Here is a 72,089-nt window from a genome sequence, read left to right as displayed (position 1 = left end):
TTATTATTCGCAATTTCATTATCGTTATTTACTTTACGCTTTAATTTAAGTCTTGTATTTATTTTATATTTTACATTAGGTTTTAACTGCAACTAAAGTCTTAAAATCGACAAACCGGTCATTAAACGGTAAAAAACCCCCCTTTATAATAATAATATTACATATATATATATTTGTATTTTTATAAAAGTAAACTAATATAGCGTTGAGCTTTGTTTAAAGATTTCCCTGTGGAACGAACCGGACTTACTAAAAACTACACTACTGTACGATTAGGTACACTGCCTATAAGTGTTGTAGCAAGGTTTAAGTATATCCATTCTATAAATAAATAAATATCTTGTGTAAAATTGTATCGTATTTAATAGTGTTTTCTGCTAAAATTAATAACTATTTTATATACACCTCGCATAACATCACGGACCATGTGCACACAAACAATTGGCAGAGAGAACCAAATGGGAAGAAGTTTCTGATAGTTCTGAATGAACGACCTCGCAACCATAAATCTTCCATGCGCTATTTTATTGCTTATGTGTGCTACTCTATCTTGTTATGTAAAATAAGCATATGTAAAATATCAGTATTGTATGGTATTGTATTATTTTGGTTTATTAATAATAAATGCATGGAATGATTATTTGTATTATTACTACTTCTTATTATTATTATTACATAATAATGTAGTAACTCGCTATAATTTTCATAGTGGAATATTATTAGGATTTTAGTAGTTGATTCCTTGTACTAGCTATTATGTATGAACTTAACGGGTAGGTAATACCCTAGAAATAATTATAAAATGCTAATAAGAAGAAAAGGCTTTTATAATAATCGGTTCATATTATTAATATGCTACGATTAACTATTGACAACTCATTTTACCTATAATATTCTATATGATTAAATTATATCTGTTGTGTTTATTGAAGAAACATGTCTCAAATGTCGGATGCTGAGTTTGAGCAACTAGTCGAGAAACGTGTGAATGAAAGAATTGCTGCAGCCGAGGCAGCAAAAGCAACAGCCGAAGCAGCAGCCAAAGCAGCAGCCGTAAACACAAACTCACGAAACGGATGCTCATACAAAACTTTTCAAGGATGCAAACCACAGACGTTTAGTGGAACCGAGGGACCAGTCGGTCTAACCCGATGGTTTGAAAAGATGGAGTCCGTTTTCAAAATCAGTAATTGTGCGAACGGAGACAAGTCAAAGTATGCTTCGTGCACGTTGCAAGACGGTGCACTTACTTGGTGGAACAATTATGCTAAAGCAGAAGGAATAGATACGGCATATGATATCTCTTGGGAAGAACTGAAAAAGATGCTAATCGAGGAGTACTGTCCTCGAAACGAGATCAGAAAAATGGAATCTGAGTTATGTAATCTGAAGGTTATCGGTGCGAATCTCAATAACTATGAAAAGTGTTTCATGGAACTAGCCTTGTTGTGTCCCGAATTGGTGCCAAACGAGAAACGAAAGATAGAAATGTATATTGACGGTTTATCGATCAATATCAAAGGAAATGTTACATCGTCCAAACCGAATACGATGCAGGAAGCCATGACAATGGCACACCAACTCATGGATCAGATCACAGAGAGTTCGATTAAGGCACCAATTACCGAAGTCAAGACAACTGAAGGAAAGAGGAAATGGGAAGACTATAAGGGCAAAAGTACTCACCTGAAGAAACAAGAAACTTTTAAAGGTAACCAAGATGGGGCAACTGCAAGTCCAAACTATAAGGGACCCCATCTGTAACGACCCGGAAATTTCCGACCAAATTTAAACCTTAAACTTTATATGTTTCCGACACGATAAGCAAAAATCGGTAATATTGAGTCTAGAAAGTTTAAAATCTATATTCGGATAATCAGTTACCCTCTGACCAAGCCTGACGATTCACGAACAATTAATTGTACATAGTTTGTGTGTGTGTATATATATAATATTTGAAAATGTAATTTGAAATACTAAACGTTGATGTTATATTTAATTATGTGATAAAATATTTTTTTTTTTTTTTTGATCAAAATTTAGTACTCCGTACATAGTATTTGGAACAGAAAGTAAATAATTATTGAACCTTTTTGATTAGGTTTTAAACTCATAATAAGTGAAATAATTAATTATGTTTAATCTAAAAATTTGGAATTTTTAGGAACACTTTTATATGTTAACTGTTTAGCAATGGACACACTCCGTTGAAAGTGTCGGTACAACTGTGGGTGATGGCTTTCAAATTTAGCATGTGAATTATTCTTTTAATATAATATATATAATTGTGATACATGGATGACAACTGGTTGAGTGCTCTAGATATTTATTTACTTCATTTTATTACTGTTATTGTTTCATATCTAATTCCATATATAGACTAGCATACCATGATCAATTTATATCTTTCAACTTCTGTCTTCTTTTTCTATTCAAAGATCACCAAAGGCAACCATTTCATTATCATCTTCGATCACCATGATGATCAAGCCACCACCCTAACATCATAATGAACCACCGGTTAAACCAACCATCGACCAATACAACTATCAATAACAACTAATTAATCACCACTTTTCATCACCTTCCACGACCACCTTCTGCTAACGTGTTTCTGTTGCAACCCATAACACTTTCATCACCACTTGCATCCCCCACAACCACCACCACTATAATCTACCTACACCCTCGTTAACTCCTTACTCTCTCTCTCTGATCGAATACATCACCCCCGAAACCACCACAACGAAAACCACCTTCCTCCATCAATAAACATTACTATCATATTCCTCAAACAATCACTACAACCTCACCTTTGAACCATAACCGCTATCACTTGTTCCACCTTGATACCCCATCTCCATCGCCACTCCACACTCGTCACCTCACTTCCCTCATCCTTCACCACCTGCGTAAATTCCTGTTTATATCCGGGTTACAACCAAAACCCATTTCAACAGCCTCTGGTTCGATATATCATGCTATGTTTCTTGTTCCCTTTTTCGTTACACCCTTCTTTGAACCTCATCACCATGTGCAACTATCACCTGCTCGAAATTTTTCTGTTTTAAATACAATCGAACACCACCTGAAATTGTTACTCGTTTTCACTGTTGCTGCTATCCACTTCTGTTTTTATTTTTTTTTCTAACGCTAACCCGCTATTGTGGACTGTCTGGAGTATTATTGTAATGACAATGATAGGGGTCGGTATGTAATGATAAGGGTGAGATGAGCTGTAAAAAGGAAACAAAATTTTTGGTGGTTGCTTTTCTCTTTAACGTTTAGGATTGAAAGTATCCAATATTGAATTAACTTGGGCTAAACAATCGGTTAATGGACTGTGGTTGTTAATTCAGTTGGGCCGAAGTCCTTGTATGGTTGGGCCGCTGAATTAGTTAATCAGACTCTTGAGGAAACTTGGGCCATGAATTGCAAGCTCACCCGTTTTTTTTTTATTTTATTTGTTCAACGATAACAAAAACGCATACTAATTAATGCGACAGTTATGATTATGATCATGTCATGATCATGATTAATAATGATGATAAAGAAGTCGAGGTTGGTACAGAGAAGATAAACAATTTAGTGTGATTAATTGATTTTACCTCTGATTCGATTAAATTCAAGTTTTGAAGAAGATATTGGAAACAGATAATTAAATCGGTTAAATAAAATTCATGTTGTGACTTAAATCAAAATGTAACAAGCAGAAGAATGGTTAGGAGTCTGGTTGCTAAACGAGAAGTCACGGGTTCGAGTCCCGTTGCGGGCAAGTCTTTTTAGAAAACATATTTAAGGGTATAACTATTTTCTTTAATTCTTTATTATTATTATTATTATTATTATTATTGTTAATTGTTAATTACAAGTATCCTTAATTATTATTATAACTACTAGCGTAAATATTATTATTATTATTATTATTCTTATGAATTTAATAAAAATTATTGTTATTTTCAGTAAAACGAGTATCATTTTATAAATATTAGTATCATTAACCTATTTAAAACTAATATTATTATTATTATTATTATTATTATTATTACTATCTTCACTACAAATATTATTTTAGTAATATTATAACAACTAACAAACAAATGATATCTATATTTATTTGTAAATAAATATATTTAATACATATAACATAATAAAATTTATATTTTTAAAATATTCATAAAACATATAGGTTACTAATATAAAAAGGATATAATTAATAAAGTTATATACATAAACTTGTTCGATTATCAATATATGTGTTAATATATATATATAAATGATATAGGTTCGTGAATCCGAGGCCAACCTTATACCTGTTAAATGGTGTTATATGTATTTTTACTACAAAATACAGTATGGTGAGTATATAGTCCCACTTTTAAACTCTAAATATTTTGGGATGAGAATACATGTATTTTATGTTTTACGTTATGGACACAAGTAACTGAAAAATATATTCTACGTTGAGTTGTACCACTGGCATACTTCCCTGTAGCTTGGTAACTATTATTTACAGCGGTATTGTAAACGCGAATCCTGTTGATAGATCTATCGGGCCTGACAACCCCAACCGGACTGGACGACCAGTATTCAACGGTTGCACAGTACTTCGTTTCGTAACTACACTTGGTACAGTGTAGTAAGATTTCATAATAAAGGGAATATGCGACGTGATTAAATGTTAAGTATGGTTACCAAGTGCTAAACCACTTTGAATATTTTTATTAAAATGTTTATATATGAAATCTTGTGGTCCATAGTTATAACGCTGCTAGCATCAAACCTATATATCTCACCAACTTTATGTTGACATTTTAAAGCATGTTATTCTCAGGTACGAGTTAAGTCTTCCGCTGTGCATTTGCTCATGTTAAGGACATTACTTGGAGTCGATCATCGCAAAGAGACCAGATGTTGATGACTTTGTCCAGGTGGATAAGGACGGGTTTTTACATTTGGTATCAGAGCGTTGGTCTTAGCGAACCAGGTCTCCCATTAGTGTGACTAACTGGTAGTTGTTAGGGTACATTAGTGAGTCTGGACTTTGACCGTGTCTGCCTGTCAAAAGTTTTGCTTATCATTGATAGTCGGAAATCATCTGCTTATCATCTTTAGGAAATTGCCTGCCTGTCATTCTCAAGTCTAGACACGTCCTACTGCATTTAGCGCATCGATAGTGTATAGACGAAATTCATATCTTAGCGCATCTGTAGAATTGCTTGTCATATGCCGTAAGATCCTCTGTAGGCTATAAAATCTTTATTATTATAGATATTCTATGAGGTTAGAATATCATTTTATATTCGAAAATCATTTCACGTCAAAGATGTTTCTCAATTTGTCCTGGCAATAAACCTGAAAGCACTTACCGGCAAACCTGTTCGAGAAACCATTTACCCTCTCATTTCTAGAGTATCCCGTCACGATTATCTATTATCCTATATTTCGAATCTTACTCAACCGCTCGTCTCAACCGTCAATTATTCCGTAGTACTAGAAGAAATTAACGAACTACGCGCTCGTGTGGCGACTTTGGAGAACCTGGTGCGAAGGTTACGAATACCAGCAGCAGCACCAGCAGCATAATCAGTACCACCATTATCGACGTCGACAGTACCCTTATCATCCCTAAACCATAATCGCGCCGTAACTCTCAACATCACAATCTGTACCTCGAATATCAATATTACACGCCTCAATATCATCATCTGTACTTCAAGTATAATCCTCGTTTTACATATCGTTTTACATCGATTACCTTTGCCTTACGTAACGTTCTACCTCAGATATCTTAGTTCGACATGGTAATTATGAAATCTCTAATGTTTTAGAGATCATGTAATCCAGTATTAACGATAAATCAAATGAGTTTAATATCTTATTGACTCATTAAATCCGTAATTACATCTGAAGAAAATATATATGCAAGTATATTTTCATAAAGATTGTAATTTAAAAATTCTTTCGTACAAACTGTTAATGATGAAAATATTTTAACGGGTGGGTAGTACCCGAGAAATATTCAGAATTCACATTAATAAGTTACACTGTACATTCTTCGAATCTGATTCAACGGTCAATTGCTATTCTATTTACAATCACCGATATACGTATTCGTTCACCACAGAATAACCATTTCCATTTAATTTCATATTTGGATTTGGACCTATCAGAATCCAACAAGTGCAATAACGAAGAAAACATTGGACAAAAATAAAAAGTGTTAGAAACAAACGAATTAATTAATTAGAATTGTGATAGGATTTCACGCTAACTGTTCCGGCTAATTGTTCCCAGCTAACTGATTAACATTTAATTTATCGCAATTTACATTCTCGCAACTTTATTTATCGTCATTTAATTTCTGTTATTTACTTTTACGTACTTTAAATAACAGGACACGTATGCAAGGTTTCGACTTATCATATTGACCCATCTATATATATATTTCGGAACAACCGTAGACACTCTATACGTGAAGGTGGGAGTTGGCTATACAGGGTCGGAGTTGATTCCAAAATATATATATACTTTGAGTTGTGATCGACACCGAGACCGGTACACGGGTCACGATACGTATTAAGTAATTTGAATATTATATATCTAATTTATATATGAATTTATCGAACCATTGGACAATTGGACTATTAGACTGCTAACTCTGGACAAGTAAAATGAGATAAAATGTTGATTATAACATATGAAACTAAACTAATCTTCAAGTTTGCCACTTGATTTCATCTTAAACCTCATTTGTACCTCGACAATTACAATCCATATTCAAACCGATCATGATTCTTGAAAACACTTCGATCGAGAAGTCGAACCCGTCGCACCTCGTCTACAGAAGAAAAGATTTACGCACCTGAAAACCCTCGAATCCACATTCATAGTTTAACACGTATCTGTGTTGAATCCTTTGCTATTTAATAGCAAAACAACCTTACAAATCCGTTCCAAAGTAGCCAATTCTGTCACAGCCCCACTTCGACATCTCAGTGAGACTACTCCTACTATAACCTCGATATTTACACCTTGTCCTTTAGCCATCATTACCGGAGGACCTTTTATATTCTACGATAACATCATCAGATGTACCAGCAGTTCGTCATCTCTCCGGCGAAATCCGTAATCAGTATTTTGAAAATCTCATAGAAATTCTTCCGTCATACCTACAACGTCTATCCCTAAGAGTTACATATTCCGAATGTGAAGTTTCTGAAAAATACCCTGAACTACAGACTAGTTCTTGAAATGCTGATGAAGCAGCAAAAACTGTAAACGACTTCAACAGTCAAAAGTTTGATGATAAAGAATAGTATGGTGGTAAAGCTGAGAAAAAGAGAAGGTTTGGAATTGGGGAACGGATTGAGCAAAGTATGAAAGAGGCTGTTGATAAATCACAAGGACTGAACCTGCCTTCAAAGAATCCCAAATGATTCAGTGCCTGTTAAAACCGTTGGTAAGAACCCTACTCCTTGTTCTAAACCTTTCCAGATGATATTCTTCATCATCATCTTATCTTAGATATTATAAGATATCTTCATATCTTTCGTTATATATATTCTCCATATTTCTGGAGATATTTTCACAACTATTCTTATATGAGATCATGTATCTCTCTGTAATATCTGCGTTATAACATGAAAGAAACTGTGTTAGTTTCTAAATTCTGAAACCTCCAAATTTAAAATATGAATGTTTTGAAGTAGTGTTGGAAACTGATGCATGAATTAGTATAATATAATGAAACTTGATCAACTTCATTATATTACAGTAAGTCATATTAAGTTTCTAATTGAATGTGATAAATCACAGTACCATCATCATGTGCCATGTTACACGGCTCTTACATTCTATTTAATCCCCAAACATATTAGGAACATATCATCTTGATAGTTCTATCTTTTTGGATATTCTGGTAATTTGACAAATCAAAATCGTGTTATTTCCATTTCTATCTAAGAACATTAGCTATGTTCATTCCGAATCTCATACCTACGAATTCCGGATCATTGCTCGCTTGACTCGAGAACGGGAAGAAGAAACGAAGGGATAAAGCCCCGAAATAGAAATTGGGGTAAAAATCACAACAATTAGGAGAAAGCATTAACTATGGATGACAATGATTAAAGAAGACAGAAGCAGGAACATCGAAGTATAAGGGAAGATATAAACCTCTACAACCACCCAGAAATTACAAACTGTGTATATCGATACAGATAGCAATATAGAGACACTGGAGAACTAGAAACACTATAAACACAAGTGTATAGTAGAAGTAAATAGATTCTTCTAGTGGTAGATGCAAAAGAAAAATGACAGATGTAAAAATTAGGAGTATATCAAGGATCAGAATGGGATGGAGAATATTAGTGAATGTCTTAAAGCATAAATTAAGGAGAAAGAGTAAAAGATGTGAGGTATGGAAGTAAGAAATGGAAGGAGGTAGATTTATAGTGAAATATCCGACAAAGAAATCGAAACAAATTACCGCATTAAATCAAAGAAGATTTTGATCACCGAAGAACCAAATCTTATTATGTAAGATTTTCTTTAAATCCCTTAAATCCCGGAAATCAATAGTAACTACGTCATCGGTTGAAATGAATATATTTATTTACTCATTTCATTCTTTTGTGATAGCTTCACTCGTGCGCTTCACATGATCGAATCATTTTATCCATATCTTCCAATAATGATAAAACTTTATTATTATCTCATATTCGTCATGAAAACATTCCTATTGTTATTTATGACAACCTCAACCAAATTTCGGGGACGAAATTTCTTTAACGGGTGGGTACTGTAACGACCCGGAAATTTCTGACCAAATTTAAACCTTAAACTTTATATGTTTCCGACACGATAAGCAAAAATCGGTAATATTGAGTCTAGAAAGTTTAAAATCTATATTCGGATAATCAGTTACCCTCTGACCAAGCCTGACGATTCACGAACAATTAATTGTACATAGTTTGTGTGTGTGTATATATATAATATTTGAAAATGTAATTTGAAATACTAAACGTTGATGTTATATTTAATTATGTGATAAAATATTTTTTTTTTTTTTTGATCAAAATTTAGTACTCCGTACATAGTATTTGGAACAGAAAGTAAATAATTATTGAACCTTTTTTATTAGGTTTTAAACTCATAATAAGTGAAATAATTAATTATGTTTAATCTAAAAATTTGGAATTTTTAGGAACACTTTTATATGTTAACTGTTTAGCAATGGACACACTCCGTTGAAAGTGTCGGTACAACTGTGGGTGATGGCTTTCAAATTTAGCATGTGAATTATTCTTTTAATATAATATATATAATTGTGATACATGGATGACAACTGGTTGAGTGCTCTAGATATTTATTTACTTCATTTTATTACTGTTATTGTTTCTTATCTAATTCCATATATAGACTAGCATACCATGATCAATTTATATCTTTCAACTTCTGTCTTCTTTTTCTATTCAAAATCACCAAAGGCAACCATTTCATTATCATCTTCGATCACCATGATGATCAAGCCACCACCCTAACATCATAATGAACCACCGGTTAAACCAACCATCGACCAATACAACTATCAATAACAACTAATTAATCACCACTTTTCATCACCTTCCACGACCACCTTCTGCTAACGTGTTTCTGTTGCAACCCATAACACTTTCATCACCACTTGCATCCCCCACAACCACCACCACTATAATCTACCTACACCCTCGTTAACTCCTTACTCTCTCTCTCTGATCGAATACATCACCCCCGAAACCACCACAACGAAAACCACCTTCCTCCATCAATAAACATTACTATCATATTCCTCAAACAATCACTACAACCTCACCTTTGAACCATAACCGCTATCACTTGTTCCACCTTGATACCTCATCTCCATCGCCACTCCACACTCGTCACCTCACTTCCCTCATCCTTCACCACCTGCGTAAATTCCTGTTTATATCCGGGTTACAACCAAAACCCATTTCAACAGCCTCTGGTTCGATATATCATGCTATGTTTCTTGTTCCCTTTTTCGTTACACCCTTCTTTGAACCTCATCACCATGTGCAACTATCACCTGCTCGAAATTTTTCTGTTTTAAATACAATCGAACACCACCTGAAATTGTTACTCGTTTTCACTGTTGCTGCTATCCACTTCTGTTTTTATTTTTTTTTCTGACGCTAACCCGCTATTGTGGACTGTCTGGAGTATTATTGTAATGACAATGATAGGGGTCGGTATGTAATGATAAGGGTGAGATGAGCTGTAAAAAGGAAACAAAATTTTTGGTGGTTGCTTTTCTCTTTAACGTTTAGGATTGAAAGTATCCAATATTGAATTAACTTGGGCTAAACAATCGGTTAATGGACTGTGGTTGTTAATTCAGTTGGGCCGAAGTCCTTGTATGGTTGGGCCGCTGAATTAGTTAATCAGACTCTTGAGGAAACTTGGGCCATGAATTGCAAGCTCACCCGTTTTTTTTTTATTTTATTTGTTCAACGATAACAAAAACGCATACTAATTAATGCGACGGTTATGATTATGATCATGTCATGATCATGATTAATAATGATGATAAAGAAGTCGAGGTTGGTACAGAGAAGATAAACAATCGAGTGTGATTAATTGATTTTACCTCTGATTCGATTAAATTCAAGTTTTGAAGAAGATATTGGAAACAGACAATTAAATCGGTTAAATAAAATTCATGTTGTGACTTAAATCAAAATGTAACAAGCAGAAGAATGGTTAGGAGTCTGGTTGCTAAACGAGAAGTCACGGGTTCGAGTCCCGTTGCGGGCAAGTCTTTTTAGAAAACATATTTAAGGGTATAACTATTTTCTTTAATTCTTTATTATTATTATTATTATTATTATTATTGTTAATTGTTAATTACAAGTATCCTTAATTATTATTATAACTACTAGCGTAAATATTATTATTATTATTATTCTTATGAATTTAATAAAAATTATTGTTATTTTCAGTAAAACGAGTATCATTTTATAAATATTAGTATCATTAACCTATTTAAAACTAATATTATTATTATTATTATTATTATTATTATTATTATTATTACTATCTTCACTACAAATATTATTTTAGTAATATTATAACAACTAACAAACAAATGATATCTATATTTATTTGTAAATAAATATATTTAATACATATAACATAATAAAATTTATATTTTTAAAATATTCATAAAACATATAGGTTACTAATATAAAAAGGATATAATTAATAAAGTTATATACATAAACTTGTTCGATTATCAATATATGTGTTAATATATATATAAATGATATAGGTTCGTGAATCCGAGGCCAACCTTATACCTGTTAAATGGTGTTATATGTATTTTTACTACAAAATACAGTATGGTGAGTATATAGTCCCACTTTTAAACTCTAAATATTTCGGGATGAGAATACATGTATTTTATGTTTTACGTTATGGACACAAGTAACTGAAAAATATATTCTACGTTGAGTTGTACCACTGGCATACTTCCCTGTAGCTTGGTAACTATTATTTACAGCGGTATTGTAAACGCGAATCCTGTTGATAGATCTATCGGGCCTGACAACCCCAACCGGACTGGACGACCAGTATTCAACGGTTGCACAGTACTTCGTTTCGTAACTACACTTGGTACAGTGTAGTAAGATTTCATAATAAAGGGAATATGCGACGTGATTAAATTTTAAGTATGGTTACCAAGTGCTAAACCACTTAGAATATTTTTATTAAAATGTTTATATATGAAATCTTGTGGTCCATAGTTATAACGCTGCTAGCATCAAACCTATATATCTCACCAACTTTATGTTGACATTTTAAAGCATGTTATTCTCAGGTACGAGTTAAGTCTTCCGCTGTGCATTTGCTCATGTTAAGGACATTACTTGGAGTCGATCATCGCAAAGAGACCAGATGTTGATGACTTTGTCCAGGTGGATAAGGACGGGTTTTTACACCATCCGTTCTGCAAAAGATGTTACACACATCATGCAGGTTATTGCCAAGTGGTCTGTGACAAGTGTAACAAGAAAGGACATGTGGCGAAAGATTGTTATGCCACCGTTTCTGAAGTAAAGACAAAATCGACCGATGTCAAGAAATGTTATGGATGCGGGAAGTCTGGTCACTTTATAAATCAATGCCCTGATAAGGAGAAGAACAAAGAACCCGCACGTGGGAGGGCATTTAATGTTAGTGCCAGTAAAGCACGTGAGGATCCTAATCTTGTCACGGGTACGTTTACCGTTAATAATCAACTAGCTTCTATTATGTTTGATACGGGTGCTGATAGAAGTTATATGTGTAAAGACTTTAGTTTTAAACTAAAATGTGCATCATTACCTCTAGACGATAAATATACTATTGAATTAGCTAATGGTAAACTGATAAAAGCCGATAAAATTTGCCATGGTTGCGAAATGAATCTCGCTGGTGAAACCTTCAAAATCGATTTGATACCCGTAGAATTAGGAAGTTTTGACGTAATCGTTGGCATGGACTGGATGTCCAAAACAAGAGCGGAAGTTGTTTGCGCTGAGAAAGCAATCCGCATCCCTCGTAAGGATGAAACGTCATTAATGATTTATGGGGAGAAGAGCAACTCAAAGCTGAACTTTATCAGCTGTATGAAGGCCCAGAAACTTATAAGAAAAGGTTGTTATGCTATTCTGGCACACGTAAAGAAGATCGATACTGAAGAAAGAAGCATTAATGACATGCCGGTTGTAAGAGAATATCCCGGAGTATTTCCAGAAGAATTACCGGGGCTACCTCCACACAGGTGTGTAGAATTTCAGATTGATCTCATACCAGGAGCTGCACCTGTAGCCCGATCTCCATATAGACTTGCACCTTCAGAAATGCAAGAATTACAAGACCAGTTGCAAGAATTATCGGACCGTGGATTTATTCGTCCTAGTTTTTCACCTTGGGGTGCTCCTATTCTGTTCGTCAAGAAGAAGGATGGATCTATGAGAATGTGCATAGATTACCGAGAATTAAACAAATTAACGATCAAGAATCGGTACCCATTACCGAGGATTGATGATTTGTTTGATCAACTGCAAGGATCAAGTGTTTATTCTAAGATTGATCTACGATCCGGATATCATCAACTGAGAGTGAAGGAAGAAGATGTTCCTAAAACCGCGTTCAGAACCCGTTACGGTCACTATGAGTTTCTAGTCATGCCTTTTGGATTAACTAATGCTCCAGCAGTATTCATGGATCTAATGAATCACATCTGTAGACCGTATTTAGATAAATTTGTCATTGTTTTTATCGACGACATATTGATTTACTCGAAGAACAAGGAAGAACATGAGCAACACTTAAGACTGGTACTGGAGATACTCAAGAAAGAAGAATTGTACGCAAAATTTTCGAAATGTGATTTCTGGTTACAAGAAGTACAATTTTTGGGCCATGTTGTCAGTAAACATGGAATTAAAGTTGACCCCGCCAAGATCGAAGCCATTAGTAAATGGGAAACCCCGAAGACTCCAACACAAATTCGCCAATTCTTAGGTCTTGCTGGTTACTACCGAAGATTCATTCAAGATTTCTCTAGAATCGCCAAACCCTTAACTTCATTGACTCAAAAGGGAAAGAAATATGATTGGTCCACGGAACAGGAATCCTCATTCCAGTTATTAAAGAAGAAGTTAACGTCTGCACCCATTTTGTCATTACCAGAAGGAAATGATGATTTCGTGATCTATTGTGACGCTTCGCGCCAAGGTTTAGGATGTGTATTAATGCAACGCACAAAAGTTATCGCATATGCCTCACGACAACTAAAAATTCATGAAAAGAACTATACGACACACGATTTGGAACTTGGAGCTGTAGTTTTTGCACTCAAAATATGGAGACACTATCTATATGGCACCAAGTGTACAGTGTACACCGACCATAAGAGTCTTCAGCATATTTTTGATCAAAAACAACTCAATATGAGACAACGTCGCTGGGTAGAGTTGTTAAACGATTACGATTGTGAAATCCGTTACCACCCCGGAAAGGCTAATGTTGTAGCTGATGCCCTAAGTCGAAAAGAAAGAGTAAAACCTCTTAGGGTCCGAGCTTTGAATATTACAATTCATACTGATCTCACAAAGCAAATTCAAGCAGCACAGTTAGAGGCTTTAAAAGAAGAAAACGAAAAAGGCGAAATAAGCAAAGGGTTAGAAAAACAACTTGAAGAAAAAGCCGATGGAACCCTGTATTTTGCTGGTAGGATATGGGTACCAAAACATGGTAACCTAAGGCAACTAGTACTGGATGAAGCACACAAAACGAGGTACTCAATTCACCCAGGAAACGGAAAAATGTACCACGATCTCAAAAAGTTTTATTGGTGGCCTAATATGAAAACAGAAATTGCTACTTATGTAAGCAAATGTTTAACGTGTGCAAAGGTCAAAGCTGAGCACCAAAAGCCGTCAGGATTACTGCAACAACCAGAAATTCCGCAGTGGAAATGGGAAAGAATAACCATGGATTTCATTACGAAATTGCCAAGGACTGCAAGTAGTCATGATACTATTTGGGTGATAGTTGATCGTCTAACTAAATCAGCTCACTTTCTACCAATAAAGGAGACAGACAGTATGGAGAAATTAGCACGCCTATATTTGAAGGAAGTAGTTTCCAGGCATGGTGTACCCATCTCTATCATATCTGATCGCGACACCCGATTCACATCACGTTTCTGGCAGTCATTACAAAAAGCATTGGGAACTCGATTAGATATGAGCACCGCTTATCACCCACAGACAGATGGTCAAAGTGAAAGAACAATACAAACATTGGAAGACATGTTACAGGCATGCGTGATTGACTTTGGAACCAGTTGGGATCGACACTTACCGTTGGCAGAATTTTCATACAATAACAGCTATCATACGAGCATCAACGCAGCGCCATTTGAAGTACTTTACGGTAGAAAGTGCAGATCTCCTATCTGTTGGAGCGAAGTAGGAGAAAGACAACTTACTGGACCAGAAATTATTCATGAAACCACCGAAAAGATCATTCAAATACAACAGCGATTGAAAACGGCCATGAGTCGCCAAAAGAGTTATGCTGATGTAAGAAGAAAACCGCTAGAATTTCAAGTGGGCGACAAAGTCATGTTGAAAGTGTCACCCTGGAAAGGCGTTGTACGATTCGGTAAACGAGGAAAGCTAAGTCCTAGGTACGTAGGACCCTTTGAAATCACGGAAAGAATTGGAACAGTTGCTTATCTATTAAAGCTACCGCAAGAACTTAGTAGTGTTCACAACACATTTCACGTGTCAAATTTGAAGAAATGTTTAGCTGAAGAGGATGTCGTAATTCCTCTTGACGAAATACGAATCAATGATAAACTCCATTTTATCGAAGAACCTGTTGAAATCATGGACCGTGAGGTCAAACAATTAAAACAAAGCAAAATACCGATAGTTAGAGTTCGTTGGAACGCAAGACGAGGACCCGAGTTTACTTGGGAACGTGAAGATCAAATGAAGCAAAAGTATCCACATTTGTTCACTGATATCGCTCATGAAACAGGTACTACTCAAAATTTCGGGACGAAATTTTCTTTAACGGGGAGGTACTGTGATGACCCGAAAAATTTCGACTAATTTAAACCAATTCTCTTTATGATTTAATATTATGTAAATATACATATATGTATGTATGTATATATATATATATATATATATATATATATATATATTATAAGATGTACAAGTAAAAACGACTTTCCTACAGTAAAACATTAATTGCTACAGTAAAAATGACTTTGCTACAGTAACACTATTTGCTACAGTAAAACACTATTTGCTACAGTAAAACACTGATCAAATTTAAACTTAATCTTTGTATGATTAACATTTCCGACACGATAAGCAAAGTCTGTAAAACTGAATCTCAAAATTTTTGAACTATTCAAATACCTTTCGGTTATTCTCAACGATTCGCGAACCATTATATGTAAATAGATACATATATATACTATAACTTGAAAATGTAACAAAGTTTTAATTGCATGATACCGTACATTAAACTTATTGGTTTATATATCTATTTGAATATATATTATTTCAAGTTATTTAGTAAACGATAATAACATTCGATTATTGATTCGATTGATATTTAGATAAGTTAACTAAAACGTTTAAGATGAACCAGTAAAACACTAATTTGCTACAGTGTTTTCAAATTGCCACATTACTCAAAATGCTACAGTGTTTTCGAAAATCACTATTTGCTACAGTGAAATTGACTTTGCTACAGTGAATTGCTACAGTAAAACACTATTTTAAAATGTATTTTAACAAATAGCGAGACAATGATTTATAGAAGTAAATGACCAAAACACTCAAATGTATAAGTTATAATTTGAGTGATATAATTTAGGGATAATTTAAGTTATATTGTGACAAAGGTACGAGTCACAAAACGAAAAGTACTAGTTTTCTAAGCGTACAAAAATGCGTTCGAGAAACCGGAACCGGGACATAAGTCGAGTGATGACGTACGACTTATCGGAACGAAAATTACAAATCAACTATGCACGTGAATTTAATATAATATATAATTAATTATATATATTATATATATTATATTAATATTTAATTATGTCGACGAACTACAAAACAAATCAAATGTGAGCTGTCATTTAAGCTCATGCGATCGCATGAGCATACCAAAGAAACTCCATGCGATCGCATGGAGGCTGGATCCAGAAAACATCTATAAATTCAGTCGAATTCGTTCCATTTTTTTCACATATATTACTCCGTATAATATTTATTATTATTATTATTATTATTATTATTATTATTATTATTATTATTAATAAGATTATTATTAATCTTATTATTTTTATTATTAGTGTTATTATTTTTGCGATACAAAAATAATAATGTACATAAAATATTACGACGGAGTGCTGTCCAAGTAATTTTCAAAACGAGTTCCAAGCGAGCTAGAGCTAAGGAAAATATGGGTTATTACCAAGGAGGTTATGGGTAATGTTCGGGGGTATTTTTGTGAAGCAAATCTCGTGTTTATCATCTCCGATGCGTCTACGTGCTTTTCTACAATATTGTATATCAATATTAAACAGTGAGTTTCATAAGATCCCTTTTACTCTCTACATTTTTGGGCTGAGAATACATGTAAATGCTTTATTAACCGATATACAATATTTATATGTGTGAGTTCATTGATCCTTTTTTTATACATATTTTTGGGCTGAGAATACATGCGCTGTTTTATAAAATGAATACAAAAACTAAAACGGATTTGAGTGAGTTTCATATGATCCCTTTTACTCAATATATTTTTGGGCTGAGAATACATGCGACTGTTTATAAATACTGAAAATACCAGATTTATATGCGTGAGTTTCATATGATCCCTTTTACTCAATATATTTTTGGGCTGAGAATACATACACTTTATTTTAAATGCAATGGATACAAGTACATACTAAATTCTACACCGAGTTTGAACCGAAAATCCCTTAGCTTTGGTAACTAGTAACTGCCGGTTATAAGAACTGGTGGGCGCGAGTAGTTATATATGGATCCATAGGGCTTGATATCCCCGTCCGAGCTAGAGCACTAGCCTTTTAACGGACGTATGCTATTTGAGAAGCGTACACGTTGGTTTGCGTGTATTATTAAGATGATTATACAAAGGGTATAAATTATATATACGTTAAGTTTAGTTACCAGGGTGCTCAATTTCGTAGAATATTTTGATAAACGTTTCTGGATGAAACAACTGAAATCTTGTAATCCACTTTTATATACAGATTATGCGAAACACTAAAACTATGAACTCACCAACCTTTGTGTTGACACTTGTTAGCATGTTTATTCTCAGGTTCCCTAAAAGTCTTCCGCTGTTTGCTTACATGTTATACAAGCTATGTGCATGGAGTCTTGCATGCTTTATTCAAGAAAACGTTGCATTCACAAAACCATCATCATGTATCTATTTTGACTGCATTGTTAACGGAAGTATTATTGTAAACTATTATTTACGGTGGTTGTCTATATGTAGAAATCATCAGATGTCGAAAACCTTGGAATTAAATATTCATTTATGGTATGCCTTTTCAAAAGTATGCAATATTTACAAAACGTATCATATAGAGGTCAAATACCTCGCAATGGAATCAATGAATGACGTGTTCGTCCATATGGATTTGGAGCGATCGTCACACCTCGTCCCTGTGATTTACCCTAAAATACATCTCTTGTCCTTATACTTTTTTTTTTGCTTTCCTCATCCCTGTGGTATTTGCCGTATACATCTCTCGTCCTTCCGTTCAATTTCTGTTAGTTTTAGCCGTTAAGACAAATCATGTGCAAAGCATGTGAGAGTATTTTCATCATTACATTTTACCCCTTTCTCACCTAATTACTTTATCTTCTTTGACCTAAAATTATATTTATACTCCGTATATACTGTACATATATCCATCTCTCCAACCCACTTTCTCCATCCTACCAACAACCAACACTCCACTGCAAACCAGCCGCCACCACTGCGCTGGTTTTTCCATTGCCGCCAACACAGCTGCCACCGTCAAATCGCGTTAAACCATTGGAGGAACAGGGACCCTTCGATTGCGTGATTCACAAATTGAACGGCGATGATTGGATGAAATTGAATAATTCAAAGTGAACTTGCACACAAAGCTATGAACTTGCAGGAACATTTAAAAATGCTTAAGATAACATCAGATCTCGATTCATTTTCAGAACACAATTAAACACCAAAATCCAAAATTTCTCACTCAATTAAACTTCTGCTAGCGAGATGTTCCTCACGGCGGCGGTCTATAGTTTGTTTTGTAAGTGGCGGAAGACCGATGTAAAGATGAAGATGAGATTTGAAGTCTTAATTTTTCAAATTTTGATTCAGAATCATTTTTTTTATAGTCTCAATCGTTATTTCAAATTTGAAGTCTTAATCGTTTTTCAAATTTAGTAACAAAAGGGCGGAAAAGGTAGCATCAGGAGCATTAGAACGGTTATTATTGCATTCACCTCAAGTAAAAGATTTGTTATCAAACGGGTCGAATACAAATTTCAAGATTTTGCCACCTGATAATGTCAATGATGCTGAGTGGTTTACAACAACCACATTCACAAGTTCCATTTCATTTTGCAGACCATTGGTCTATTTCTGCTTATTATTTTAATAAAATACAGACATGGGTTTTAATTTTAAGATTTTTATCCTTGAATGTTATATTATGTTATATGTGATTTTGTAATAGGACTAGATTTTGTAATTGTAGGTTTCGATTTGCCAAGTAAATGAAGTTAAGCGTTTTCAGATTTGATTTAGTTTGGGTTTATATGTTGATTTAGATTCATTTTAGTTTGGGTTTATTTTTTGAGAAAAGATAGAAGATGAAAAAGAATGAAATGGAAAAGATATATGTTAAATTACAAAAGTACCCTCACATGCTTAACACGTGATTTGTCTTAACGGCTAAAATTAACAGCAATTGGACGGAAGGACGAGGATGTATACGGCAAATACCACAGGGACGAGGAAAGAAAAAAAAAAGTATAACGACGAGGGATGTATTTTGGGGTAAATCATAGAGACGAGGAGCGTAATTATATCTGTAATTATATCTTATAAAAAATACTAATGTATGTCTAAATTTTATAATTACTAGAAAAGTTTTTAAAAATATTACTGTACTAAAATATAAAGAAATCAAAGAAATTAACTCGCAACAATCAAAAACCAAGCCAAATCCCACAGATTAGAGTCAAAATCACCGACCTCTCTGAGACGATCAGAATCCGATGGATCCACCGGATCCCCATCTCGACCCGTTTACGTTGGCGATCCATCAATTTATACCTTTTTCCTACTTTCATCTTACCAGTTATCTACTTGTTTACATTTTCTTCGCAGTTTTATCCGTACAAATCATTATAATTTTGCTACTATTATTCGAAAATGTACTCCGACAACCTTTAGTTGACTGGTTAGATGAATTATTCAAATCACCGATAACTCAATTGATCATAAAAGCAATTGGAACCATCGGTTTAGTAATCATGATACGTCGTCGTTTCGTCGATTCCGGTGATGACGTCATTATCGTCTACCGTAGTCTAGAAGCTTCTCTCGTAGGTAATTTACTGATTGTCTGATTAATTTTCTTATTTATTGAAGTAATTAAACTCTATACTTTCAGTTTATAGATTTTGATGCAATGCACTAACTCCCTGGTTGAAAGGTTAATATGCTTTCATAGGCTTCATCACAAAATTTGGCATTACTAATTTACTTAATTTTGTGTTGCATGATGATGTTAGCCTTTTAGGTGTAGTTTTATGATATATAACTTGAATGGAATTGAATATTGAATATTATAATTAAAGTTAAAACTATTACTGCTTAAAGTTGGATGAGCTAAGAGACTATTAGGTGTGTTTAGCTGTGTTTTTTTAATTATTGGCAATTAGGTGTTGGAGATCTAGCTCAACTGTAAAGTTAATTATCTTGTTTCATACAATGTTCTAAAAGACGATAAGTGGACCTAAACTTGTACTCGTAGTACATTATTGAGCAATCGCCTACACATGTTATAATCAATAGGGTTAGTTATTGTAATACAATTGTTATGGTTAAAAAGGTAGACAAAATAACGGTGACACTTGGCGTTTTCTGCATTGGTTTCTTTAATAAGTGACGTACAAACGCCACGTGTGAATGTGTGACATTATCATTAATTCCTACGTGTTGTTCATCTTTGATTTAGTCCCATTTTGATATATAGTTATTCTGATACAGTATGTTTTGAGTCAACCCTGTAATTAGTAATGTTAAACTGCTAAACTGCGTAAACATGGTAAGAATTAGTGATTACTGAGTTTTAAAGGTTTTAGCATTTTTTTGTTGAACGGATTAATAGTAATAAGAACCATTGTTGGTTGATTAAGGGTGAAATTATCGATTAATGCAGGCTTCTCGCTTTTTTTATTGCTGGTGACGAAGAACATTCACCGATACATCAAAGAAGTTGTCATACTCACAAATACTATTCGTGCTTCAAGGAAGCTAACGAGGGCCTATGATGAAGATAGAAAAATGAGAGAAGATGAAGCAAATTTGATAAGAAGAGCGATTCGTAGCTTAAAAACTGAGATCACGAAACTTGATTCTGAATGTAATGCAAAGGAGAAAATGTTGCAAACTGAACTAGCGAATAATAGAGCTTTTAAAGATCGCTTTGAAGGGCTTCATGTGGAGTATGATCGTTTGTTGGCGTATAATAAAGATGTTAGAGATCAATTGCGAGAAGTTAATGAGATATTGACTCGCTCCAGTGGTCATGGAGGTGTTAGAGAAAAAGCAAACGATGTCAATGAGAGATTATCTTACGCCAGTGGTAAGGAAGATGATAAAGATCGATCCCGCAACAACAATGAAAAATTGTTTCAGTACAGTGATAAAAAGACGGGACTTTTTAGTTGGAATATATGGGGATTAGGACATTAGTTTGTGTAAAAATTCAGGTGTTGATACTTGTATAAAGAATAGATTTTGATTATCCAATATTAGTTAATTTTCACTGCTCTTTTTTTTTTTTTTTTTTTTTTGAACAGCGATTGGGATCACCCGAGGGGGACTAAACCACCCGTTGCGATCATCTCCCGTTTCGACTACGCCGATGCAGCGATAATAACCCCGCCCCCATCGCTGCCCGGGAGGATACCTTGAAACCGATCCAAGGGCACGGCTAAGTAAAAACCCCTCCCCTTTACCCCCAAACGATAGGGGAAAGGTGCCATGGGTGGATACTTCATGGCAGGGATGAATATTGTTTTTTTAATATGTAGCCAACGGGGGTCGAACTCCTGACCTCCCCTAAAGGAGGCAAGCCACCACTGCTGGACCACATCGCAACTTCAATTTTCACTGCTCTTTTAAAATTGTGAAGCTGGTTTTTGAATCCCGATTTGAGCTGGTGTCTCTATTATCTGCTGGAACTTATACCTTGATATCTATTTTTTTGTTTTCAGGAATTTGAAGTTTAAAAGACTATAAGACACTGATAATGCTGACGTGGATTTTCTTTAGCGATTGACTGTGATGTGGCGAAGTCAAGGCAAATGGCAAAGTTAGGGGAAATGGAGGGTTGTAGTGGCGACTGGCGAGGGGTGTAGTGGGGAAGGTTGTAGATAGTTCGTGGGTGATGTGGTAAAATTTGATTTTAGAGGTAAATAATTAGAAGTTGGAAGAAAAAATAACCCAACTAATCACACGCTACCACCTAACCTCACTTATTCTTTGTGTTTGTAAACCACCGACACCAACCATTTTTTAAGCCACAAACACCCCACTACCAGCGCTTGTGGCGTTTCTTAATGCCACATCCGAAACATCCATGGTACAAACGCTGCACTACCTGTGGGTCTAACCAACTTTTTTCAGGTGTGGTAATTCAACTAATCAGCGAAGTCTCTTAATTTTTCAATGCATCTACAAATTGCTATATTCAGTAAAAAACCGACAGTGCAAGGGTTTAAACCTACTCAACAACCTCCTTCACCACAACCAGAAGTTGAGCTAACAATCAATTAATCAATGTATATGTGTCCATGATTGTTGCTGCAAAATACGTAATATGTATAAATAATTTAGTCAATCTTGTTGTTTCGTGGGTTCACATTTTGCTAGAAAGCAAAGATTTTAGTATACAAACCCATGTTTTACACTTTGAATACCATAAATATGATACTAATAGAAGTTTGATTCTAGTATACTACTGCGTGTTATTACTATAGATTACTTCTTCATCTTCGAATTTGTAGTCTAAACCAGCACCATATTTCCATGCCTCAAGTTGCCTCTTCCATTTGTATTTCATCTCGGTTGAATATGTATCAATCACAGGCCTAACAGAACGTTAAAAACGACTAACTCAATCATCTTACAATCTTTATGGAATCATATAGTCATAATCGATACGGAATAGTACCTGATTAACGGGTCAATATATATTGAAAGAAATGTGTAAGAACCCAATAGTGAAAAATGTCCTAGCCAGTCAATCAGAACCGGGAAGCCAACCTGTTGAAAATGACCAAATGTCTAAATTTTTACCTACCGATATGGTAATTGTAACTACTTTGGCTGGTTAATTTACCTGCTTAAATATAGAAGGAAGGATTTGAGGTTTTGTTAGCATAACTAAGCCTAGTGTCTTCACAAGAGGACCAAATTGTATGACATCCTGTAATAGTCAAAGTCAAAGTCAAACTCACAGTGAGTGTTGATTTTCACTTTCTTTCTCAATAAAGAGCTAGTCCTAACAATTTACCTGAAGAAATGGTCTTAAAACTGGATCACCAAGCCTCTGTGGAAACACTAATTAGTCAATTTTTTAAAAGAATTTTTATATTTATTTATGATAAATGCTACAAAAATCATACCTGCATGCTCTGGAAATTGGCATGGAGAAGGTCGTTGATGAAATCTGGCGAGACTCCGGCTTCTTTTCTCGCAGACATGGCTCTTTGGAACAACCAAGACGAACTTAGGTTTGGCTGTAAATATTAACAATTCATTTAAACAAACAGTAATGTTTTCTAGTATATACAATCTATACAGAAAGGGTGATGATATGTACAACACTATAAAGCATCATAGTTGTGTACATAACAAAAGTGGGTTGTGTACATATCACTCCCCACACAGAAATAGATGCTGACCATGTATGGATTCAGTAACGACAAATTCTCATAGTCCAGGAGATTTCCACTGACCGCTTCATGTATTCCTGATATCTCATAAAAATAACAAAATAAGATGACATTTCGAGTCTTTAGGTAACTTGAACAGTTTACCAATTAATTTTAATTACCATTTGATAGTCTTCCGAGATGCCTAGTCAAACTCCCGAAACCGCCAAAGGAAACTGGAGACTGTATGCCACTAGCATCACCGAACTAGAAGGAGTAACATTGTAATGAGCATTTAGCAACTATGATTGAGTTGTGCATTGTTGAAACTTTTTAAAAGAAGACTTATATTACACCTGAAGAATACGATCAAAAGCTGCTGGCAACGGACTGCAGATTGATTCAAGTTTAGTAGAAATATTCTGAATCGACAATAAGTTCAGACACTGTTGACCAGAACTGCTAGTTTAAACACCCAACATTGACCATTTTCATGCAAATGAATGGGTAAATGCATGTTTACCTGTCACGGTAGGTAGGGAAAATACCATATATTACTCTCAAAATCTCTAAATCATCCAAACAGACCTCCTGTTTGAATATCAAAATCTTTACATCAGTATATATTTGAAATTAAAATTGAAATATGAAGTTTTTTTTCATTTAATAAATGATCTTTGAAACATACTAGGTAATTTGAAAGATTACCTGATACTTGGGCATCAGATCCCAGTAATCTTCTAACAACTCTTCCAGTGTTGGGCTATTAGGTTGTGGTTGAACATAAGTGAACATATAAGTAGTTCGATCTAACGGTCCAGAACCGGCAGGAAACGCCTGTTGATTTAACAAAAAGATTGACTTGTTGAAAGTGGAGGTCGCAATCTTGACGCATTTACTTATGAATTGGTCGATTTAGGTTATGTTGTTTTCTTCAAAAGTCTACCAAACTGTATTTTTTATTTATAAAACATCATTAATCAGTAAGACACTCAAATTAATTTCTGAACATGTAAATGTTAAACATCTGATGTCCTAAGTCAGCTTAACTTGACCGGACCCGTTTCCACCCATGCCAAAATTACCTGCTACGGGTGAGCTATTTTAACCTGTTACCTCACCCGCACATGTTTCCACCGCTAACTTAAAGCATAAATATCAACGACATTTTCAAACACGACAATCAGATAATTACCTCCCAAAAGTATTGTGCTTCTGCTTTTCCAACCTGCTTTGCTTCAGCACTACTAAATATCACATCGCTATTAGAATTTTCCTTGAAACCACGACAACAAGAACCGACAACAAGGCAAACGCCATCAGGCTTCCGATTTCCTCTAATCTGTGTTATATGCTGCCAACATCAGCTTATAGGTAAAATATAATTTATGATCTAACCACTTTATTGTACATCTTGATTAATGTCATAACCTGTCTTAGTATAGGCGAAAAGTTCCCCATTGCATCGATTATAAGACTGGCTGACAATATCTTCCCCTCCATTAATTGCAATACCTTCAAAGTCGAGTTTTTATAAGTAAACATTTTTTATTCCACTGTTAAAGAAATAATAAAAAGTACATAACTGTATTGGCATTAGAGATATTACTGCTGTATCCTGATAAACGTTTATGCTAGAAACACTGCAACCCTCAAAGATCACTCCACCAAGTAAAGTGAATCGCTCCCGCATTATATCTATAAGTTTTGCAGGCCTACAAACATTTACAAACCACCAAATCATAAAAGCATTTTAGAGACAATTGCAAACATGTAATTCTTAAAAAAGGTATGAGACTTACGAAACCCCAAGGTTGAGAATGTTTGACACCCATATCTCTCCTTTTGTCTCAAATCCACATCGGTTCTGCAAGTTAGAAATTGAGGACCTCATTCAGTTACGAAATACAACCCAATCGCTATTCAAAATTCTCTTAAATCGCCGTTCAAAAAAAAAAAGGTTAACTAAAACTTTATATTATTACAGGATTGAATACTGAAGTTGTAGCCTGATCAATATCCTCTTCTGTTAAGATGCCAACTTCAACAAGTTCCATGAGCTCTTTTCTTGATATATTCCATTCCTGTTCCCTCTGATATCAATTGAACACAAATGTCAATATTGGTTCACATGATCATTAATCATTTGTGACCATATAGAACAAGTTGTACACCAGAATGTACATATTACCCCTTTCAGTAAGTTACGTTCCACTACTCCAACTCGAAGACCCTTCAAACTTAATGCAGTAGCAATGAATATACCTAAAGTACCCCCACAAACCAACACATCAAATTTATCCACTTCTTTCTTTGCAATATCTGATTCACTAAACAAAGCAGGTGTATTCGACACAACTTGTTTCGGCTCCTGTACAGCTGCAACTCACATAAATGAATCTCATATAAACCAAAAGCACATATTCCTTTATGGCTTAATGTCCTATTAATAAAGTGTAAACAAAATTTGATACCTGTTTGAGGTGAGCAAATACTAGACCACACATTGTCTAATCTCTTCAAAGCATCGTAAGAATACGCCCCACCTGCACCACCAACTTCCCCACCAACTGAAATGCCCTCCATGATCCTCTAAACATCCCAAAAAGACAAAAAGTTACAAACTTTATCCAGCTAGAAGCCTAGAACTTAAAGCAAACACCTTGTGTGCATATATATCACATTCTTGAAGATATGGGTACCTGGGTTCTTGAAGATAGTGCTTTGGGTTGCAATGATAGTCTTTTCGGTCTTTGAATGTTGCTGACAAAAGGGTGTTGTAAAAGGCCATTGAATTTAGGAAGGTGTGGTTGTAGCTGAACTTGGATTACCACCATTGTTCAATTATGCCACTTTCAGTTACAGAAAAGAACATAAATTAGAACTTTTAAGCTATTTGTAGAACATTGGTCATGGTAATTGGATGTGCGTACGAGTATGGTACACGTGATATAAAATCAATCCATTTGAAAAAAAAATCATTTTATGATCAAGAAGCATCAACTAGCCATAAGCCAGTTATGACAGTTGTTAATTTTTTAGTTTTAGTCCCTCAAGTTTTAAAAGTGTTTAAAGTAATCTCAAAGTTGTTTAGGTTTTAATCTGCAATGCCGCAAATAATTCATTACTGTATTGAGCTAGTTTGCATACACCATTCTTCCGCTCTTCAATCAGGTTCCTTTCTCATTCCTTATAATGATTATTGATTATGATTATGATTATGATTATTGATTATTGATTACTAGCGTTAAACCTTGGTTGATATATGAAAGTAGGAAATCATCTTTTGGTCCAATATAGTACGCCCACAACCTGTTTGTGGAAATGCCACATTATTATCGAACTAATAACTCGTTGATTTAATGAATTCATATATGACATTGCTACTATTAAATAGGTATTAGATCCGGTACATTGGTTGGGTGATAACGTAAATGATTGCTTATTGATTATGTACTTATGTTGTCTCATGCTGGTCGTATGAATTGTAGGTTGTAAAAGAAGAAGATGAATGCTTACAAGGCTTATAAAGCATGTGCTCCAATAGCATGGAGTCCCAATTTATACATAACTCTGGTGAGGGGCATTCCAGGGACCAGGAAACTTCACAGACGCACGTTAGAAGCGTTGCGTCTTGGAAAATGCAATCGAACTGTTATGCGATGGAACACTCCTACAGTCAGAGGCATGCTTCAACAGGTTTTTTTAAGAGTTCGGTTGCATTAAGATTTCGTATAGAGGTGGAAAATAGGCAGTCGAGTGGTGGGTCAAAATGGATTTGGTCAAAACAAGCAACTTTTAGTAATATGGTTCCAATCTGGCTGGGTTGGGGCTAACGTCAAATTTTTTTTGTCTGTTTAATATATCACTCGTATTAATAAGATTATGAAATCGATTTTGTTAGAATACTAATTAGTACGAAGTATTATTTTTGTAATAAAGCAATATAGGATATAAGCACTTGAAAACACATGTTACTACACTCACTTTATGTCCTTGTTTGGGTGACTCAACCCGTTTGATCTGGTTGATCAATTTCTGCTTTACCTGTTTGAGATATGAAAACAACCCAAATGAGCCATCTTTAGTAAAATGGGTGAAAATCGGAACCTATAGGTTATTAAAACATACTTGGTGGATTACCAAATATAGTTCTTGACACAGGTTAAGAGGCTGGTTGTTGTTGAGACTGAAGAGATGTTTAAGGCACGCAAACAAAAGCAAGAAAACGAGTGTGCACTTCGTCCACCTTTGATTGTTAGCCATCTTCCACCATGTGCAACTGATCTTATTCAACAAGCTATCTGAAATTATGAATGTACTTACTTTAATCTCATCTGACTATTTATGTTTGTGTTTTGCAATAAAATACACGTTTCACTCATAAATCTTCAGTTTCCATGCATTAGTTTTCTCACTTTTACAAAGTTAGAACATAACACCTATCTTGCTAGTGTGAATCACAAGTATAAGATGCATATTGAACTTCTTATCTTCAATTTGAAGTATGAAATCATCAATTGTCACTAACAAACTTGCAATAGGATACACTCAATTCATGAAATAACCATCTTGCCTTACAACATTTACATTTGACTCCCGAATGCCGATCTTTGACCAGCCTTTGACCATATATAATCATGATCAAATTCATCTCACTTCTCATGCGTATATAACCCCTTCCGAGTTTATCTACATTTACATGAATCGAGATTGAATTCTTTAATACTCCGTCGATAGGAATATAAACTATAACTTGACCGTTACCCATGTAAACGGATAACATTATTCCATTAGTTAACAATGTTGATAACGACACTAACATGGTACTAACAAAAAACCCCATCGATAAAGTACTAAGAAACAAAGCTGTACTCATGGATTTCATCCGCTCGGGTGCTTCCGTTATGAAAAACTCAAGCTGGCCCACGTAACAAAACGCTTCACCTGCACCAACCAAGAAAAACTGTGGGACCAACCAAAAAGAGTTCATTTTGAATCTTTTTATCAACCATCATTTCCCGCCTTTTTTGCTCACAAATAGCGGCCGCCACCATTCCTTAAACTGACAATACAAGCCCGATTCCAATTCTTTGAAGGCTTCTTAGTCCTTTTGTATCATGGGTTATTTTTCTAGAGATACGAACGATTACTCGTTCGTTAATAGACGTAAATAGGAGAATGGATCCGAATAAGAAGGCAAACGAGCCCGCGGGTACTTCAAAGCTACCAACTTTTCGGTTCATGATCGTTGCTTGCTCAATCGAGAAAGTGTTCATTCGAGAATAAACTGTCCAAAAGAGAATGCCGGTTGACCATATCGGGATCAACTTTATCACCATTTTTACTTCTTCAACGTGAGTTACATTTGAAATTATCCATGGGTTGTATTTTTCTTCTTCTGTAAGCTTGATATCATCACCCGCTAATGCAGCCTTATCAAGACGCCTGTATAAAAAGTAGCCACGTAGATTTAACACATATTAGCAAAATCTAGTTATGAATGAGTCAGTTCGGGTTATGATTTATCTTAAACCGGCAAGGTTTCAAAAATCGCTACTCTGGGAGTACTCAGTTGTCCCATTTAAAGAGTACTCGAAAACTCAAGAAGTACTCAGATGTTGACCAAGTTTGACTTTGACCAATTTTGACCGAGTTTTGACCGAGTATGACTAAGTTTGACCGAGTACTTTCCGAGTACTCCCCGAGTTGCAAAAACCAAGTACTTGCCTAGTAATTTTGCGACACTGTTAACGGGTCAAACTCGTAAAACAAAATGTAGAAACCTAAATGGATCAAACGGGTCTTTCAAAGTACCGATTTTGATGCACTAGTTACCTAATTCTGCGCGTGTATGGGACTTTTGAGTTGCTATAACCGTTCAAGAAACTAGGATCATCAGGGTGATAAAGTTTCCTATGTTTCCAAGCCAATGACAATACTCTCCATATTACAGTTAAAGGACTACCTTGCGGTTTCTTGTACCGATAAAACCTTGTCCCGATCAGCAACAAAACGATAGCTATAACCATGGTCCCACCTGATATCCCATACCCCCATCCTCTACCCACATTATCTTGTATATACACAAAACGGTTACCGCAAACAAAGATCCTACGCTAATTCCGAAATAGAACCTACTAGTGAAATGACCCGTGGAATCACGGGTTTGATTAAACGAAACAATTTAATGATATATTTTAGGAATAAAGTGAATGTAAATGCTAAAGTCGCTTAGTTTAATGACCCGTAAAACCACGGATCTCGACTAAGAAACTTGTCGTTGTTTTTACAAACATATGGAGACGTGTATTTTCGCATGCATATGTAACGTAATTAATCCCGTAAAGAGAATCCATATTTGAATATTAATATTAGAAAAAATTGAGTATTTATATTTTTAATAATAATTATTACTAATAAAAAATGCCTTTTGAAATTTTTTTTTAAATTAAAATACAATTATTATATGAAAATTGTACAATATGCTTTAAAATTTGTACATTTGTTCATTGAGTGTTTTTGTAGAAGATTGTACAATTTGTTTTAAAGTTTGTACATATAATCATGTGGGTGTTTTATCATAAGGAATAAAGTTTGATATTTTGTTAATTTACATCTTAATCATAATTAATTGTAAATATTAAATTTTAATTGTAAATTAAATTGATTTATGATGTCATTCAAGTGGGTTAGATTTCTTTCTATTTTCTTTTTGATTTTTTTCAATGAAGAAATTATAGCATTTTAATATTAACTATAGATAGATTTATTTGCATCTTACTCAAAATTATCTTTTCATATTTGTAGATCATTCATATTTGAAAGTGATATCGTAGGCCATCCAAATTCATATGATATTAAATATATACCAAATTCGACAAAAAAAACATTGAAAAAAATATAAAAATATGCAAATACTCGCGTATTTGTTAATAACTAATCGTTATCTAAATAATATTGATTATCAAAAGCGTGATTATTTGTGTTATTTTTTACATTTTTCTTATGATTTGTTAGTCGGATTTGGTACATATGAAACAACACACGAATTTGAATAGCGTACAAAATTATTTTTAAATATGGGTGGCCTAAAAATGCGAAAAGATAAATTTGAGTGACCTACAAAATCATTTCAAATATAAGTAGTCTGGAAACACAAAATGATAAACTTGGTTGACATTTACAAAAAATAAACTTTTTATAACATACTTTTATGATAACTATCATAAACTTAGTCACTTAACATCATTTAACATCAACAATCATGCTTAGAAAACTTATACTTGTGCAAGACACGTTAAACGGGTAAGAACAAAATTATCCATGAAGACATCCGAAACAGCCATTATATCATACACATAAATCAAAGTTCATAATTTTATGTTAAATGACCATGCAAAACAAAGTGAAATTACAATTACAAAAACCATAAAAAGAGGGTATCTATTTCCATTGTTCACATGCTATCCACAATGATGCTCCATAAGTTCAATGAATTACAACTATTATAGAACCAACATAACTACAATTATCAAATTCAATTCAATCTCATGTTCAAACACCCGGTCGTCCACCTTATAGACTCTAACCTAAAGAAGGGGGTAGAATTGCTGATTAATATGATAAAGTAATTGTACCTAGCCAATATCATTCTCAAGATTATAGTGCGCCTGAACTAATAAAAAAAGAATAAGGTGTAAAAAAATTTAGAACATAGAGATACATGAAACGTACCTTAAACTTCTTCTAATTGGATTTCAATCATCATCATCATCACCACCCTTTTCATCATCATGATCGCCATTATCATCATCATCATCATATCGAAAGCATGAACCTTTCATCAAGTTTCCCGATATAGAAAAAATGGGGTTAACGATGAGATGATTGGAGTACAACCTCATTAAGGAAAATGGAATCAACACTATATCCCATTACAAAATGAATTAGATCAAGTCATGCACTAATTCATTGGGCATAACTGTTTATGTTAAAAATATACAATTACTATATAAATATGTGAAATGACTAAATAACAACAGCGTATATAGAAATATGTAGCCAACTCTGAAAGTGTAGATAAGTTGGGGAAAAAAAAAAGCACAACTTAGGGCCTGTTTCTTTTTGCCTTAATGGACTGAGGTGTCTAGGATGATTATTAGGTCAACTAGGATGTGTGTTTACTTATGACTTATTGGTCCACCAGGTCTCTTAAAAGGCATTAATCGCTCACCAATAAATCCTATGTCCTCCCCATATAGGCGACATAATTACATACATACCCATTATTCCTCTTTCAATATTCATCTTCTTCAACAAATTGACTCCATCTTCTTTATCTCTTTTCTCAAAAACCAGATTACTCCTCTCACACATTTTTTAGGTTTTTGATTGGGGGGTTATGCATCGTGAATTTTTAAGTAATTTCATGATGGATGCAAATGGGTTTCTCAAATAAGAGATTCATGGATGTTGTTGCACAATATGGAACTCATTCGGACATCACCGTCAAAGTGGGTCACAAAACTCAAGATGATGATTATTTAATTGAAATTATCAGTAGGTGGGTCTCCTAATTGCTAATTCCATTTTTGATAATGTTTTGATAGTGGCTTCTCGCATATCGAATCCTCAACACATGCATCTTTAGTTTGTAATCGTTTTCGATGAAACAAAAAAAAAAAATTTACCTTCGGTTTTAATCTAATAAAATTAGTGGAGCATTGTATTTGGTATAAAGGAGTATAAAATTATATTATCAGTTGCAATTTATCTCATAATATGTTTCAGTTAAAGAAGTGTAGTATATTGGATTTGATTATATCTAGAAATTCATATTTAGGGGTAAATTAGGAATTTTAACTATTCAGTCCGTTTGTTCAGCACAAAAAGTAAACAACATTATTATTTCGGTGATTATTCCATACTGCCATCTATATCCACATTACCATCTATATCCATATGGAACTTAATGTTTACAAACTATTTACATCTAAATATTAGAATTTGTTAGACAAATGAACCTTATTTCCTAGCCTACTCAGCTTCTAAATAAATCAGCCACTAACCTTTTGAAAGTTATGATTACATATTATAAATTCAAATTTAATTATGATTAACAATTATAATAAGATTGGCCTACGGAGAAAACAAAGTAATTACATTAGAAAATAGGTACTAAAAATTAAATAAACAATAAAGAAAAATGGTTACAGTATAACTTCCTCAACACTAAATGTTGCCCACACTGAAAGTGTCCATTAAACTGATTATTAAACATAAAATTAAAACTTATAGGTACATGAGCAGTTGAGCACACATAACTTCAAAAAATGCAAATTGCACAAAGGAGTGACTCTTCGATCCAATATTCACACCATTAACCAAAAGTAACAAATTACCAGAAGTAACAAATTACCTACATATAGATATGCGCTTTTATATCAAGTCAATTCCATGGAGTTTGAGATATGATAATCTTTGAGCAGGGTAGATTGGCTCATAGATATACCCTTTTCAAAATTTCTATAATTTTCGAGTTCAACTTTCGTCATAAAATAAAAGAGAAGATAATAGAAAAAGAAAAACTTGCAAATGGAATTAACTATCCATCTACACTGCTTCAAGCTAGAAAAAAAAAAAGCGAAAAAATAGCATGAAAAAGTGAGTGCGAAACTGTACCAATTTGTGAAACAGAAGGTTGATCAATCAATAGATTTCACACAGAACATGTATAATCAAGATAGTTGGAGGCTTTTATTCTTGGTGCCTCTTCTTTTACCTTGTTGCAAGGAAATTTATAACATTCTTATGACCAAGATTATTCATTTGACCAAGATTATTTATTTTGCAACACATAAAAATTTGTCGATTTGAACAAAATCAAAAAGTTAGCCATTTTTCAGTTGGACATTTCACAAACACTTAGTGTGCATCATGTATAGTGTTAATAAAAAGAAACATAATCTTTCAAATGTAATAACTTTGTAGCATCCAAAATATCATCAATTACTCATGAATTAGTGAGTTTTACAAAACTGAAACATAGAACTGAAACATAGAATAAAACTAATCAGGGTTTACAAACCTGGAATCTTCGTTTGAACGACCACCATCCGTTCTGTCCAATTTCGTCCAAGAAACCTCATTAGCTTTTGTGTCAAACACATAATAATGAACTGCAAAACCCCCAAAAATTGAATAAAGATTTCGGTATTACCTGGGACAGTGATAAAAATGAAAGGAAAACGATAAGAATGGAACTTAAGTATTTGGAAATAGTTAATGAAGAAGATCATAGTTACCTGGGATAAGGTGATCATAGTTAAAGAAGAAGATGATGTATGAAGATGAAGGAACCTAAAAGGAAGAAGAAGAAGAAGAAGAAGAAGCTGAAGAGCGAACGGCGTTTTTTTTTTTTTTTACTTATGTTATTGATATTGATTGATGTATTTTTTTTAAAGCAAATATTTTTATGACCTAAGCAAACGTGCTGTTATTATGCCACGTGTTTTGACCAAGTAAAATTAAGAGGGAATTACCTTAACGATGATGTCATCATTTTAGTTTTATAATAGAATCTATAGATTGAAAAATTACACCATCGCTTTCTCTTCTTTTGGGTTTGACTTGTCAAATTGGTTAGACCCAAATCCTGAAACGTTTGACTTTATCCCGCCCGCACCAAGTGCTATGGTGTATAGGGCTATATTGGGTATAACTAGTTGACTTGTGCTGGCTGGAATGCATATTTGTTTTCCTGACGTGTCGCATGGCGGCGGTCTTAAATTAGGGATGGCGGTCGCTATTGTCAAAAATCCCACACCTTGTTTTAATAAAAATTTGGGTCAATTTGTTTACTTAAAGATGGGTCGGGTTGTATGTATCTCGAAGGGGTTAAAAACTAGCTAAAAGACGGACATGTTAAATCAGTGGCGGAACTAGATATATTTATCACTGGGGGCAAAAAAATTTGCAATAAATATCATGATAAACTAACTTCATCTTTAAATTCCGAACAAAGGATAGTTTATATACAACGTAAAAACTGCACATTAACATTACAATCTACCCAAAAAAACTACACAATAATTCATGAAAAGAATATCTCCCAAAAAACTACACAAAATGTGTTTGAAAAGTTCCCAAAACTACACTTATCCTTTACGGTGACGCATCTTTTTGAAACTTGAATTACATCTTTGTCTTTAACATTTGCAAGAACTTCTCTTTCAACCGCACAAATTACCCAAGCATTAAAAAACTCCTCCCCAATACGATTGCTTAAATTTGACTTTACAATTTTCGTCGCCGAAAAGCATCTTTCAACCGTTGCAGTGGTCACTAAAATTGAAGACTGTCGAGACTAGAGAATCATTCACAATAATCACGCCACCATTTGCTTTTATTTTTGTTTGAAGTTAGAAACTGAATTGAATAAGCGTAGCCGCATAGAGACAAAATTATAAGTAAAAAAATACGGGTGTATTTTAAAGTCCAACTCTATGGGATTATAAATATATCTTTTAATTGGATCATGGCCTAGGGGTTTTGGGCTGGGGGCTACCATCTGCTATTTTTATTTGAAGTAAACAACAATCACAGTTACGTGGCAAAATAAAAAATAAACACCTATCTTCCATTTTGGGTTGGAGTCAAATAGAGAAAGTCGAAATTTTACCTTAAAATTTAATAATCCATTGGGGTCATATGAACCCCCTTGCACCACACTACTTCCGGCCCTGGGTTAAATGAGTCGAACGTGTAAAACACAGAGGAAATCCAAAGTCTATCTCTAAAACACAAAGGGTGCGTTTGATAAAACTGAATGATTTAGCACTGAATGATTTGGAGTTCTGAATGGTTCAAATGCTCTAAATCAGTATTGTTCTGAATGAAAATTTGCTGTTTGATAATCATTTTGAATCAACACTCTGAATGACGTAACGTGGGGCTTCCTAAATCGTTATTACTATTATCATCATAATAATATTGTTTCTTATGCAACCCACTTCGATCTTTCTGAAATAGAACTTGTTTTGGGTTGAACATGTTTTGACACGTTACCTAATTCGTTTGACCTGCCCATCTTGCCGCCTCTAGATTACCATGGTTTTCCTTTTTCCTTCTCGAGGACTGTATTTCACGTAGTCTGAGAATTAATTAAAGTGTGGATCTTGAAAAGTTACCGAAGCACATATAGATACAAACGTAATGATAGACAAGTAACGACCAAGTTTAGCATTGGCTATAAATCCTCCAAAAAGGGCTAACAAATTGAGAGACCCCATGAAGTTTGTCACAATATTTACAGAATCTGATGCGTTAAGATGCAAATCTCCATGCAAATATGTGACTAAATTCATCGATATGCCCATCACAATAATCCTTTCTGATAGCTCAGTTACTGCAGGGGAAGATGTGGGTTGTGACAATGGGATAATAATTACCATATCAAATCATATTTCAATTTGCGGTTTTAAGTGAGATAATAAGTCGATAAGTACCTAACGCCATCCACCAGTTTTAGACTTGTCAGCAGGACTCCCTTTATAATCTATCGTTATGTCATCGATAACATGTGAATCAGAAGACACCTGATAAGCATAATGCAAATGAAGAATTAGTGATATTAATGATTAATGATACATATATACAAGTAGAATATTCGCTATTCAAGAGTATAAAATAAACAGTTAACCATTTCTTTGAATGCTATTGTTATGTTATTCTTGTGTTTGATAGATGTACTATGTGATGATTAAGTTAAATATGGGGTGATTTGATAAGCAGAAGATTGATATGCTTTGTTCCATTGCTGAAACTGTTCTTGAAAGGAGGTTATACTGAAATTAAGGTACCTATATGGGTAAGAAAGAAATTAAGGAAACCTAGATTTATGGTTTACCAATGCAAGTTGTTAGTGGTAAAAAGAAGTTACACTTGGACTAGAAAAATATACTCCTGAAAATAAATGTAATGACTTATGGCAACCCAATTTGGGAATATTAATATCATATTTTACTATACGTACAGAACTCTAAACCGAATATCACATGTTTAATTTTTTCTTTTTCTCATCGACTCCCTCACTCCCATGTGGATTAAATGAGAGTATGAATACAAAATCAATTCAACGTAAGAAGTAATCAAGAGAAGAAAATTGTTATTTCATCTTTCTTAATAAACGATGTGAATATTACTAATCTACTTTCAGTGGCGGATCTAGAAATCTTAGTCACTGATATCACTAGTTAAAAGCTCAAAAAAATTTACACTATCGAGTAGTGTCACTCAAAAAAATTTACACTATCCAGTGGTGTCACTAGTTAAAAATTCCGAAATTTCCCCACTAGATTGCGTATTTCAGTGGTAGCCAGTGCTACCACTGCTATTAAACTAGATCCGCCCATGTCTACTTTAGGTTAAATAAATAACGGATAAATGGGTAAATGGATAATTTTTTTTTATGTTCAGTCTACTTGTGAAAAAGAAATATTTTAACTCAGATGTATCCGGCTTAATCAAGTTATCCGGTAACAATTTATGACCCTTTTCCTTGACTATACCGAGATACATGGTGTGAGTTCATCAAGGATGTTGTTTGTATATGTTACAATTTTTTTTTTTTTTTTTTTTTTTTTTTTTTACGAGTAACCCCCTAGCGACGAGCCACAATAGCTCCCCTCTAGTTGTTTGTATATGTTACATTGTCTCATATTGCATTATATGTATTCATCAACAACAACGTGAACAAATACCTTTTGATTTGTCTTTTGACAGAAAACACTAGAAAAACGTTTGTTAGATGAAAATCATAATGTTATTTAGTCTTATTTATGGTTATAATATACATATGCATCCATCATAATCTTAGGAGGATATTATGTACAAAAGTTTATAATTTTATATCTGAGTTGGACTTGGATATGGACTTAAGGTTATACTTGTTATAGGACTTTTAGCGTCAGCTACATTTCTGTTACTAAGCCAGTGGATGGTATGAGCTGTATCCTATAACAAGACCGAAACAAATACAAACGCACACATGTGGAAGAAGTTGTGGTAGGCAATTAATATATGCCAACAAATACGTACGTTTCTGTGAGTGAAAGGAAAGTTCGTTATATCTGTAACATCTTAAGATAGTTTTTCGAAAGTTAACATTACAAGGACACGTGAACATAAAGATTTTGATGAGTAACAAACCTGAAAAAAATTCAGAAACATATTTAGAATGCAATTAAATTGAATGTATATGTATTACTTTCAATAAGTGATACTAATGTTATGGCAATGTATATTGTTTCTACCTCTTTCATTCGTTTTATAGGCGAATATTTGACGTTCAATTCCCATTAGTGTACCCACTTTATTGGGCTTCTACATGGACTTGGTTCACGATTTCTTAATATAAGACAGTTCCAACCCTGACTGTGATGTCAGAGTCAGATTGTGCACTTTTTGATGAAAAAGTGGGTTTTTGACTGTGACTGTACTTGACCTCCGTTAACCCAAAATGTCAAGTTTTTGTGTCAAATATTTGAAGGATGAGGTGGTAAAATCTGATTAGAAATTGGGTGGAAAAAAATAAATTAAATATAAATATAAATATAAAATGGCAAAAATCTGTGATTGGCTCAACCAAATCTCACACACCAAGTTTGTACCGTCAAAAAAGTGACTAACGGATGTCAGCATCAAAAAGTGACGCCGGGTTAACGGCGTCAGATGTCGTCGCTCCCTGCCACCTAGGTTGACTGACGCTGCGTTAGTACAAGTCTAACCATAAACTCTTCGTTATCGATAAAAGGGTGAACCCTAGCCCCTCACACGATCTCTCCTCTTTATTTCTCTCACATGATACATACAATGTGACAGTCTCAATGCGTAATCTTCGCAACCCATCTCCATAGACGGGTATTAGTGCTTCAATGATTCATAAAGTATCTCATACAACTAATTACACGCCTGCAAATGTCATTAGCAGTTGATCATTATTTTAAACACCCTGGATTGATCTTAATCTCAATCGGAATTCATGTTGTTCAGAGCGTTATCAATCACCCATTAATACTCACAATCCTCGTTCACTTTTGTACCCAAATCAAAATATATTTGATCGCTAACACTAGTGAAACACAAGATATGACTATGCTTTAGCACAATTCATAAAACTAAAACACTTGAAATAAGTACATGAACCATTGCAAACATGATTAACACGAATAAAGGTGAGAGATACATTTGACAAGTTTTGGATGAGGACAATGATTTTTTATTGCTCAAGTGGTCACCAGGCATCGGGGTGACGTATGGATTCTCGTTGTACGAGGTTTAGCTAAGGTGTTGTTTGTTTTTAAGATGTTTTAATCTGAAGATCTGCGGACCATGTCTGCAAAAAGATGTGGCTTCAATGCCTGTTTGCTGAATCGTAAAGACTGTTTGTTTTTATGTCTGCAAAATTACTTACTCATGCCTACAATGTTGAGAAAAGCGATACCGAATTATAGCAAACCGCTAGTAATAATATGAAAACGATAATAAAGGAACACCAAGATTTAATGTGGAAAACCCCAATAGGGTAAAAACCACGGGCAAGGAAAGAAACGTTTCACTAATAAGAATAATATGAATTACACTTCTCTCTAATTATAAGGATAAATATCAATCTTTATATCTCTTGTAATTATGAGATTAATACTCACAACTCTCTATTTATCTATTAGAATACAAGATTGAAGAATGAATATGGCATGAGAAATAAGCTTGAATTGAGCTCTTATTTATAGAGCTAGAAATGATGGTACGTGATATATGCAGACAATATCCTTGCCAAAATCAAATTTGATTCTCCAAATTGTAGGCACCAAACTTTGATCAAGCATTTACCTACCATGCCAGGACTAACATGTCCCTGCCGATACACATGTTTTTGAAACAATTTACCTACCATGCTAGCTAATTATTTCAACAACCATTCAACACCCATCATTCAACATATTTGACATACAACACTTATAAACATAATTCTAAGTTTGGGAGATTGCAGATACAATAAAACATTATTTTATCTTATGTTTTTAAAAAAACAAATAATCTACGGTAAAAAGGTCTACAAATTCGCATATATAAGACATGATAAGATTTGAATACTAAAAAACAAACAACACCTCCATTTCATATTAATCCATAGTAACACCATGATTGATTTACATGTCATATTGGTTATTATCATGAGTCTTTATCTAATCCAATTATCTTACTTGTTAACATGTCATTATCTTAATGTATTAGAATTTTGAATTAGAATTACTTCGTCATGCGAGTATTGTTGGTCTTGGTCGTGCTTTTGAAGATGCATTGGGTCTGTTTTATAAAACAGTTGGGTTTGATATTTTAGGTAATTCGAGTGAGGTCGCTGCCCCAATACTCATGAAGAAATTGGCAGATGTTTATTTCACAAAGGTTACCGCTTCTGCAGAATCCACTTTTTCGTTATCTCCCCGACAATCGGCCTTATGGAAATCGCAGCAGGGTGATCACACCTCTGCTTGGCTAAGGGCAGTCCCTATTTTGGGGTTGGGTCAGACGATGAACGCAAAGACTTACCGATGTGTGTTGTGCTACCGGTTGGGTGTTCCATTGTTCTCTATCTCGACGGCATGCTCTGCCTGTTCAAGGGTTTTTACTGGGGATATTTTCGGGGATCACGCGGTGTCTTGTGCTAGTATGGTGGGTATTAAGCATCGACATAATGTTGTTCGGGATTCCCTTGTTGATGTTTGTTATCGATCTGGGATTTCAGCGAGAAAGGAGGTTGACATTGGGTTGTCTGGAGGGAACGACAGGGCCCTCAGACCTGCAGATGTGTTACTTTATTCCTGGGATTGTGGTCGCGATGTTTGTGTTGACTTGACAGGGTCTTCTCCTTTGACACAGTCTGGGCTTTCTGACTTTGTCCCTGGACGTGCTGTGGTTGATGCGGCTCGTCGGAAGCGGGTCAAGTACGAATCTAGCTGTCTGTCGATTGGTTATGGTTTCATTCCTTTCTCATTTTCTTCCCTTGGGGAATTAGAAAAGGATGCTGTTTCTTTGCTAAAGCGGGTTCAGAAGAGTTCGATGGCGCAAGATATTGGTGCCGGTGCTGCTGCTCATATTTTTACTAGGATAGGTTTTGCTATTGTTAGAGGTGTGGGGGCCCAGATTGTCTCTAGGCTCCCCACTAATTTTTTTGTAAGTTTTAATACTTTTAAGTTTATTATTATTATTATAATAATAATAATAATAATAATAATAATAATAATAATAATAATAATAATAATAATAATAAAAAGAATAGAAGAATAAATTATTATTAATCTTTTAATAATTAAGAAAAAAATTTATAATACACAATTTTAGAGCACTTCATAGATTTATCAAAAAGTTTATTTGATCGATGGATAACAAAGTTGACCGTTGGGACGTCACTCTCAATTTCCAATCCATTGACCGATAGATATCAATACGATTAATCATCATCATCATCATCGTTGTATTCATTCATCTTCTTCAAATTTCGTTTATGTTGACCTAATTCGATCAATTTTACACAGAGTTAGGGTTTCAATTGAATGCAAAAAATGGATTCCACAGGTACTGACGGTGATGAAGAACGACAACATTCTCATGTGGTGGAATTAGTAGCATCTACCGAACCTTCCGATTCAGCTGATGAAGACCAGATTACGCCTCTTTTAACGCAATCAGACAAACCTAAAATCAATATATTTACCGTTTCCTACCCTAGGCGAAAAGCTAATAAGGTATTTCGGAAATCTATATCTATCTGTGTAAATGATCTGGAAACCCTAATTTGTTGCTCATTTCAGTACTTCACTGATAATATTTGTGGCTAATGTAGGAGCAAATTGCAAGATTAATTGAAACGGAGATATCGCCGTTTACACAGTTTGTTATGTGGTTATGGACTGGATCTAGGTACTCTGGTTTGTTATGTACGGTGTTATCGGCGTCTATATACTGTGTGATGGAAGTTCTTCTCGATGTTGGCTCTGGTTAGTAGTTAATTTTCTCAAGGCCTCTACTAAATCAGTAGAATAATGATACTGTATGCTATTTTGTTACTCTGAATATGTATTTTTGCTCTAACTTACACTTTAACTCCCTGTATACGGAGACATAATACACTTCTTTCTCTCGTATCTGTTGATGAGTACCTGAGTATGTGTGCATCATCATAGAATGAATTTGTTATTTATTGCTAGCTGTGAAAGGATGAAGCGACACTTGATTAAAATTAAACTCAAGCATTGTGTTTGGTAAACGAATATGGATCTTAATGGTCAACATTGTAGACATGCATTATAGCAGTGTGAGGGGGAGAAATGAAGATTTTCATTAAAGCAAATTCATTACATGTACGCACATACAGATTAGATCCATTATCACAACAACAATACCTAAGGGTAGAGACTGCTTCCGTAGTTAAAAATTATTTGATGTTTATCTTATCTTTAGCTGGATTCTCTCCAATCAAATTTAATGCCAACCATAATCCCCTGCATTGTCCTAGATCTGATGTTTCATTCTTTGTTTACTTCTGAAAGATTCTATTACGTATGTCTTTAAACTCGGTTACTAACGTAACCAAACTTTACATAGTTAATCAAGTTCTTCTGTGTGCTCAGAGGCACCTGATAAGTTAGAAAATAAAAGAATCTGAGAAGACCACTTTGTGTCTAGAAGTTAGCATTAGAAGATGCATCTAAAGAAAAAACATCTAATATAGAAGGGTTCATAACATCAAGGTTTAGTTAGCCCAGTTCTAAGATCTTTCTCCAAATGCCATATGCACTAGGCTTGTACCTAGGATTTATCTGTATATGAATATGTCAATGATTGCATGCCACTTATGTCTACTAAGCAGAAGAATTTGAATATTTTTCAACATACTAACTTCGTCATTTCTCAAATCTCCAATCCAAATATGTTAGGTTTATTATATCTATATAAAAAAATGTGTGCCGAGGCATCAAGTCTTATAATTTCACCTAGATAGTGTATCAACCTTTAGGATATAGTATCACACACTTTTAACATGTTTATTCTAGCTTCTTTGCAGTAATAGTTCTGCCAGTTTGGCCTTCAATTGATCTGTCTTTTTTTTTTTTTTTTTTTTTGTGTTATAACAGCTCAAGCAATTCCTCTTTTTGAGATAGCATTCACAAGATGTGTCATTATTTCAATATTGTCGTTTATGTGGTTAAGAAGAAGCGGAGAACCAATATTTGGACCTGGAAACGTCAGAAATCTTTTAGTTTCAAGGGCTCTTACTGGATGTATATCTTTGTTAACTTTCATTTACTGGTAAGTCATCCTCCTGCACCAACCACAGTTCACCTTTTTGTTAAACTATCAAGTATTAATTATACTTTAATGAGTATTATGGGTTTTTTAAGTGGATGATTTTAGTATTTGTCCAGAAGGGAAAGCTTTTCTCTTAATATTTGAAGAAGGCTTTATTTTGCAGTATTCACAGATTACCTCTATCTCAAGCTATGATATTAAGCTTTACAACTCCAATAATGGCCTCAGTGGCTGCGCGATTCATTTTGCATGAGAATTTGAAAATAGCTGAAGTAGCAGGTACGGTAACGGCTTTTATTATGATTAATTCAATATTGTATATATATTTAATACTTAGATAGAAAGGTTTTGTATGTTTGGTACATCTATTTGCCTTTGTGGGGTAATTTGGGATTAGTTGCATAGCAAACCTAGAAGGTATAATATGACATGCTGCTCAGCCTTGTGCAAACCGGTGTCTAGATTGTAAATATATGGAGAAACCAAAGTATTTCTGGCACTTTTCAATATCTATACCATTTATCAGGCTCATAATCGTTCAATCAACATGATGGAAATTGTATGCTAGATTTTGATAATGTTTGAGGAGTTTGAGAGTGGTTTATGTATTCTGTGAGTGAACATGAAAATAGAAATAGCAGTTGGCTATCTATGGCTTTCTAAAATCTTACGGTTCTACCCAGTCTAAAAACTAGCCTGTATTGTATTTTTCTTGCAATTTATCTTCTAATTTCTCAAACTATTAAGCATTTTTTGTCATGATGTGATATATGCTTTTCAGGTATTGCTATCAGTTTCTTTGGTGTGCTTTTTATACTTGGATCCGGTACCAGCATAGAAGGTACAGAAGTGAGTTTATAAATCCATTTGAATGAGTATTGGTTGTTATCTCTTGATATACTTCTTTCTCGCTGATTTACCACCTTTTTTCTCATTGCACCTAGGTTTAACAGGTTTTGTTCTATGAAAATTTCGTGTATAGAATTTTTTTTGACTATTGATTAGTAAACTCAACATAAACTTTTGATTTTATAACTGAGGTGGGAACTTTTTATATAATGTGTACTACTTTATGCAAACTAAATGTAAATGACATCTAATGAACCTAGACATAATAGTGTAAATGGAGAAAGAGTTCAGCATTAATTTCTGAAGTTAAAGGCTTGGAACATATATATACATACCTACCACGATAAGGTATCAAGTAACGACATCACTCCTGATGTTGTATATCACTTTGTGATGTTATTCATTGAAAGAATCTAATTACAAATACTCGAACTATAGGGACTAGGGTGGGGCCAATTACAACTGTCAACCTTTAACCATAATTTAGTAGTTTAGTTTTTAGTAATGCCAATCTATTCCTTTTGTCTTGTCAGATGTTATATTTCTAGATTTATGACGTATGTTCCTTTTTTTGTGCAGGAATATCTGTATCTAAAGGTCCACATATCCATGGAGTAGGCCATGTATTTGCGGTTTTGATTGGTTTAGTGTCATCAGGAGCTGGTGGAGTGAGTTACTGCCTTGTAAGGGCCGGAGCAAAGGCCTGTGACCAACCTGTGTAAGCATCATTTCACTAATTTTTTGTTTCATCTGTATATTCAAGTTTTATCTTATATTTGTTAATAATATCATTTCTATTTCAGGGGTACAATATTTTCGTTTGGTCTTCTGTCTACTACTGCTGCAGCAATATGCATGATTACCACTGAAGTAAGACTGCTATTTAATATTATAAATTTTAAAGAGTTTTATATAGTTGTGATGTCATGTTGTTGACATATATGATAATCCGTGCATGAAGGTCGCCAATGTCCATTTGCTAAGTTAACTGAGAGTCCATTATATACTTTAATATGGTAATTCATGTCAATATAAATATGCTTGAGTTATCACGGTCAACAATTCGCTTGCTTAGTTAATTTAATTGACTTTACAATGTCATGATGGTAGTGTGAAATGTTCGCCAAGAATTGTGGTACTCATTACTAAAAACTCACTAGCAATTTGTTAGGTTTGAGTTGTACCCCCAACAATGCAATACTTGATATTTTAGAACGATTCCAATCGTATTTAAATGTATATACCCATTAGTAGTCATGACAACAAATTAGCAACTTTGATTCTGGGCCAAAATTTTTCTTAGTTTCATCTTATTATATGTATTTAGTTAAGTAATTCGAAAAAGAACATTTCATAAACCTTGTGCCAAGTCAAACACTGAAATTTTTAGGATGGATGGAATATTAAATGTGTAGGAAGCATGTGGTGGCACCATTGAACATAAATTTCTGTCAATAAATTGGAATGCCATAAGTTTTTACTCTACCTGAGCTTCTGTATTGTGAATCACTACTGTCCTACTTGAATTCATTTTCATATTTTAATCAATTTCATTACGTTGTTGGAGATATTCTGCATTTTAAATTTGATAGTTACCAGAGATAAGTTAGGGTAAACTTTTTTTTCCTTTTAAAGTTTTCACCTGTCAATGCCATCCATTATTATCTTTACTTGTTTAATATTTTGTTGCAGGACTTTGTGTTGCCTAGCTTCTATTCATTCATTCTTATGATTGTCCTGAGCATACTGGCCTTTTTTGCCGAGGTAAACTCCTAAACTTTAGTCCATATTAGTACACTCAAATAATATAAATTGTCAGTAGGTCACATACTCTATATTTTATTTGGGTATCTTATTGTGGTCACTCCGTGAAAAATTTAATCCAAGAATAACACTATTTTTCCGCAGTTATTTCTGGCACGTGGTCTTCAACTTGAAAAAACAAACAAAGTTGCGAATATTCAGTACCTTGAGGTAAATAAACTTCCTGCTTGTATAATTTTAATTTAAAAAGTCATCTTTCTCCCAGCACTTTGGTTAACGATTTGAAGCTGCTATTAATAACTCTAATTAACCAGCCTAAAGGTAGTGAAAATTGTTATAACAAACTACATTCATTGACAGCAAAAAAGTTATAAAATAAATAAGTGACTGGAGATGGTCCCATAAGTTTGTGTTTTTTACTTTAAACAATGTCAAGTTAATGAGAATGTCAAAATCATTTTAGGTTATTTTTGAAAAAGTTTGCTTTTCTGAAAATCCAGAAAACATAAAGAACCTATTCTTGATAGATATGGGTGCATATTATACCCTTTTTGGTATGCATAAATGCATCTACCTTTATTGCAAAGAGCTTCCTTGAAGCCTCCTCTTCTGGTAAAAATAAAAATCCGTGATAGATTAGTGCATAATGCAGAGGGCTTGTTTATACTGTTAAATACGCTAATCTTGTATACAATAAAACTTGGGGTAAATGGGAAATCAGAGGCAGTTTTTTTTTTTTTTACATAACAAACTTTGATTTAGACATCAATTATTGTGTACAAGTTAGATGACCATGTGGAAATATTGTCTTTTTATTGTTTTATTTTTTTACTTTTTGTGACGCGAGTGATGGAACTTCATGATATAATAATTTATGTGTTTGTGACATGATTTCAGATTGCGTTATTCCAGTTATGGGGCATGGGATCATCCCGGGTTGTGGTGTCATTTGGTAAACTTGTTGGATGCTTTCTTGTATTAGTTTCAGCTTGTTGTACTGTATATTTTGGACCAGAAAAAGAAATGGAGTAAAATGTGGTTATCCTTTTCATGTGTTACAAAAGGTTAGGCTTGCACCCAGTTTAATTCCCATTTTCTTCTTGCATTTCAACTGTAATTTTGTAGCATTTATGAAAGACACCATTATACACACATCATAATCTAATATATAGAAACCAAATTGGTTTAAGATTAACATCCTCATATGATGCTGCTACAAAAAAATTTGTGTCCTTGGTTAAGTTTGTGTTTTTAGTCTTTGGTATGAACTTTCATTTTACTTGAAGGATTCATCTTGGGATAAAATTTTATCAACTATATGCCCCATACTCCCATAGGAGATTTGTGTAAATGATTTTCTTGAAGTCTAATCGTAAACTACTCGAGTTTGATTCTGTTGGGTTAATTTGGTAGCTTGGATTTCTTTGCTTCCTACTTTAGCTACCATGGTTTAGGATGTATTTTGTGTAGTTTTCACTTTTTATGGATTGAATTTTGGGTTAGCCTGCTTCTCAATGTATGTGTGAAAATGTGAATCCTACCATTTTCATTTGAGAATCAGTTTCAAATTTGTAGAACAGTTACCAGTTACTATAACACTCGGAGTATATTCGTTTTAGTTGGTTTCTATGCAAATGTTACCCAAGTTCTACGGCATCAAAAGTTACTGTAGATTTTCAAAATTCATGTTTTGGGTAAATGTAAAATTTGACTGATTTATTTGAGAATGGTGTATTTAATGGGTTGATTGATTTTATACCTATTCATCCCGTTCTTATTCTTAAATAAGTACTTTACTTATGTATTAAACAACAAACCTTCAAAGCATCATCCAAAATTATACTCCGTATAAATCTCTTGTTATTATACAATTATTAGTGTGTCTGCATTTTCTTATTTTTATTATTGGGTAGTGATAAACCCAAATTTTTATTGGGCAGTGATAAATCCAATATTCAGATTGAAATCTATACAAATGCATTGATAGGTTGTACTAACCAGTTACGGAGTACTACATAATTTTAATGGATGAATTTATCTTTTATCTTTTTTATTTTGTTAGTTAAAAAGAAAGGTACAAGTAGATGCCATTTTTGGAGGTAAACTAGTTGTGCAGCACAAAGTAGATTCGATGATGATGCAACCCAACATGCTGGAGCACTATGCAAGTATGTAACAGATCAAATATAGAAACAAACTTATATTCATCATACTCATGTCACTTTACTGATCTAATCCGAGTGTCAACAACTCAAAGTTACATCTTTTTAATCATCACACAATTTTCACTCAACATTTTCTCTTCGGACAGACGGGACAAAAGTACCGTCATCCATAACACACTTTCTAAAAAAACTAGAATCCACTATATTAATTATTAATTAATTAATTATACTAAAGTATATATTGGTAAGCCAATGGTAGAACACAAATTAACATAACATTTGTACTAAAAAATGCTAGAGTTATCGCGAAAAGCAACGTGAGATGTTAAGAGCGGCTTGAGGACGCATGAGGGCGGCTTGGTGCCAACGGGTGCCCTCGTGGTAGGCATGAGGGCACATGAGGGTGACAAAGAGATGGTAATGTTATTAGACCACTTTCAACAATGACATAATTTCCTTCCATGACAGACTGTCACATCAACGTTCTGACAGGCAGCACTTCCTCTCTGCACAGAGCGAGGACTAAACCACTGTCATCAATGACATACTGAAAAAAAAAAAATTGAACTCACTATATTAGTTAGTTATATCAATATCAATGTATATGTATATTATAGCTATTAAAGCAAAAATGACACCTCATATCTATCTATACATTATATAAATCAAGATCTCTTACGTGGCATGCTTCTTTAGGCTCTATTTTGAAAAAAGCCGACGTGCCAATTTAGTAGAAAAACAACTTTTAGTTAATAACCGAGTTGCCCAATGAAGCACACCACCCGGGTTCAATTCCTGACTATGCCAAATTGTTCAAAAAGGGAGTGTGGCTAGAGGGTGCGCATGATGCGCAATTCACCCGGTACCAGGTCTCGCGCTCGGGAGGCTTGATTACCCGAGGTTTTACCCTCTATCGGGGAGCCAATGTGCTCGTTCATAGTAGGGTTTCCTCGTTTACCAAAAAAAATAAAATAAACTTTTAGTTAATAATATTTAAAAAGTTTTTAGTTATATGAAAAGTGTTTGGATATCTATACGTTATATAATTAATATACTTTCCTTAAATACATTTAAACCAAATTTTAATTAAATATCGAATATATACATATTATGCATATATATTAAACAAATGTACGTATTATATTTAATTTTAAAAAATATTCATTTATTAGTATAAATACAGTACTAGCGGGTCTATCTGGCCATGCTAACGATGATAACTCATGTTTTTTTTTCAAGTATAATGATAATTTATGTTTTTTAATGATGATTAATTCATGATAATTTATGTTTAATTATTTTTAATACTCCGTAAGAGATTATGTTGTTATTAGAAGGATACAATCAAACATGAGAATATGCATAGCTATCTATTTATATCTTATCTTTTTCTCTATACATTCTATTTCTATAAAATAAGATTTTAGAATACCAAATGTTATATTCAATGAAATAAAAAAAATCGATTATAATGAATATTTATTGTATTAAGATAAATTAGAATATCAAAGTTTATATTAGGATATATGTATTTTTTTTCTATGTAATCATTATATAAATATTATATTATTAATCGTTTATTGTAGAAATAATAACATACATTGATCAGAATGCATCAAATCGCTAAGAAAATAATATTCATTAGTAGAAATTTTGGAGTCTCATATCTTAATCATCAGTTATAATTTTTATATTAATCGTGATTATTTCTTATATGTTACATATAAATTATTGCTAATTATAATTATACAATATTAGTGCAATTAGACTTAAAAAGGATTACTTCATATATTATACAAGTAAAATTGACCTATATAATTAGTTAAAATATAATTATAATTACCTTAAATTTTTCATTTTTTCTACTTTACACTATGAAACGCCAGATTGAATCGAAGTCTTGAAGCATAAACTAATTCGTTTTGTTGACTGCTATATTATCGTCGCATTCAATTGTTCAATTAACTTGCTTGAACAACACAACATTTAGAAACTCAATATACGGTAACTAACATTTTAACTGATTTTTCAATGATCGTGCATTGCACCGGATAAAAAACCTAATATATCAATATATCTCGTCCTCCAAACATGTCAAAAAAGGTACGAGCAGCTTAAGGAGCTTGAATGCGAGTGAGGGCGGTTGAATGCCAAGTGTCCTGCGAGGAGAAGTTGAGGGCTAGGTCTAGCAACAGATGTTGGCATTGGTCTCACAATAACCAAATTTATAGCATATCTTTTTAAGTTTAACCCTTTGAGTTATTTGGTATTGCTAAATTTGCCCCTGGTGTTTTGTTAATTTACCATTCGGTCATCTTGTTTCAAATGGAGGGAAACCCTGGCTCATTTTGTTTGCATATTGGGGTCCGTATTGGCCATTGGGAAAGTAACACTAGGTAGACTCCAAATAAGACCACCAGAATAGTACAATTATGATCCAAAAGAAATCATTATGAGACGGCATGTAACATTTTATGGTAAACGTAACAATTTAAGTTAAATACTTTGGATAAACAATGATCATTCTTATCAAATACTCCCGGGCAGTATATTTTTGTACATAAACTAGTCATTACAATTTTGATAGATAATAAATAGCTTCCAATCCAATTCAACATAAAAATATTTCAGAAGGCTTGTAATAATCCCGTAATTGAAAGTCTGATTTGTTATAAAATGGGTATGATGTTAGAAACGAAACACGTGAGCCCTAACAAGACTTGATAACCTTAGGTTATAAAATCCACTTACAATAAACTAAAATAGTTGATGTATATGAAGAAACTAGCAAAAACGATAAACATAAGAGAATTTAACGAAGTTATATGGAATCACGAATGATTACTTTAATCCTCGATCATCAAAGAGAGTTCTTTTATTGATAATTTTCGTGGATACATGTATGAGATACAATATGATGCTTAAATAGGCAAAACAATATAAGGAAATAGCTTTGGGAACAAGAAAACACGATTCTGGGAACTTTCCATCAGACACCCGTCGCGATCGCAACACATGCATCACGGTCGTGATGCGGGCTTCTCCGGAACTTTCCTTCGCTGTCCATCCATCACGGTAGCAATGACCCTATCGCGGTCGCGATTCGCTTGTTTTCAGCAACCTTCAATTTTCGTTTTCTGATTCCTAGTTTAATCGCTTCGCACTCCTAACAATCTCCCACTCGAAGAGACGTTAAACAACATCCATTGAAACCTAACATCATTGATGCGTGTCGAACAATACATCAATTACCCTCAAATTTATACAAGATTCAAACACTACAAATAAGCACACACAACTAACGAGCACTTAGAACCAGGTTATTATAGCACTTTTTATGTAAGTATTCGTTTCAAGTTCGTCCCAAGAGAGCGGTGTAAGTAGAATAATTGAAACTATTAATTGTACTAGGGTTTGTTTGATTGGGGGGGGGGGGGTTGATTGATTTTAATTAACAATTAAAACGTGCACAAGTAAACAAACTTAAACTTAACAATTAAGACTAGTAACAAGTAACAAGTAACTAAGTATTAAGGACTAAATCAATTTAACAAAGTAGTGTTCACTTACTTAATCATCTCTATGCTTGGATTGCCCCGTTTTACCCAATTTACTATCGCATTAGTTGTTGAACTATTAAATATTTAGCATTACTACCAAACATTAATCATATTACACTTTGCAAACTCAAGTAAGCATTGTATCCTAAGATCAAGTTAAGTATGAGCGGTTATTTAGATTATGCTTGGGTTGAAATCACTTAAAACCCTTCAACTATCAAAATCACTTAAGATAATCGAACACCACTATGTTGACTAAAGACCAATTGAAAACCAACCTAAACTAAGAACACAATCACTTGAGATTCCTAATTTAGTTGTCTAGATCACTTGAAGTGTTGAAGCACAAATTGATTCATTTCTCAAATCACTAAGAGAGCTACACAATCTATGTAATCAAAGTAAAGACTAAAACAATGCATAGCAATGGACCTCATAGCTAACACAATAACACTTGCTCATATATTTCATTCAAACAACTTCATTCAATTGATTTAGGACAAATCCTTACACTAGAGATTCATAGATAAGCAAACACAATCAAATTAGCCAAGCATGGCTAATATTACACTAATCATAAGCATTGAAATACAAATAAACATCATATTAATCTAGTCCATTAATCTATTACAAGTATTTAATCTATTACAAGTATTTAATTCAAAACTAGAGAAATAATGGTGGATGATGAAATTAGAGTTTTGGAAGTGAAAATCGGACTTGGAATTGCAGCTCTCCCTTGAAATGACATAATCTCTTTCCTTTTATAGTGCTGAAAATTCTGGGCTGAACAGCGACAGGAGCGCCGCTTTTGGTTCAGGCGCTTTTGGCTTTCTTCAGGAGCGGCGCTTTTATTGTGAATTGCGGCGCTTTTGTCTACTGGTGAAAAATGGTGCCAAAACGTATACAAGAACGTCATTTTTCTTTGAGGTGCGGCTCTTTTGACAATCAGGAGCGGCGCTCTTCTGTTAAGAGCGGCGCTTTTAGAGCTGATTTCTGCACTTGTCATTTTCTTTGCCTCTTTTGATTAAGACTTGGTCAATTTTGCACCAAATCAAGTTTTTAGACTTGAACTGATACTTTAGCGCAAATAAACAACTTTCGGGCCCAATGATCCTCAAAACCGAATGAAATGGGGGAGATATTGCGAGATAAAACGTGTATAATTAGAGCAATATCAATCATCGACATCAACATCATTATCCCACAACAACAACTTGACCCTCTAATTATACCTCCTTTTGATACCGCTGGATTTGCACCCGAATCACGCCGCACTTCAATCGATAAACTTCGAGCAAGTGAAGTCTTTCGACACCAAAAAATACCGCTGAGCTATAATACGATCTTTATGTTACTAGCTTGGGAAACAAGAACAACTCTTTGGCTATGGCACCTACCTCCTTAGTTTTGGAGATAACGGGTCATTTGAGTCCGACCAACCCAAGTAACCCCATCACCCAAGCAATCTACCCGTACAAAATTCCATCCACCTGATTCAACTTTTCAATAAAGAATAAACCCGCCGGTAGATCAAACATGTGGATAACACCATCAAGGCAGCCATGTGAGAACACAATCACACCCTTGATCTTCCACATAACCGCCTTTGCTTTCACCATTGGAACACCGACCACATACGTGTGCACGTCGTTTGACAAACTCGATTTTCCATTCCGAGCCAACTCACACTGTACGGATGTATCATTAACCGTGAATCTTAAGAAAACCTCTTATTCATTTTCCTCGGTTGACCACAAAAAAGTTGCCATTAGAGAAGATCTACACGTACCGAAGTTCTAGTCTATCCAATTCGACCCAAATTTCCACTAACTTCAACTTCCTTTGAGCTCCCACTCAAACAAATTCCCTCAACAATTTCGGAAAGCATTAACACGCTAGGACTTTTGACATCCACAAAACCACCTAGTCATTCCTCCTTAGGAACTTCAACCATATACATGGTTCCCCTTTTAAACCCGCGAGCAACCACATAATCTTCCTTAAACACTACCCACTTTTGATCTCCAAATAGGACATGACAATTATCGTCATCCAATTGTCCAACCAAAATCAACTGACTCTTGAGCTTTGGAACGAACCGCACATTCCTCAAGATCCAGGCATAATTCAAGTGTCTAACTATGAGATCACCAATACCCGCAATATCAAGTGTGCTCTCATTCGCAACTCGAACCTTACCATAGTATTCCTTGAAGTTCACAATCTTATTCATGTATGGGGAAACATGATACAAGGAACCCGAATCTAAAACCCAAGATTCATCAAGAACCTCTTTTTGGCACATCAACCTATCTTCAATCACCATAGTCGATATGCTCCCACCCAACTTATGACTTGGGCACTTTGACTTATAGTGACCAACTTGTTGACAATTCCAACACACCACGTTCCTGCTCCTTGATGGACTTATTGACCTAGCTCTTCCCTGACTAACACTTAGAACCGAACCTGAACTTCCATTCGAATCTTTCCTACGAATTCCTTCGCTAAGAATCAAATCCCGGATTCCTTCAAAAGTGAGTTTAGTAGTTCCGGATGAACAACTAACTGACGTAACCGTACCGTCCCAACTATCGAGAAACGAAGATAGCAAATACAATGCCTCAAGCTCATCATCGAATTTAATATTCACCGATTTCAAACGAGTTAAATCGAATTAAATTCGTTAACATGATCCGCCGCCGAGGAATCCTCCATCATCCTAGCATTCACTGATGTCAAAGCTAAGGTATACGAAATAGTATTATTTTTAGTGCGAAAATACTATTAAATACGATACAATTTTACACAAGATATTTATTTATTTATAGAATGGATATACTTAAACCTTGCTACAACACTTATAGGTAGTGTACCTAATCGTACAGTAGTGTAGTTTTTAGTAAGTCCGGTTCGTTCCACAGGGAAATCTTTAAACAAAGATCAACGCTATATTAGTTTACTTTTATAAAAATACAAATATATATATATGTAATATTATTATTATAAAGGGGGGTTTTTACCGTTTAATGACCGGTTTGTCGATTTTAAAACTTTAGTCGCAGTTAAAACCTAATGTAAAATATTAAATAAATAAAAGACTTAATTTAAAGCGTAAAGTAAATAACGATAATGAAATTGCGAATAATAAAAGTGCGATAAAATAAACTTGCGATAATTAAAAAGTACGATAATTAAAAGTGCGATTAAATAACAATAAATAAAAGTGCGATAATTAGAAGTGCAATTAAATATAAAATAAAAGAAATTAAATATGAAATAAAAGAATTATGCTTATTTAAACTTCCGTAATCATGATGTTTGACGTGTTGATTTTAGTTTTATGCCCATGGGTTAATTGTCCTTTGTCCTGGATTATTTAATATGTCCGTCTGGTTTTTGTCCATAACAGTCCATCAGTCATAAATATAAAGTGCGAGTGTCCTCGTCAAATTATTATTATACCCGAAGTTAAATATTCCAACTAATTGGGGATTCGAATTGTAACAAGGTTTTAATACTTTGTTTAATGAATACACCAGGTTATCGACTGCGTGTAAACCAAGGTTTTACTACTTTGTTAACAATTACACCAATTACCCTTGAATGTAATTTCACCCCTATTTTAATTATTCTAGTGGCTATTAATCCATTCCCGTGTCCGGTTAAATGAACGATTATTCGTACATATAAATACCCCGCCCATCGTGTCCGATCGAGTGTATATGGTAAATTATAGGGACGCCCAATTGTAAATCTTTATATTAACATTAACAAACTATCATTTAGTTAAACAAATATAAAGCCCATTAATAGCCCATAGTCTAATTTCCACAAGTGTCGTTCTTTTGTCCAAACCCCAATTATGGTACAAAGCCCAATTACCCAATTTTAGTAATTAGCCCAACATCATGATTACTTCGTTTTAAATAAGCATAATAATAACTTAGCTACGAGACATTAATGTAAAAAGGTTGAACATAACTTACAATGATTAAAAATAGCGTAGCGTTACACGGACAGAATTTCGACTTACACCCTTACAACATTCGCTAACATACCCTTATTATTAGAATTAAAATTAAAATTAAAATATAAATTATATATATATATATATAAATTTTACGTATGATAAGAGAAGAAAAAGATATGAATTGTGATCAGAATTCGGTTGGCTTTATAGGGAATTTCGATTTTTGGGGCTCCGCGACTCGCGGCAAAATCCTCTTCAAACTCCGCGAGTCGTGGAGAATGAATTTACAGCTCACACCCTTGGAGTCTTTCTCTGCCGACGGTTTTATAATATATATATAATTAATATAATTAATTATATATTATATTATATTTATATACATAGTTAACTTGTAATTTTTAGTCCGTTGCGTCGAGCGTTAAGAGTTGACTCTGGTCCCGGTTCCGGATTTTCGAACGTCCTTGCGTACAATTTTATATTTTGTACTTTGCGTTTTGAATCTTGTACTCTTGTAATTTCGAGACGTTTCTTATCAATAATTGGAACCTTTTTGATTGTCTTTTGTACTTTTGAGCTTTTTGGTCGTTTGCGTCTTCAATTCGTCGAATCTGTCTTTTGTCTTCACCTTTTATTATTTAAACGAATATCACTTGTAAATAGAACAATTGCAACTAAAAGCTTGTCTTTCTTGAGGAATAATGCTATGAAATATATGTTCGTTTTTAGCATTATCAAATATTCCCACACTTGAGCGTTGCTTGTCCTCAAGCAATATTGTCTTGAAATACTAGAATCACTTCTTTATTCTTCACACTTTGTACATCAGTGATTTCTATACGGCGGTATAAACAATGGTAGTAACGATATGGTTTACAGTCCCACATGACTATAAAAATTTAGATCCATTAAGAAAATTGGATCTTTATGAAAACATTTAATCTTTTGAAAATTAAATCTAGTTTTTACCCTAGATAAGTTTTCCGGGATAACCCTTTACCGGTGTTTGCAAAATATTTTTGTGGGTTTGGTGGGGTTCAGAATTGAAAATTTTAGCTCAAAACTTGCTGTTTTGTGTCACCCACTTGCTAACCTTGTATTAGGAAAGCAACACGTCCAGTTTACTTGTCCCGTATATTACCTTTCGGCAAACTACCGTCCGGTTGTAAAGGAAAGCGTTGAACAAGCAACTGTTAAGGCAATGTCCCCTGACATGCTTTTAATTATGGTCTATAACGTGTCGGACGCAATTACTATCCTTGGTAGGAGCAATAGTAAAGCTCACCCTTATAATTTTTCGGTCTGGCACAAGGTCCTGTCTTTGACCACTATGCAACCACCGTTCTTACGGTTGACACCCGATTTAGTTCAGGTGACCTAATGAATTCCAGGTGAATTCCTAGGATTTTACGTTCAATGGTAATGAACGCATTGAAAATAGGGTTTTCAGAAAACAAATCGGTTTATAATTTTGATCAAAATATTTTCTCGTTCAAGCTCGAGTTTAGATATCATTGAATTCCATGAGTTTGAATTCTCAATCTTTAAGGTCAATCTCTAGGATTGAGTAATATCAGTCTTAAAAGCTGAATTTTAATCTTTAAGGAGATTATCCTTTCTGGGGATCTGATTCATTAGTCTTATCCAGCTAATTTGCATGGTGCCCCCCATTGTACGAGATAAATCCTTCTCATGGTTAGGATACATCTGACCACTTGGCGACCCTGTTTAATGCTGAGGTCCGTGGATTTCCTGCTGATTTTAGTGATGACTTTTCTAGATTTTTCGTCAACCTACAGCTGGTCTGGACGACAACTTCATGACCTAAATCAAGAAGCGTGTGTCTTTTTCGGAAGACTTTACTTCCTTTTAATGATGGAATTGATTCATCATGTAGATCCATCGGGTAAAAACAGTTTAGTTTAGTCCAAAGCAAAAGTATTTTCAGTTATTTGTTACAGATATATGTGACATATGTTTAAGATAACTTGGTAAATTTTCCCACACTTGGCTTTTATTTTCCTTTTTATCGTCCTCTATTCCATTTTAAATGAATTTTAACATTTTAGTTTGTTTCTTAATTTATGTCCTTTCCGAGGTAACAATAATTTCGGTGTTAAAACCTAGTTTTATCGTTCATAAATATGTATAAACATGATTTTGAATTCATTTAATTGAAAATTTTGAAAAATTTTACTAGAATTGGGTAGTCAGTATATAAGACTAGGGCTGTTCTTTTTTTATCAGAGAGCACTAGATTCTAATACAACTACTGCTTTACTAGTATTTTTAATGGTAACCAGGTGTATAAAGTAAAAATTTTTAAAATCCGAAAGAATTTAACCCCTTCCCACACTTAAGATCTTGCAATGCCCTCATTTGCAAGAAATCAGTAACAATTTAAATTATTGAGGGTGATTTGTGTGAAAATGATTAAATTTTACCAAAGTTTCCAAATATATTGGCGTTTGTTTGCTGAATGATAAATGGTGCACATCATTTGTTCATTCCGTCTTGTTGTTATTTCACATATATTTTGCATCTTGTCGTCAAAATTAGTTGCTTTTGCTGAACTTAATGCCAGTTTTTGAAAATGCGTTGTTTTACCCTGTTGTGTACATAAGATAAACTGCAAATATATATACATATTTTTGAAGTTTGGTATATTACCCCACATTCAAAAATTATTAAAATCTAAGAATAAAAGTTAGATAATTATAAAAATGATTACAATAATTACAAATTACAAAATAAAAAATAATAATAAGTAAACTAAGGATGATATTGGTACCAATAGGGGTTCCAGGCATAACCATAAGTGCTATAGAATGCTTCGGCAGGGTCATACGTAGGATATGGTGGCTGCATCTCTATAGACCAAGGAGGGAAGATGGGTTTCGGTGTAGGAATATAGTTTCTACCTATATGTTGGCAATGAGCTATGATCTGGTTCTGATGAACTTGCCAATCTTCAAATGCTCTCTGTCTAGCATTTTCGTATTCCTGAGAAGCTATAAACCTATGCATTTCTTGCATCTCATTCCCCCCTCCTACATTACCTTACTGCTGGTTTCTCTCCACCTGTGGATGTCTACCATGGTATCGTACTGCGGCGTTATTTCGCCTCTTCAAAACTTTCGCACCATGGTATACATTTAAACCTATAGTATCGCGGGGTTCCGGCTCTTCTAGTAATAATCCCCCCCGACTTATATCCACACCGAGATATTCACCAATCAAAGTAATAAAAATACCACCTCCTATTATGCTATGTGGTCGCATCCCCCGAACCATAGCTGATAAATAATAACCCACACAATATGGTATACTTACAGCGCTTTGTGGGTCTCGAATACACATATGGTAAAACAAATCCTGTTCATTTACTTTTTCTTTGTTCTTACCCCTTTGTGTAATCGAATTAGCTAAAAACCTATGTATCACTCTTAATTCGGCTCTATCTATATCCAAATAAGAGTAATTTCCCCCTTTGAAACGGTGATGGCTTGTCATTTGACTCCACACACCGTGTGTATCAAAATTCTCATCTATCTTTCTACCGTTTAGTATCAATCCTCTACAATCGGCAGACGCTAACTCCTCAGGCGTATATATACGTAAAGCCTGAGCCATGTCTAGTAAAGACATGTGGCGCATCGAACCGCCTAACAAAAATCTAATAAAAGAACGATCGGTTAAACTAGCTACCCAATCATTCAACTCTATACTACATAACAATTCTTCACACCATACTTTATATACAGGTCTACGTATGGTGAATAAACATATCCAGTCATTAAAAGAAGAATTACCATACCTCTGTACAAGTAATTCCCTAATTGGCCTGGCCAATTCTACAGCTTCTAAGGGTCCCCATTCTATGACCCTCGGTACCTCAACAACCTTAGAATGAAAAGTATGCAAACCCTGTTGATATTTTGGATAATCTATCCAAAGTCTGTCAAATCTCAGGTTCGGGTGCAACTCTTCCAAGTGCATATCAGAAAAGGTCATGACTGGATGAGGTACATCCTGCTTGTAGTAGTTATCCACCTCCTGTTGTTCCAAATTCTCAGCAGGAGCATTGCGGGCTTGGGATGAAGATTCACCCCTTTCATTCTGCAAAACACATCAAACACAAATTTTGTGCATCCAAATATGCATTAGTGTCAGCAAAATCATCAATCAAAATAATTACAATGACATTATCAATTTATATCAAACTTAAGCTCATTTTCACATTTTTATCAAATCTACACTTTTTCAAATAAGCATATACGAAAATGTTCGCCAAGTTCATAAGCATTCAACTCAAATAACATGTCAAAATAATCATTACTAGCAATTAAACAAGTCTCAAATGGCATTATCTTTCAAAAATCAAATTCATGAATTTTAGACTTGAAAAAGTCCACTTTAATTCTCAAAATCATGTTTAGGCTCAAAGTTTGTATCATTTAACTACCTAGACATGTTACACTACTCAATTTAGTAACAATTCATGACAAAAATCGGCCATAACCTGTTTATATCAAAAAGCCCCAAATTTGCTCAAGAACACAAACCCTAGATTACTCAAAATTTGAAGTTTAAGGCTTCTAATCATGTTAAACAGCATCAATCTAGGTTATACAAGCATAATACATAAACAATTTAAGCATAATTACACTAAAAAGCATCAAAATCAAATTGGAAAAAAAATGACTCAAGAACACCAAATTTCGGATTAAATGGTGTTTAGGTGTAGAAATTTACCGTTTTTCTTGAGTAATTCTTAGATAGCATCCTTCTCAACATGATTTTAGCAAAAGATTTGGTGATTAACGGTTAAAAATTGGGATTTTTGGGGTGTTTTTGGGTGTATTTTCGGGGTTTTTTCGCTGTGTTCTTCGCAGTGTTTTTGGGTGAGGAGTATGAAACTGATCAGTTTGCAGCTCTTATTTTTTTTCTGTAATCCGGCTCCTCCGCGAGTCGCGGGGATTAACCCTCCAAACTCCGCGACTCGCGGAGTTTGGTATATATATATATATTTTTTTTATTTTTTTTTATTTTTATAATCATTAACTTATTAAAACAATTAAGTAATTAATTTTAAAATTTTGTTTCCCTTGTTATTTAGGACGAGGTCGTTTCGGATCGATGTCCTAGTCCGTCCTTTGACAAAATTTTAAAATTTGTCTTTTTGTAGCGATTGTTTTAAAAGCTAAGATTTTTTTGGGTTTTTTCAATGTTTTTGGCATACTTTAATTCAATAAGATTAAAAATAATGATAATAAAAGTTCTCGTCCCTCCCTCGGGTAAAGCAATTTCGGTTCAAAGACCTAGTCTTCAACTTACGACGAATTTTAAAAATCATATTCTTAACTTAATGAGATAAAGTAAATTTTTTTTTTAAATTCACACAACTTAAATATAAAATTCAAAATTAATATTAAAAATTCACACCAAACTTAAAATTTGAAATGAAAAAAATTTATATTTTAAAAATTAAAAATTCACACCAAACTTAATTTAAAAATTTATAAATTCATATCAAACTTATATTAATTTTTCAAATATTTACAATTTTAAATATATTGTTTTTACAAAGTTTACAATATTAATTTAAGATTTAAATATTAATTTTAAAAATATGGTAAAAATAAAATTAAAAATCTTTTTGTCTTTTTATCCCACTTTAATCAATCAAATATTATCAAAAATATGCACCCCTCTTTTCGGTAAAGTAATTTCGGTTCCAAGACCTAATTTAACTCATGACGAATTTTTGAAATATTTTGGGTTGATTGTTTAAAGATATTTATACCTTAAGAATAAACGTTAAATTTCGCAGTGATGTAATAAATTTTTGAATGATATCAATAATTTCGGTCGCCAAACCTAATTTTATTCAATACCAATTTAATACTTTTTAGCGAACAAATTAGCGTTTATTATCAAAAGGTTAAAAATAAAAATAAAAATAAAAACTGTACAGACATACCTGTGAAATAGATTTCTTAGTTATATGATCTATCCCATTCATAAGATAGTCGGTTTAATTGGTTTTCCATGGCTGCATAGGCGTAACCTCGAGCATTCAGTGTCTTTTCTTCTAAACATATGAACGGTCCGTCTCTGCATAAAGTAACAAATTCGGTATTTGAATAGGTTTGATTATTTGAACATTTACCTCCATGTGACCATTTTCCGCATTTGTGACATCATTCTAGGTGTCGTGCTCTTCTTTTCGCTGCGGATTTTGATTTTCCTTTACCAAATTGTAACTTATTATCTTCGCATCTGGATTCTTTTCTAACTCCGTCCATTCTTTCTCTGATTACTGATACTATTTCACTCGGGAGTATGTCATTATTACGTTTAGTGATCAAAGCGTGTAGCATTAGACCATGGTTTAGTTCACGGGCAGTCTTCATTTTGTAAAAACCTAAAAAAAATAAAAATTCAGAATGGGGGGAGAAGACTAGTTCTTTAGGGTCTGCTAGGGAAAGACCATTCGGGTTCCATTTTCGAGAACTACACGAAAACAGACAATCTAACTCTAACAGAAATACATATTATCCTTTAAAGACTTGATTCTCCCCACACTTAGTTAGCTGTGGTGTCGAAATTGTGATTAACTTCGTTGTCGACTTCCATCGGACCATGTATGTAATGTTTAACTCTGTGACCATTAACTTTAAATTCAATCCCATTTGAATTTATTAATTCTATCGTTCCGTATGGGAAAACTCTTTTGACTATGAATGGTCCAGACCATCTTGATTTCAATTTTCCAGGAAATAGCTTGAATCGTGAATTGAAAAGAAGAACTCTGTCTCCTTCTTTAAATTCTTTTGAACTTCTGATTCTTTTATCATGCCATTTCTTCGTTCTTTCCTTATAGATTAACGAATTTTCGTATGCTTTATGTCTTAATTCTTCTAATTCGTTTAGTTGACTTAATCGTAGACGTCCGGCTTCATGTAAATCAAGATTACATGTCTTCAAAGCCCAAAATGCTTTGTGTTCAATTTCTACTGGAAGATGACATGCTTTTCCATAAACAAGTCTAAAAGGTGTGGTTCCAATTGGAGTTTTGTAGGCTGTTCTAAAACCCCAGAGTGCATCCTCCAATTTAATGGACCATTCCTTCGGATTTGATCCTACGGTTTTCTCTAGAATACGTTTTAAAGCTCGGTTGGTATTTTCAACTTGTCCACTTGTTTGTGGATGATATGCGGTGGAGATTTTATGAGTTACTCCATATCTTTTAAGAACTTTCTCAAGTTGATTATTACAGAAATGAGTACCCCGATCACTTATTAAAGCTTTCGGTGTTCCGAACCTTGCAAAAAGACGTTTTAAAAAGTTGACTACAACTCGTGCATCGTTAGTTGGGAGAGCTTGTGCTTCCGCCCATTTAGATACATAATCAATGGCTACGAGTATATATAGATTATTATGAGATTTTGGAAATGGACCCATAAAGTCAATACCCCAAATGTCAAATACTTCACATACTTGGATGACATTTTGTGGCATTTCATCACGTTGACTTATTTTTCCGGCCCTTTGACATGCATCACAAGATTTGCAAAGAAGGTGTGCGTCTTTGTAAATTGTAGGCCAATAGAATCCAGCTTCATAAACTTTTCTTGCTGTTAGTTGAGGCCCATAATGCCCTCCTGTTGGTCCTGTGTGACAATGGTTTAAAATTTTACTAGCTTCATCTCCAAATACACATCGGCGTATTATTCCATCGGGACAACTTTTAAACAGATGTGGATCTTCCCAGAAATAGTGTTTTATATCACTGAAGAATTTCTTTCGTCTTTGGTACGATAATCCTTTTTCAAGGAATCCACAAACTAAGTAGTTTGCATAGTCTGCAAACCATGGGATTTCATTATAATCTATCTTCAATAGATATTCATCAGGAAAGTTGTCTTGTATGGCTGATTCATTTAGAACTTCTAATTCGGGATTTTCAAGACGAGAAAGATGATCAGCGGCGAGATTTTCTGCTCCTCTTTTATCTCGGATTTCAATATCAAACTCTTGTAAGAGTAAGATCCAACGGATTAATCTTGGTTTAGCATCTTGTTTTGAAAATAGGTATCTAAGAGCAGAATGGTCGGTATAGACCACCGTTTTTGCTAGAACGAGATATGATCGAAATTTGTCAAAAGCAAAGACAATAGCAAGGAGTTCTTTTTCAGTAGTTGTATAGTTCGTTTGTGCTCCTTGTAATGTCTTACTAGCATAATATATAGGTTGAAATCGTTTTTCAATCCTTTGTCCTAAAACGGCTCCCATTGCAAAATCACTTGCATCGCACATTAGTTCAAATGGTAGATTCCAATTTGGTGTTATCATGATCGATGCATTAGTGAGTTTCTCTTTAAGAATATTAAAAGATTTGATACACTCATCTGAAAAGATGAATGGCGCATCCTTTTCTAGGAGTTTATTCATAGGAGTGGCAATTTTAGAAAAATCTTTTATGAAACGTCGGTAAAAACCGGCATGCCCTAGAAAACTCCTAACTCCTCTAACATTGGTGGGATGTGGAAGTTTAGTAATTACATCTACTTTAGCTCTATCCACTTCAATTCCTTCTTTTGAAATTTTATGTCCAAGAACGATGCCTTCTTTAACCATGAAATGGCATTTCTCCCAATTAAGTACTAGATTTGATTTTTCGCATCTAATTAGCATTCGTTCCAGATTAACTAGACATGATTTAAATGTATCACCGAAGACTGAAAAGTCATCCATGAATACTTCCATGCATTCTTCTATCATGTCGTGAAAAATCGCCATCATACACCTTTGAAAGGTTGCAGGGGCGTTGCAAAGTCCAAATGGCATGCGTTTGTACGCAAAAGTACCATAAGGGCACGTGAATGTGGTTTTCTCTTGATCTTCGGGTGCTATTGGAATTTGAAAATATCCGGAAAATCCATCTAGAAAACAATAGTAACTATTTCCGGCTAATCTTTCCAACATTTGATCTATGAAAGGTAAGGGAAAGTGATCTTTTCTGGTGGCGTCATTTAATTTTCTATAATCAATACATACACGCCATCCTGTTACAGTCCTAGTAGGAATAAGCTCATTTTTCTCATTTGTAATGACAGTCATGCCACCCTTCTTAGGTACGCATTGAACTGGGCTTACCCATGGGCTATCAGAAATTGGATATATCAAACCTGCATCTAGCAGTTTAATAATCTCTTTCTTAACTACATCTTGCATATTAGGATTTAGTCTTCGTTGGCGTTGCACATACGTTTTATGACCTTCTTCCATAAGGATTTTATGTGTGCAATACGAAGGACTTATTCCTTTAATATCATGAATCTTCCATGCAATGGCTGGTTTATGAGCTTTCAACACAGAAATGAGTTGTGATTTCTCATTTTCAGTAAGAGAAGACGATATTATTACAGGTAATTCAGATTCACCATGTAAATAAGCGTATTCCAAATGGTTTGGAAGTGGCTTTAACTCTAATTTCGGAGGTTCTTCTATTGATGATTTATATCGATATCTGTCTTCTTCTTTTAGCATTTGAATTTCTTCTGTTGTTGGTTCATATCCATTAGCTATAAGTGTAGCTAACATTTCAGCTTCATCAATTGGTTCATTACCTTCTCCTAAAGAACATTCTCCTGTTCCTTGTAATTTTGGAAATTCTTCTAATAATTCTGCATGTGCATCTATAGTTTGAATATAATAACAAGTATCATCTGCAGATTGTGGTTGTTGCATTGCTCTATCAACTGAAAAGGTAACACTCTCATCCTCTATACTTAGGATCAGTTTCTTACCGAACACGTCTATCATTGCTTTAGCCGTGTTTAAGAATGGTCTTCCTAATATGAGAGGAACTTGAGAATCTTCTTCCATGTCCAAAACAACAAAATCTACTGGAAATACTAAAGTACCAACTTTAACTAGCATGTTCTCCATTATCCCTCTAGGATATTTTATTGATCTATCGGCTAGTTGTATGCTTATTCTGGTTGGTTTCAATTCTCCAAGGTCTAGTTTAGCGTATAGTGAATACGGCATTAGATTTATACTAGCACCTAAGTCTGCCAATGCTTCTATTGAACTAAGACTACCCAGAAAACATGGAATTGTGAAACTTCCTGGATCAGATAGTTTTTCTGGTATCTTATTCAACAGCACTGCTGAACAATTAGCATTCATAGTAACAGCCGAGAGTTCTTCCATTTTCTTTCTATTTGAGATTAGATCTTTCAAGAATTTAGCATATCTTGGCATTCCTGAAATCACATCAATGAAAGGAAGATTTACATTTATCTGTTTAAACATATCCAAGAATTTGGATTGCTCGGCTTCAAGTTTTTCTTTCTTCATTTTACTCGGGTAAGGAAGTGGTGGTTGGTATGGTTTAACATAAGGTTTATCCTTAACTGTGTTATCTTCATTAACCTTTTCAACTACCGGTTCTTTTTCCTTATCTTGATCAGGTTGTGGTTTTTGTGGAGTAGGAATAGCTTCATCAGAAGTTACAGGTATTTCAGGTGGTTTAAGTGTTGTACCACTTCTTGTGGTAATGGCTTTAGCTGTTTCATTTCTGGGGTTAGCATTTGTATCACTAGGTAGACTTCCCAGTTTTCTTTCACCTATTAACCTTGCTAGGTTACTTACTTCTTGTTCCAGATTTTGAATAGAAGCTTGTTGATTTCTAAATGCTTGAGCATTTTGTTCATTTGTTTGTTTTTGAGATGTGAAAAACTGTGTTTGAGTTTCAACTAGCTTCGTCATCATATCTTCTAAATTCGGCTTTTTATCATCGGTTTGTTGTGGTGGTTTGTTTTGAAAATTCGGTCTTTGCTGATTATAAGTATTATTGGATACTTGTTGATTGCTAGGACCTTGTTGGTTGTTGTATGGAATATTTCGGTTATAATTCTGGTTTTGATTGTAAATCGGTCTTGGCGGTTGATAATTATTCTGATAATTATTTCCAGGCCTTTGGTTTATGTATGAAATATTCTCTCTTTGTTCCATTGTTAATTCAATACTGAGACAATCTTTTGTCAAATGTGGTCCTCCACACTGCTCACAACTAATTCGTATTGAGTGAATATCCTTAGTCATCTTTTCCATTCGTCTCTCCACAGCATCTATCTTTGCGGAAATGGAATCTAAGTCATGGCTAGAATCGGCTCTAGCTGCTTTAGATGATCTAATGATATCTTTTTCTTGGTGCCACTCATGTGAGTGGGAAGCAGTGTTATCAATAATTTTGTAAGCATCAGTTTCGGTTTTCTTCATAATAGAACCACCAGCTGCTATATCTATGTCTTTCCTTGTAGTGATGTCGCATCCTTGGTAGAATATTTGTACTATTTGACAGGTGTCTAAACCATGTTGCGACATCCTCTTAACAACTTTCCATATCTTGTCCACGCCTCATATAGAGTTTCATTTGGCTTCTGTGTGAACGTAACAATTTTTGCTTGAAGTCTTACGGCTTTAGATGCAGGAAAGAATTGTTTAAGAAATTTGTCAACTAAAACATCCCATGTATCGATCGCCCCTTCAGGTAACGATTCCAACCAATCTTTGGCTTCTCCCTTTAAAGTCCAGGGAAATAACATGAGATATATCTGTTCATCCTCCACTTCTCGGATTTTAAATAGTGTGCAGATCCTATTAAAGGTACGTAGATGTTCATTTGGATCTTCCTTCGGCGCACCACTAAATTGGCATTGATTAGTTACCATGTGTAGAATTTGTCCTTTGATTTCATAATCTGGCGCATTAATGTCTGGATGAGTAATTGCGTGACCTTGGCCAGTGCGTTTAGCTCTCATTCGGTCTTCCATACTTAAAGGTTCCAGATTCTCCATAATTGAATTTGTTGAATCGGTATCACTAGATGATTCTGATTTAATGGTTCGTTCCTCAACAATCTCTGTTTGAATGATTGGTGGCTCCGGAGGAAAGTTTAATGGTTCAGGATCTACGAACCGTTCCTGAATATTCTCCGGATTCTCAATTGTGATGTTGGGTTCAAAAAATGGATTATCAGAAATTTGAACTGAAGTACTTGGTCGACTGGATGACGATTCTAAAGAAAAATCAACGGCGGTTATATTTGCTAAATGTCTTGATCTAGTTACAGGTGGTGAACGTACAAAAGGTGATGAACGTCTTGCTCGGTGCATTCACTGAATATCCTATTAGTTTTAAAAAGGAAAGAAAAATTATAATAAGTTATCCAATCAATAGACTTTTCTGATTTTGCCCACGTTTCGAATAGCCAAAAGATGCAGCAGAGGGGCAGGATTCGTTTGGTCTCAATATAATTGAGGACTGTTTGGCTCCAATAACCCGGTCCACGTACAAATCCAACTATTACTACGAACCAGAAAATTTTGATGTCTATCAATTTAACCACTTAAAATAAATTTTCGTAATTTTAAGAAATTTAGAGAAGAAGTAGAATAAAAATCTATGTCCTAAAACTAGAATAGCGAGAAATAAGAGAGAAAAAGAGTTCGTCGCAAAAGGTCGAAAAAGAAAAAAAAAAATGGTTGAAAAATAAAAGGTGACGGAAAAATAAAAGAAACTTATCAAAACTTAAAAATACTTAACTAACCTAACCTTATTACTACAACTAACTTAAAATATCGCAAATTGAAATTACTAATTGGAATGATAATTGATACATAGTAAAAGGTGTCTAAAAATATTAAAGCTTACAGGAAAAACTAAATCCCAAATGGAAATAACTTAAAAAGAAACTAAAACTTAAAAAGGCGTCGCAAAATTCTAAAGCACCTAAATCTTAGTCTAAAGAAAAAGCACTTAAGGAATTCTACGGCAAAGCCTAAAAATCTAGGAGTAAAAATAACTATAGCAAAAACTAAGTTTAAAATTAAATATGAGCTAAAAATACAAATATTACGCTACAATTATTAAAAAGGGACAAAATATAAAAATATATAAAAAGTTGTAAAAAGTACAATTTTTATAAAAATATTATTTTTATATTATTTATTTAATAAAACTACTAATTTTACAGTTTAATAAAACTAATTAATACTAAATACATAAATTAAATAAAAAGTAAAAGTAAAAATAAAACTAATAATAATAATAATAATAATTAGGGTTAAATAATAATTATAATTAATTAAAACCCGTAATTAATGCTGAATTAGGGCTTCTGTCGCCTGTCAGAGAAGCTCCGCGACTTGCGGTAATTAAAACTTCAAACCCCGCGACTCGCGGGGTTCCAAAATTCAGATGACAGCTTATTTCTTCAACGCGTTTTTCTTTATTTATCTATTTTTTTTTTATTTTTTGTTTTCTGTTTTTAAATAAATAAAAGATATTAAAATAAAACTTATATTTTTATAAACTAAACTAAAAATAAAGAAACTTATAAAACTTAAATATTTAACAAAATCTTAAAAATACTTATATTTTTGTTTTTTTTTTCTTTTTGAATAATTAAAACGTATTTTTACAAAAACGAATTTTTAATAGAAGTAAGCTAAAAAATCTTTTTTTTTTTTTTTTATATTATTAGCGTTGCGCTTCCGGCGTTTAAGAGTGTTCCCCGGCAGCGGCGCCAAAAATACTTGATGTCAAAGCTAAGGTATACGAAATAGTATTATTTTTAGTGCGAAAATACTATTAAATACGATACAATTTTACACAAGATATTTATTTATTTATAGAATGGATATACTTAAACCTTGCTACAACACTTATAGGCAGTGTACCTAATCGTACAGTAGTGTAGTTTTTAGTAAGTCCGGTTCGTTCCACAGGGAAATATTTAAACAAAGCTCAACGCTATATTAGTTTACTTTTATAAAAATACAAATATATATATATGTAATATTATTATTATAAAGGGGGGTTTTTACCGTTTAATGACCGGTTTGTCGATTTTAAAACTTTAGTCGCAGTTAAAACCTAATGTAAAATATTAAATAAATAAAAGACTTAATTTAAAGCGTAAAGTAAATAACGATAATGAAATTGCGAATAATAAAAGTGCGATAAAATAAACTTGCGATAATTAAAAAGTACGATAATTAAAAGTGCGATTAAATAACAATAAATAAAAGTGCGATAATTAGAAGTGCAATTAAATATAAAATAAAGGAAATTAAATATGAAATAAAAGAATTATGCTTATTTAAACTTCCGTAATCATGATGTTCGACGTGTTGATTTTAGTTTTATGCCCATGGGTTAATTGTCATTTGTCCTGGATTATTTAATATGTCCGTCTGGTTTTTGTCCATAACAGTCCATCAGTCATAAATATAAAGTGCGAGTGTCCTCGTCAAATTATTATTATACCCGAAGTTAAATATTCCAACTAATTGGGGATTCGAATTGTAACAAGGTTTTAATACTTTGTTTAATGAATACACCAGGTTATCGACTGCGTGTAAACCAAGGTTTTACTACTTTGTTAACAATTACACCAATTACCCTTGAATGTAATTTCACCCCTGTTTTAATTATTCTAGTGGCTATTAATCCATTCCCGTGTCCGGTTAAATGAACGATTATTCGTACATATAAATACCCCGCCCATCGTGTCCGATCGAGTGTATATGGTAAATTATAGGGACGCCCAATTGTAAATCTTTATATTAACATTAACAAACTATCATTTAGTTAAACAAATATAAAGCCCATTAATAGCCCATAGTCTAATTTCCACAAGTGTCGTTCTTTTGTCCAAACCCCAATTATGGTACAAAGCCCAATTACCCAATTTTAGTAATTAGCCCAACATCATGATTACTTCGTTTTAAATAAGCATAATAATAACTTAGCTACGAGACATTAATGTAAAAAGGTTGAACATAACTTACAATGATTAAAAATAGCGTAGCGTTACACGGACAGAATTTCGACTTACACCCTTACAACATTCGCTAACATACTCTTATTATTAGAATTAAAATTAAAATTAAAATATAAATTATATATATATATATAAATTTTACGTATGATAAGAGAAGAAAAAGATATGAATTGTGATCAGAATTCGGTTGGCTTTATAGGGAATTTCGATTTTTGGGGCTCCGCGACTCGCGGCAAAATCCTCTTCAAACTCCGCGAGTCGCGGAGAATGAATTTACAGCTCACACCCTTGGAGTCTTTCTCTGCCGACGGTTTTATAATATATATATAATATATATATAATTAATATAATTAATTATATATTATATTATATTTATATACATAGTTAACTTGTAATTTTTAGTCCGTTGCGTCGAGCGTTAAGAGTTGACTCTGGTCCTGGTTCCGGATTTTCGAACGTCCTTGCGTACAATTTTATATTTTGTACTTTGCGTTTTGAATCTTGTACTCTTGTAATTTCGAGATGTTTCTTATCAATAATTGGAACCTTTTTGATTGTCTTTTGTACTTTTGAGCTTTTTGGTCGTTTGCGTCTTCAATTCGTCGAATCTGTCTTTTGTCTTCACCTTTTATTATTTAAACGAATATCACTTGTAAATAGAACAATTGCAACTAAAAGCTTGTCTTTCTTGAGGAATAATGCTATGAAATATATGTTCGTTTTTAGCATTATCATTCACCAATTATCGAATCAAGAAAACTTTATTCAAAGTGGATGGCTTTTCATACATGTTAGATAAAGCCGCAATCAATCCTACCATTGTGGTTTCACCAACGATGTTGTAATCAACGTTCTTGGCCAGAGAAAGTTGAACAACTCCTAGGGCTTGCCTATCCAACAACTCCCACTCGCCTTGAGTAATTTCTTCCGGTTTAACACCCTTCAACGGATGGTAAAGTTTTTTTTGATAGTGCACATCTTCAATTTGCATCTTCCAAAAGCTAAAATCATTCCCATTAAACTTATCAATCTTAACATCACTCTTTTCCGCCATTGGTTCTGTGAAACCGAATTGTAGATCTTGATACCACTTGTTAGGAATAAAACATGTGAGCCCTAACAAGACTTGATAACCCTAGTGTGACGCCCTGTACAAAATCACCGTGTACGGATCATCAACAACATGATCATTACAAGGTTTTACATTCATGAAAAGATAATGTTTTACAAAAGATAACGTGCCCTAACCAGTTTTGCATTCATGAAAAGATAACGTTTTACAAAAGATAACGTGCTTCTACGAATAGAAAGCATAAACATAAGTACGTGACTCAAAGGTCATTACAAAGCCATTATTCAAAAATAACATAAGTTATGAATGCAAGATAAAAGTTCCATGATTGAGACATCTCTAAACAATGCAGCGGAAGTCTAACACATCAGTATATTACAGCGGAAGCAATAGGCATCTTAGTTACCTGAGAATAAAACATGCTAAAAAGTCAACACGAATGTTGGTGAGCTATAGTTTGTTTGTAATCAGTAATGTAATGTAGACCATGAGGTTTCAGTGCTTCAAATCAGCATTTCAAAACAGTATTTCAAATCAGTACGATAAAGTATATGCTTACCCGTGGGCACCCGGTAACTAACTTAACGTAAAAATAATATATTACCCCCTAAAAGTACACTTGGCGAGTGCGTATGTTCTCGAAGTATTAAACACCTGTTAAATGCTAGCGCGACTAGCCTGAGTGGGGATGTCAAACC

At 33.9% G+C, this 72,089-nt stretch overlaps 3 protein-coding genes and 1 pseudogene across 4 annotated transcripts; 2 read left to right on the top strand and 2 right to left on the bottom strand.

Annotated features, from left to right (window-relative positions):
* Window positions 1–22,700: 22,700 nt before the first annotated feature.
* LOC139871801 (uncharacterized) lies at window positions 22,701–26,738 on the bottom strand. The gene is made up of 18 exons (XM_071859533.1): window positions 26,474–26,738; window positions 26,246–26,363; window positions 25,963–26,150; window positions 25,757–25,864; window positions 25,574–25,638; window positions 25,381–25,486; window positions 25,203–25,286; window positions 24,967–25,113; window positions 24,480–24,608; window positions 24,295–24,362; window positions 24,128–24,161; window positions 23,954–24,038; window positions 23,802–23,869; window positions 23,523–23,636; window positions 23,411–23,446; window positions 23,237–23,323; window positions 23,069–23,160; window positions 22,701–22,985 (listed from the first exon to the last, which is right to left on the bottom strand). The coding sequence occupies exons 1-18, from the start codon at window positions 26,606–26,608 to the stop codon at window positions 22,853–22,855; spliced, it is 1,797 nt and encodes a 598-aa protein (XP_071715634.1). The 5' UTR covers window positions 26,609–26,738; the 3' UTR covers window positions 22,701–22,852.
* A 147-nt stretch (window positions 26,739–26,885) lies between these two features.
* On the top strand, window positions 26,886–28,172 carry LOC139871808 (uncharacterized). The gene is made up of 3 exons (XM_071859543.1): window positions 26,886–26,945; window positions 27,263–27,470; window positions 27,936–28,172. The coding sequence occupies exons 2-3, from the start codon at window positions 27,279–27,281 to the stop codon at window positions 28,077–28,079; spliced, it is 336 nt and encodes a 111-aa protein (XP_071715644.1). The 5' UTR covers window positions 26,886–26,945; window positions 27,263–27,278; the 3' UTR covers window positions 28,080–28,172.
* On the bottom strand, window positions 27,801–38,687 carry LOC139871230 (protein NRT1/ PTR FAMILY 6.4-like; annotated as a pseudogene).
* A 2,573-nt stretch (window positions 38,688–41,260) lies between these two features.
* Window positions 41,261–47,991, top strand: LOC139872594 (uncharacterized). Of its 2 annotated transcripts, XM_071860509.1 has the most exons (11): window positions 41,261–41,581; window positions 41,680–41,833; window positions 42,971–43,145; window positions 43,309–43,424; window positions 43,927–43,986; window positions 44,574–44,712; window positions 44,798–44,864; window positions 45,687–45,758; window positions 45,903–45,968; window positions 46,656–46,822; window positions 47,821–47,991. In XM_071860509.1, exons 1-10 carry the CDS (start codon window positions 41,390–41,392, stop codon window positions 46,788–46,790), a joined length of 1,176 nt encoding a protein of 391 aa, XP_071716610.1. In that variant the 5' UTR covers window positions 41,261–41,389; the 3' UTR covers window positions 46,791–46,822; window positions 47,821–47,991. The 2 variants fall into 2 exon arrangements, with proteins under 2 accessions (XP_071716610.1, XP_071716609.1); XM_071860508.1 differs by lacking the exon at window positions 47,821–47,991 and having other exon boundaries at window positions 41,262–41,581; window positions 46,656–46,928.
* Window positions 47,992–72,089: the final 24,098 nt, after the last annotated feature.

The sequence above is a fragment of the Rutidosis leptorrhynchoides genome, chromosome 10 (assembly GCF_046630445.1).
Source record: "Rutidosis leptorrhynchoides isolate AG116_Rl617_1_P2 chromosome 10, CSIRO_AGI_Rlap_v1, whole genome shotgun sequence".
In the NCBI taxonomy this organism is placed as follows: domain Eukaryota; kingdom Viridiplantae; phylum Streptophyta; class Magnoliopsida; order Asterales; family Asteraceae; genus Rutidosis; species Rutidosis leptorrhynchoides.
The sequence above is the reverse complement of the archived record's forward strand: the minus strand, read 5'-3'. Positions and strand labels throughout refer to the sequence as shown.

Bases quoted from the DNA above. Each gene is read 5' to 3' on its own strand.
- LOC139871801 (XM_071859533.1), bottom strand. From the start codon at position 26,608: ATGGTGGTAATCCAAGTTCAGCTACAACCACACCTTCCTAAATTCAAT. The intron at 25,114-25,202 runs GTTATGACATTA...CATATAACACAG, and splicing joins TTTCGCCTATACTAAGACAG to ATTAGAGGAAATCGGAAGCC. The intron at 23,637-23,801 runs GTCAGCATCTAT...TAATATTTACAG, and splicing joins CGTTACTGAATCCATACATG to CCAAACCTAAGTTCGTCTTG.
- LOC139871808 (XM_071859543.1), top strand. From the start codon at position 27,279: ATGAATGCTTACAAGGCTTATAAAGCATGTGCTCCAATAGCATGGAGT. The intron at 27,471-27,935 runs GTTTTTTTAAGA...TTCTTGACACAG, and splicing joins TCAGAGGCATGCTTCAACAG to GTTAAGAGGCTGGTTGTTGT.
- LOC139872594 (XM_071860509.1), top strand. From the start codon at position 41,390: ATGCAAAAAATGGATTCCACAGGTACTGACGGTGATGAAGAACGACAA. The intron at 41,582-41,679 runs GTATTTCGGAAA...TGGCTAATGTAG, and splicing joins CTAGGCGAAAAGCTAATAAG to GAGCAAATTGCAAGATTAAT. The intron at 43,425-43,926 runs GTACGGTAACGG...TATGCTTTTCAG, and splicing joins GAAAATAGCTGAAGTAGCAG to GTATTGCTATCAGTTTCTTT.